The 54,752-nt window shown below is 45.4% G+C and overlaps 1 protein-coding gene and 2 non-coding genes across 4 annotated transcripts; 1 reads left to right on the plus strand and 2 right to left on the minus strand.

Annotated features, from left to right (window-relative positions):
• The first annotated feature begins 14,828 nt into the window (after positions 1-14,828).
• On the plus strand, positions 14,829-44,134 carry USPL1 (ubiquitin specific peptidase like 1). Of its 2 annotated transcripts, XM_089775527.1 has the most exons (11): positions 14,829-14,963; positions 15,182-15,271; positions 21,381-21,510; positions 24,824-24,990; positions 25,548-25,676; positions 28,659-29,301; positions 31,864-31,950; positions 38,164-38,293; positions 39,187-39,312; positions 39,950-40,110; positions 42,117-44,134. In XM_089775527.1, exons 4-11 carry the CDS (start codon positions 24,895-24,897, stop codon positions 44,048-44,050), a joined length of 3,306 nt encoding a protein of 1,101 aa, XP_089631653.1. In that variant the 5' UTR covers positions 14,829-14,963; positions 15,182-15,271; positions 21,381-21,510; positions 24,824-24,894; the 3' UTR covers positions 44,051-44,134. The 2 variants fall into 2 exon arrangements, with proteins under 2 accessions (XP_089631653.1, XP_089631652.1); XM_089775526.1 differs by lacking the exon at positions 21,381-21,510.
• A 6,849-nt stretch (positions 44,135-50,983) lies between these two features.
• TRNAV-AAC (transfer RNA valine (anticodon AAC)) lies at positions 50,984-51,056 on the minus strand. The gene has a single exon. It is a non-coding gene; the product is annotated as a tRNA-Val (tRNA).
• Positions 51,057-51,547: 491 nt separating this feature from the next.
• TRNAN-GUU (transfer RNA asparagine (anticodon GUU)) lies at positions 51,548-51,621 on the minus strand. The gene has a single exon. It is a non-coding gene; the product is annotated as a tRNA-Asn (tRNA).
• Between the last annotated feature and the right edge of the window lie 3,131 nt (positions 51,622-54,752).

Genomic DNA, 54,752 nt, shown 5'->3' on the forward strand with positions numbered 1-54,752 from the left:
ATAAACTCAGGTAATTATGGTGCTTAGTCTATTGCTGACGTCTTGCAGAATTATCTCGTTTAATAACTGAGATGTTCATCCAGGTAGTAAAAAATTCTGGTAGGGAAGAATACCAAGAACCTTCTAAATAACAGGACCATATGGTTGGTATTTCAGAGTATTCAACTGAATTAAAAACAGCTGCTCTGTACAGGAAAAGTAAACATTTAAATTAGATTAAATTGGAGGAGTCTTTCACATCTTCTTTATTTACTTTACTATACTGAGGACCATTAGAGTTCCTATGGCTTAGAGTCAAGAATATTTTATGGATCTCTTAACTTTGCTCTGTAAATTTGCTCCTCTGAGAAATATGATAGCAGGTCAACACCTATGATTTGGGAGAGATTTTCCAAATTGATAATTGGTTCAGATATAGAGCGGGTCTCTTGACTTTGCTCTATATATTTGCTCCATTGAAAAATATGTCAGATCAACACCTATGGTGGGGAGTGAAGATTTTCCAAATTGATTGAGATATATTTAAATTTAGTGAAAAAGAAGTTTAATCACCTTACGGCTGCATTGTTTTCTCTCATAATTAAAGAGAGACATTCATGGTTTTTAAACAAAATTTTCTCACAAAGGAAAAAATCCCTCTGTAACTGGACAGTGGGTTAACAGAACACAAAGGCCACTGAAATTCTCAGTTTTAGTGTCTAAACGTATCCCCCCTTACAGGCCCTGAATAGGGTGACCAGATTTCCCTATGCTGAATACAGGACACCTGGTGCAATTATTCGTATTCAAGTGAGTTCAATGGCAATCAATCATACAAATGTTCAAATTAACATCAAGTTGACTGAGTACCTGTTAAAAAGAAATACTGTGTAGCTGGAGTCTGTTTACCTTCTTATTTTCAAAGCTTGCATGGGGACAGGTGACACACATACATTCTTGCACATCTCTCTCACACTGGGATGGTGGTGACTGACCAACCCAGTCCTCCTTACCCACTGCTCTCTACCCTACCTGTCTGGCTGGGCTCCCAAGACCAACCTGCCTCTCCTAATAACTGGTGCCGCATCTTCTCAAGGCAACATGTGGGGGCACACAGGGTCACATACCCTCCCTCCCAGATTTCTGTTATAGTTCATACCAGAATGTGGTTAACAGCAGCCTTTTGGCACTGGGGGGAGGGAAGGGATGGGAACTGCTTCCAGCTGAAGGGGGTGGGGGTGGGAGAGGCTGACATGGCCCGTGTTTTTCCTGAGGTCATTTCTTCCCTTCCACTTGCCTGGGATTAGAAGCAGCTTATCCCTTACTGCCTGCACAGCATTGAAAGGCAGTCTACACCTCCGAGCTGCTATTGGCAACTGATATAACCCAACCTGTCCTCTGGCTACAGTGCGGGCAGGAAGGAGTTGCCCTAAGGATGCATTGAGCACCAGGGCCCAGGGAACCTGATTGCAGGGGCTTTAGTGACCCCAACCAGAGAGGTGGCTCAGCAGGAAAGGGTGCCTATAGGACAGCGAGCCCCATACTTCCTGGGAGCAGGATCTAGGGCAATGGCAGCATGTGAAGAGGGTGCTAAGAACTCCTGCCTGAAGACCCGCAGGATCTGAAATAGCTGGAAATATCTTCACCCATTCCACTCCAGAGCTTAGCTGAGGGGTGGAGATGCTTCCTTAGGCCAGCGCTGTATAGGGCTTTGGCGCGTACAGGGCTTGGCTCCTCTTGACCGGCATCCTGGGCCAGAGGGTCTTGGGCTTTCCCTGTATGTCAGCCCAGCCAGAGGCAGTGGGGGGAGGAAGGAGCCTGCCAGCCAGGCTGTTGGTGAGCTGAATGATCCAAGCAGGGGCTGGTTCTCTGCACAAAGCGCCCACTGGGGAAGATATGGAGGAGCAGCAGGGCTGGTGAACAGGCACAGCAGGGAGAGGACAGTGAGAGGCGAAGCATGTGAAGAGCCGATCAGTGAGCAACATAGGTGACATGTAACCAGCCACCGCCTGCCCACACTCACTAGCTAGGGCAGCAAGCCGCCAGTGCTGACTGGATGCAGGGTGGGAGGGAAAGGAGAAAGAGCCTGCTGGTCAAGAGTTGGCATGCAGCAGGGACTGCACTGACTGACCAATAGGCAGTTGCTGCCGGACCCACACACTAAGGATGTTAGAGATCGACTAATTGAATAGTCGATGCATTTTGCATTGACTATTTGATTAGTCGATACGGAGCCTCCGCCTTTGACATATAGCAACAGCCCTAGGGGCTCCAGCTGATCCGGGGCTCCACGCAGTGCTTCCACTTTCAAAGCTGCCAGGAGCCTGATGCCAGGCTTCTCGCAGCGTTTCAAAGCGGCAGCACCACACGGAGCCTGCGGTCAGCGGGGGAGTCCCCAGCTGATCCCAGGCTCAATGTGGCACCATCACTTTGAAACTCTGCATACAGCCTCGGGACACCCCAGCTGGTCCCAGGCTGTATGCGGCATTTCAAATTAGCAGCACCACGTGGAGACCGGGTCTGGCCCCAGGCTTCAAGCGGCGTTGCCGCTTTGTAATACCCCCTCCATTCCTTCTCCTTGCTGCTTCTTTCTGATAGCTTCAGTCAAGGGGACTACTCACATGTGTAAAGAAAAGCATATGCCCAACAATTTACAGGAGTAAAGCTTTACTTTGCTTTTTCAACTTAGTTTCCATGAGAGGGATTTGTATTTTGGATCTTCAGAGAACTTTTTTCCTATTCCTTTAAACATAAGAAAAGTTAATTTTGAAGGAATATAGAAGAAGAAAATAATTGTATTATAAAAATAAAAATATAGGAAAAGAAGAAAAATATGTGAAAGTGTGTTCTGAGACTCTGATTAAACCCAAATACAATTTTAAATTAATCTCTGTCCTTAATTCATTCAATAATGGCTATATATTATGTGGCACAAAGTGGAGCCAGGATCAATTAAGGAAATCAGTTAGAAAAATCACATTTCCATACAAACATTGTATATGTTTTATTATTACAAGTAACTTCAAATATTAATGTAATTGAAAGATTAAAGAAAAACATTTAGTGTGCTTAGTGCATTAGACAGCTCTTTGTTTATAGACCATAACTGTTTTGCTGGGGGTGCACGCCCTTGTTCAACCTCTGCAAAAGGTTTAGAGTAACAGCAGCAGCAAAACCAAAATAGAAACAAGCAGCATGCATAGAAAGGAAGTCCGAAGCATGTTTGCTCTTGAGCCTGTCTGAAAGACCCTTTTAAACAACAGAAGATTTTTAACATTAGAAGACACCCTATTTTACAGGGTATCGTCTCAGAAAATTGATTTTTAAAAAGGTGAATTGAACTTAATTTACAGTACCTCTTCAATAGTAAAATTTCAATCTTAAACCTAGATTTCTTTCTGTTATAATGTTGTCAATTTTATTTCTTTATTTTCTAATTACCAGAACTGGATGGACTCTCCGACTAAACATTTCAGTTACTTTCTAATATCCAATGGGATTGTCCGATCATTTGAGAAATTGATCATCTGCTAAGTAGCACTGGGGGTGCTCCTGTTCATGGCACAAATAGCAAGTTATAAATCTTATCCTGCATTATTCAAAGGCTTCAAAATTTATCACACACAGAACTTCATGCTAGTTGGAAATGAAGACCAATAAACACAACCAGAGCAAAAATCACAGAAATCATAATTATGGCCCTTGCACACAAAAATAATACAGGTTGAACCTGTCTAGTCCAGCATCCTCAGGACCTGACCAGTTCCAAATGAGAGAATTTTCTGGACCACAAGAGGTCAATATCATCTAGCAGCATTACCAACACTTCCACTGCTTACTGGGCTGAGGACATTTAGGGTTAAATTAGAGCTAAATAACAGCACAGAACACTGAGCGCCAGGACTGGTAGCTATAAACAAACTTTATGGGATGATGGGAAACTTGGCCACACACATGAAAAAGGGCATCCAGCTAAATAAAGTCATTCTGGGCAATGGATGTTTCCGGACCAGAGAATTCTGGACTAGAGAGGTTCAACCTGTACTTTTGAGTAACAAAATATACAGCACTGTTGACAGAGGAGTGCACTTCAGTACATTTTCCTTAAAATACTGCAGGCTCTATTGAAATATGAAAAAATACCATCAGACTGAAGAGGACAATTATAGCTATTCCTTTCTGTTACAAAGACGATGGTAGAAATTTATACTAAATGTAGCACAATTACTAGGAATTATCACAGCTCCATGACATATTGTTTCCCGTTTAAAATTACAGAGAAAGATGGAGATTGACAACGAAGAGGACAGACAACGAAAGGCAGAAAGTTGGCCAATGTGTTGCAGTAGCCTGGGAGGGAATAAAGGCTAATCTACAGAAGCACAGTTGCACTGATGCAGCTGCTCCACTGTAGGGCTTTCAGGGAAGACACTCTATACTAACAGGAGAGGGCTCTCCCATCTGCATAATAAAACCATCTCCGAGAAGGCGGTTGCTATGTAGGCAGGAGCATTTCAGTGCTTAGGCTGCTGTAACTTACATCACTTGGTAGTGGCTTATTCATACCCCCAAGTTATACTGACGTAACTGGTAGTGTTAAGGTGACCATATTTCTCAAGGGAAAATAGGACACCAAGTGGAACTAGCACAAACCTCTGTCACCATGGGGCTGACCCAGCTGCTCATCCAAGCTCCCCCATCCCCTATGGGTCTAGCTCGAGATGCTCATCTGAGACCTCCTCTGTGTGCAGGGATGGTGTCCTTGCTTGTCTGCTCCCCCCATCCCAATGAGACTGGGGCTGGCATAACTGCTAGCTCAAGCCCTGCCCACCTCTGCACAGGGTTGTCATCACCGCTCCCCCCATCCACACATTCTTCTGCACTCCGCTTTTTGGACAAAAGTAGGCATTTGTCCCATTGGCTCTTTGCACACGGGTGAATGCCTTCTTTTGCCAAAAATATCAGGACAATTGTGACAGGGTTAAAAACGGGACTGTCCAAGCTAAAACAGGTAGTGGCTACAAGTCCTTAACTGTCTGATCAGTTGATGTGGGCAACTGGGAAGTGGATAAAGAAGGGAGTTTAAATATTGCTGTAATTAAAAGCTGAACAATTGATAACTATGGGCTCTAATAAGATCTTGTATCTTGAAAAGGTAAAATATTTCTATCTCCAAATAGAGAAGAATTTCCCCTCTGATCTTTCTCTGAAAAATGTCTTGGTTCTGTTCAATTTGTACTGAGATCCAGTGCAGACATACTATGGCACACTGTGCCTGAAAGCAGCACCCTGGACTCCCCTGTTCACCACTGTCATGTAATTATGTTATGTTTTGTACAAAGTATGCCTTGTGAGATATCATTTAAAAGTCTTGATCTGTTAAACATTAATATCCTGTTGGATTGTATATGCTGTCATTGTATTATGAACGTTTGCTATATATGTCCTACTGAAATCTGTTGTAAGACTGACCATAACCTCAACCAGTCTTTCAGGTACTACAATGGAAAAGCCAGACAGATGAATGACCTATTACAGTGAATCCATACTACTGAAGGGTATGCTTGTGTTTATTCTATGCAAAATGGGGTTTAGAGGGTGTGTATGCACAAGGTAGCATGCTGTGTCTCACCACCCTAGGAACATTCTAGAAAGAGGCCAAGGGGAAGGGTGAGCTCAGCAGGTGGAGTGGAAAAGTACAGGCAGTCCCCGGGTTACGTACAAGATAGGGACTGTAGGTTTGTTCTTAAGTTGAATTTGTATGTAAGTCGGAACTGGTACATATTGTAGGGGAAACTCTAGCCAAACATTTTTTTTAGTTTTGGATAGCATAGGGAAAGGTTAACTCCCCTCTAATGTTTGTTTTGCTGTCTGTTCCCCTGTTCAGAAGATTTCACATCTATTTCTGTCCCTGTGACAAACTCAGGACTAAAGGAGTAACTCATCAAATACCAAATAGCTCTGCACCATGCTTTGAGCTAATAGCTTTATTTCCACACACCACCCAGGGTTCTAGGAGGAGGGTCCTTTTTTTGCTAACACAATGAGGCCAGCACTTTGTTTGTTTTGGTGGAGTCTTTGTTTGCCCAGGGAGCCCAGCATGTATAGGGGGAGGAGGGGCGGAGAGGCTGCTTTTGTCTGCTGTTCGGCAGCCTGTTGCTCAGGGGAGGGGGCAGCCTGTTGCTGGCAGGGGGGGAGGGGGGAGGCGTGCAGGATGCGAGGCCGCGGGGGGGGGGGGGGGGGGGGCAGCGGGCGTGGGGAGGCACTTTGCCTCTGCCCGGCAGCTCTGCGGGATCCCTGTCCCTGTGGCCAGCTGCTGCAGGCAGAGGCCAGTTGGAGCCGGCCGAAGAGGAGGAGGGGGTGGATTCTAGGACCCAGGTGAGCGAGCCCCAGGGACGCTGCTGCGCTCCCGGCATGTATAGAGGGGAGGAGGGGCAGAGAGGCTGCTTTTGTCTGTTCGGCAGCTTGTTGCTCAGGGGAGGGGGCAGCCTGTTGCTGGCAGGGGGGTGGGGGGGGGGCAGCAGGCGTGGGGAGGCACTTTTCCTCTGCCCGGCAGCTCTGCGGGACCCCAGTCGGAGCCGGCCCGAGGAGGAGGAGGATCCTAGGACCCAGGTGAGCGAGCCCCGGGAATGCTGCTGCGCATGTGCAGGAGTTGCCTCACCCCGTTCGTATCTAGGGATCCGAGGTAAGTCGGATCCACGTAAGTCGGGGACTGCCTGAACAAGCATGTGGTAAACAAGTCTATATATGGAAATGTTAAACATGATTGGTCATGCTGAGTATAAGGTGATATGATTGGCCAAAAGTTCATGTTATGTAACTGCCATGTGCCATAAAATATCAAGGGGAGGGGCTCCTCTCTTGAGGGCGGCTGTCTGATTTTGTACCAGGGGCTCTCCCTTTGTGCACATTGAATAAAGATTTGCTGAACTGAATGACAGTCAAAGACTCTTAATTCCACCAAACACCTGACTCATTTGGTTGCCACTGGGTACCACAAAATCCCAACACTACCATGGAGTATCACAGGATCTGTATACAATCAAGACTTTTCAGAGGGAGCATGTGTGGAGACAATGGACACTACTTGACTCAAGTCATAGCAAAAGATCTTTCCTGAAAAACAAACGGGAAGAACCTATAAATGAAAGTAATATCATGATGGGACATCACGTACATCCCCAACTTAATGCCTGGAAGCAAATCCGAAAGACAAACACTCTGAATGGGAGATGTGGTCTCAGACTAGGCTGACCAGGTTTTTGCCCAAAACAACTGGTTAAAAAAGGGTCCTAGTGCCTCTGCTCTGCACTGCTAACCAAGCCGATAACTATCCAGTTGATAGCACCAACTGAGGCAGACTCTGTTCACTTCCATGTTGCACGGTTCCTGGGAAGCAGCTGACATGTCCCTCCTCTAGCTCCCTTGAATAGGGGCAGCCAGGGGGCTCTGCACGGTGTCCACACCCCAACCAGTGTCCCTACCACTATCATTGTCCAGGAACCACACCTTTGGATGGGGCAGCATGCAGGCCTGGCTGCACCTCCACATAGGAGCCCGTGGAGAGTTGACTGCTTCTCTGGGAACTGCTTGAGTTAAGCACCACCTGGAGCCTCCATCTTTGGCCCCTTCCCAGGTCCCAATCCCAGCTCTAGTCCTGATCCCCCAACACCTTCCAAACACCTCAATCCCAGGCCAGAGCTCCCGCTTGGACCCCAAAACCATCATCTCCATCCCCGAGCCTGCACTCCAGGCAAAGACCTCACTCTGCCTCTACACTCCAACCTCCTGCCCAAGCCCTGATCCCCCTCCTGCCTTCTGAACCTCTCAATCCCAGCCAGGAGCACCCTCCTACACCTGAAACCCCTCATCCCCAACCCCACCCTAGAGCCCACTCCCTGTGGAACCCTCATCCTCAGGGCTGGCCTTACCATGAGGCAAACTGAGACGGCTGCCTCAGGTGCCAGACTGGGGGAGGGGGGGCGCCAGAGTGTAGAAAATTGTGTCTGCTGCTGGTGCACATGTATTCTCTCTACAGTACCATGAGACGAGTAGAACAGGAAGAAGGCAGAATTGAGACCTTTCAAAGTTTTGGCCCACGTGTCATTTGAGCTCCCTGCCTCAGGTGCCAAAATGTTGTGGGCCGGCCCTGGTCATCCTCACACTGCACTCCAACTACTGAGCCAGCCCAATGAAAATGAATGAGGTTACAGAGAGCAAGCAATGGGGGATGGAGCAAACAAGGGTAGAGCCTCAGAGAAAGGGTAGGGCATGGGTGGGACCTCAGAGGAAGGGTAGGGCCCAATATTTAGTTCTGAGCAAGCAGAAAGTTGGCAATCCTATCCCAAACTGGAAAGGGGAATCCAAGCATGTGTGTTAAAAAAAACTCTCATGTATCAGGGTGAGATATTGCCTGATTCAAATCCTGTTTAGTTTATAGACATAAGATTGCAAATTTGTTTTATTTTATAGGTGACCAGCTATGATTTGTACACTTATTATTTACAATCACTTAAAACCATCTTTGTATAACTAATATATGTTTTATATTTTCTCTAAACAGTGGCTTTTGTAGACATGCTTGGGAAATCTGCTCAAGGTGCAAGGAGTGGTGCATACCCATTTCCTTTGTTGAAGTGGCAGATTTGGGTTATAAACTTAACATCAGGCAGATGTCTCACCAGCACAGGATGATGCGGCCCTGGGGAACTGACTGCAATCTTGGTTGTTTGTTCATGAGTGGCTAGCAGAAGCATTCATGTAATTCAGTTGGTTGTGTCCCAGCCTGTGAATGTGTAAGTGCAGTGCCTGGAGAGATTTGCAGCTGTAATGAGAGGGAGCCTGGGGTGATAAAAGAAAAGAATCAGTGGTTCCCCACTTCCAGGCTATATCATGGGGAACACCCAGTTACAGTGGCACAGCAAGCGGGATGACATGCACAGCTTGTTCTGAGATTTGTGCTTCAAACAGTGGCATAGAGCTTTAAGTGTGGTGGCTGAGAACACTCATTGAGGTTACCAGTATGTTATGTTCTGTTTGCTTATTTTGAGAAAGGGAAGTAGAAAGAGAAAAGCAGCAAGAGGAGTGAAAACTTGAAGGCAGCAAAAAAGAAAGAGCACTGAGTAGTGATAGTGATAGAAATGTAGCCGTGTTAGTCTGGGGTAGTTGAAGCAAAATGCAGGACAATGTAGCACTTTAAAGACTAACAAGATGGTTTATTAGATGATGAGCTTTCGTGGGCCAGACCCACTTCCTCAGATCAGAGTAGTGATGTTACTCTACTAGATTTATTAATTATTTTATTGTTTACTTGCCAGATCAGGCCTAACTCTGATACATATTAGTAGGACTAGAATGTTACCTTCCTCTTCTGTAAAGGCTTTTGGACATGCTTAATTACACCACAAGTTGCCTCACTGAATTCAGTGAAATCACTTACAGGTGCAGGCTTCTTTCTTTTCAGGGGTAGGGGAAGAAAGGGTGGAGGGTGTTCAATTTCCACTTAGCCCCTACCCCTACCCCCACTCCACCCTCTTCCCCCAATACCCCCACATCTGACCTGTCTCTTTCCACCTCATCTTTTCCCACCCAGTTCCACCTTATCCCCCCAAGCACCATCCCATTATGGATGTTAGCTATCAGGTAACTGATTAGTCAAGTAACCACATTCATTCTTAGTGGTTACTCGACTATTCTATAGTCCCCAGGAACAGCAGCCAGTGTACTCTGGTCCCACTCCCGGAGAGCCCCCTGCCACCCTGTGCCAGGAGGGAGATGGTCTGCAAGGGGAGCCAGTTTAAAAACCAGGTCCCCCCGCCAACTGGTTACCCACTGACCTGCACTGCTGCCTCTGATACAGAAGCAGCAGTGCAGGGCATCAGCAGCCCCTATCTGCAGGAGTCTGAGCCCCCATGGACAGAGGCTGCTGTGGGGAGGGGGAGGCAGGAGGCTGCCACAAAGTAACCTCTGTCCACTGTTCCCTGGGCAGGAACCCAGGTCTCAACCTCTGGTGTTGAATAGGGATGTATTGCTTCCCCCTCCTCCCTTGTTGCCTCTGGGAGTCGGCTTAAAAGCCAGTTCCCCCTAGCACTGTTTTGGGGAGAGGAAGAAGCACAGCAGGGGGCCTGGCATGACCTGGGACTCAGCAGTCCTGCACCAGGTCCCAGACTGCTGCAGCTGTCTTTTAAATGTAGTAAGAGCCAGACAGCTCTTACTACATTTAAGAAGCAGAGTTGGTATGACCTGAGACTACTCAGTCCTGTCAGTCCTGACTTGCACTGCCCCTAGGAGCTAACACCCTTATCAACTAAGTAGTCAATGGAGATTGCCTATCTTCTAGAACTAGAAGGGACTTTGAAAGGTTCTCAAATCCAGTCCCCTGCCTTCACAGCAGGACCAAGTACCATCCCTGACAAATTTTTGCCCCAAATCTGTAAATGGCCTCCACAATGACTGAACTCACAACCCTGGGTTTAAAAGGCCAATGCTCAAACCACTGAGCTATCCCTCCCCCCTTAGCAGATTAACTGCTACTTAACATCCCTAGTGTTGATGCTGTTCCACTTTCTATATCTATATCAATAGGCTTCAGGGGGTAGCTGAGTTAGTCTGTACATGGTACCATCTACGTTTTGTTAGTCTAAAGTGCTACCAGACTATTTATTGTTTTTTTAGTATATCAACATAGACCAGCATTTCTGAAATGTGACCACTAGGGGGTTTTCTTGCAGCCACTGCAACCTAGGCTGTGATGGAGGGGGGGCGCAGAACAGTAGTGCTCCCTTGATTGGTCCCCATTAAACTCACTTTTTGTGAAGGTAGGAAGCAATGACCTATTAAATGCCTCTATTGAATCATTGTTTAAACAGAACCACAATAACAACTGTTACATCCTAGAAAGAGGGCACATTTCTGTTTTATGCTAATGAGTCTGACTTAATTAGAAAGTCCCTAAAAGAGTTAACATTTGGTAGAAATTTAAAACAAACACATGGACTCCACTGATCACTCTGGAAAAAATTAAGAGTTCAAACCATGATCAAAACAAACTCAAATTTTATTACAGAGATAAAGAAATTGAACATATCTTAAATTGTATATAGCTGCACTTCAAAATAAAGGCAGCATCACATACCTCATAAAACATTAAAATAATGTAGTTACACTAAATGTCATAAAACCCTAGGGAAATTATATAATTTCTACATGTAGGGCCAACTTAACATCCAGCTACACCAACTGAGACAAAACACAGATACAAACCCTGTATCTAAAGCTCTACAAACCAATCCTCAATGCACACTAAAATTCCAGCATCAGTAGCTTCAGAAAAGAACTGAGTCAATTCCCTCTCCTAATCTATTTACAGTATCTATGTGCATTGAACTTTTGGTGTCAACATAACTTGACTCCCTTCACCACAAGGCACTGTAAGATCAAAAACCAAATCCAAATAAATAGCTATTGCTATATAACTTTATGACCAGGTCTCAACACTGCCCTTCGGACAAATGAAGCGTACCATCTCTTTTGATACAGAACAAAGCTGAAGACACCGGACTAAATTTTAAAACAGTAGTGAGTTACTTAGAACAAATACAAATGTCAAAAACTCAACCACAACAATCCTATAGATCCATGCAGGGAATCATCACAGTAGCAGATTATCTTGCCACAGTAAAATGCACAAAGCAGACTTATCAAATGCAGAAATAGTATCCATAAACTACAGATGAAAACAGAGATAAAAACCTGTGCACAGTGACAGTAGGCCAGTTTTCCAAACCTCTCTAATTCCAGAGGCCAGACTCAGGAGCAGCATTTTCTTCTGCAGTTTCCAACATGAGTGTCAGTTTTTCTTAATTCTTTCCCATAGAGACTGTCCAGTTTGGCAAAGAAAACAACAGAACACCACTTGTCATCACCTACGGCCCACAACTTAAACCCCTCCAATACCTTGTCAACAATCTACAGTAAACTTCCAATAATCTGGCATCTTTAGGATGCAGGGGTGCCGGATTATCAAATATGCCAGAGTACCAGAAGGGGGGTATGAAGGGTCTTGGGTGGGCAGGGGGTTGGTGGGGAACTGTGCAGCGTGGGAGAGGGCGGCGCTGCAGGACCAAACTGGCAGCACCCCAGCTGCACTGCCCCCTGCTTCCTCAAGTCTGCTGCTGGTCTGTTTCAGCAGCGGCTGATTTAGGGAAGCCGGGGGCAGAGCAGCTGGGGTGCTGCCGGGTTGGTCCTGCAGCGCCGACCCTCACCTGAGCAGCGCTGCGGGACCAACCCAGCAGCACCCCAGCTGCTCTGCCCACGGCTTCCCCAAGTCAGCCACTGGTCAGTTTCAGCAGCAACAGACTTGGGGAAGCCGGGGGCAGAGCAGCTCCAATTGTCTGGCTGGCTGGAGCACTTCTGGGTTCCAGCTGGTGCCGGACTATCAGGAGTGCTGGACCACTGGATGCTGGACAATTGGAGTTTTACTGTACAATGTAGCCTGGAAAATGACTTCTCACTATAACAGGACTTAGGAGACAGGCCAATCCTCACCTACAGGTGGATTAGGACTAGTTCTGTTCAATATCTTCATCAATGATTTTTAGATGATGGCAGAGAGTATAATTAAGTTTGCAGATGATACCAAAATGAGAGAGGTTGCAAGTGCTTTTGAGGATCCGGTCATAATTCAATATGATCTGGACAAAGAAGATGAAGATTAAAAAGGGCAAGTGCAAAGTATTCCACTTAGGAAGTAACAATCAGTTTCACACATACAGAATGGGAAGTGATTTTCTGAGCACGAGTGGGCAATAATTTTTGCCCAAAGGCCACTTCAAAAAATTTTGCAGTAGCCCCAGGCCACTCTTGAAGGGGTGGGGTCTAAACAGGAAGGGGCAGGGCTGCTCCACCTCCAGACCATGATTGATCTGGGGGTGGGGGAGCCCCTTTGCCCCCCCTTTCCATTAGGCACCCATGCCCTGGAAGAGGCATGGCACACTCCCTCACCCCCAGGCAAATCAGGGCCTGGGGAACATGGGAAGCCTCCTCCCACCCTGTTAGGAGCATGTGGCATTTTGAAGTGCCGCGGGCTCCTCGCAGGGCCGGGGCAGGGTGAAGGAAGCTTCACCCAGCTCCCCCACCCCCAGGCCCTGATTGGCCTGGGAAGCATGCTAAACCTCCTCTGTTCTCTCCCCCCCACACCCTGTGAGCAGCTTGGGGGGGCAGAGTGGAGAAGGCTTCAGGCACTCCCCCACCTCCAGGCTCTAATTGGCTTGGGAGCAGGGGAACAGCATGGCATCCACCAGCCAGATCCACCTGCTTGGTGGGCCGGATCCAGCCCGCAGAGGCTCTTTTGCTCACCCTGATCTAGGGTCATAGTGGACCACAAGCTAAATATGAGTCAATAGTGTGACGCTGTTGCAAAAAAAGCAAACATGATTCTGCGAGTAAGACATGAGAAGTCATTCTTCTGCTCTACTCTGCACTGATTAGGCCTCAATTGGAGTATTGTGTCCAGGTCTGGGCATCACATTTCAAGAAAGATGTTGAGAAATTAGAGAAGATCCGGAGAAGAGCAACAAGAATGATTAAAGATCTAGAGAACATGAGCTATGAGAGAAGACTGAAAGAATTGGGCTTGTTTAGTTTAGAAAGAGAGAAGACTGACAGGAGACACAATAGGGCTATGTCTACATTCACAGCTTCTTGCACGAGTAATATGCAAATGAGGCTAAACGTGTAATATCGCCAAGCCTCATTTGCATACCTAATGAGCCACAATTTTTTTCAGAAGAGGTTATTGCTCAAGAAGGAGCGTCTACACTGCCTCTTCTTGCACAAGAAAAACCCTCTTGTGCAAAGCTGTTACACCTATTGCTTTTCAGGAAGAACGGCATTGCGCAAGAGGGTTTTTCTTGCGCAAGAAGGGGCAGTGTAGATGCTCCTTCTTGTGCAAGAGCCTCTTCTGAAAAAAAATGGTGGCTCATTAGGTATGCAAATGAGGCTCAGCGATATTCCACATTTAGCCTCATTTGAATATTACTCATGCAAGAAGCCACGAGTGTAGACATAGGCTAGAGGTTTTCAAGTACCTAAAAGAGTGTTACTGAGGAAGGAGGAAAATTGTTCTCCTTGGCCTCTGAGAATAGGACAAGAAGCAACAGGCTTAAACTGCAGCAAGGACGGTTTAGGTTATACATTGGCAAAAACTTTGTCATGAGGGAAGAGGGTCTGAGGGTTGTGCCCCCAAAAGCTCAGGATACCAGCTACACATGTTAGTCTTTAAGATGCTGCAGCTTAATTTGTTGTTTTTTAAGTTTTTCCAGTTTTTCTCAAGGTCTCAGCCATGATACAAAGCTTTCTATAAAACAGAGATGAAGAAGCCCCGCAGAACTCTGGGAGAAGGGGCCTGGCAGAAGCAGCCTGGCGCTAAGTAACTTCTTGACACTGGGACGGAGACCAGGAGGCACCGAAGCAAGAGGGGAAGCCCTGTGCCGGGGCTGTCCCAGGCAATGGTCAAGGGATGCGAAACACACGGTCCCCTCGCAGAGCAGCGCTCCCTGGCCGCTCTCAATCGGCAGGGGGCCAAGCCGCCACCGCACCTCGGGCCTGCCCTGGGCGCCGGAGGGGCGGCGCGTATCCCCGCGGCGCTCAGGCAGGAGCAGGATCTCGGAGCCCCGCGAGCCCACGCACGCGCCTCAGGCTCGCCAATCCCTAGAGAGCGGCTCTCTCTGAGCGGCGGGAACGGTGACTCTACCCGGCAAAGACCAGAGGTCGTTAGTGATGTCACGATCTCAGAGCTGCACGTGACCATGCACGATGCCTCTCTCTCCCTGCGTAACTGCGCATGACCGTGCCTGCTTATTCCCCATTGGCCGTTGCTTCCCACGTGCCGAGGGAGCTAACGTGTTGGAGGCTGCGCACTCCGGCTGGGGACGCGACTGGACGTTGTAGGGGGTTGGTGGGGCCTAGCTCCGCAGGGGCGACCGGTAAGTGACGGGCGCGAGCAGCCCCTCTCTCCGCAGGTAACGGGTCGTTTAGCGCCCGCGGGCCTGCCGTGCCCGGCCCACGTGCTCCAGGGGCCGCTGCGCGGGGCCGAACCGCCTGCCGGGCCCGGCGTGGCCTGTGGCGAGCCCGGCCCCGCGTGCTGCGGCCGCCCGGCCCACACTCCTCAGCCGCTCAGCGCCGCGTTTGTCTTTGGTTGCAGATCCCATGGGCGCCTGCGGCTACGCGGAGTGCGGGGCGGGCCGCGCCCGCTGAAGGGAAATGCCGGGACCTGCTGGGCTGTCGTGAGCAGGTGAGATCGAGGGAGGCACTGCGTGTGGTGCGCTCCCTCGGGGGGTCGGCCCGGCCGCGTACCGCCCGTGTCTAGTGTCTTGCCTGTAAGCTTCCGCGGCTCAACGCGTGGGAGCTCTGCCTCGGGGTACAGCCTGGTAAAAGTACAAACTCGCTTCGGCTCCTTACCAGGGCTGCTACCAGACCTTGCTCCATGAGCCTCCTGCCCTGTAGGGGAGCATTGAAATTCGACTCTTCACATCTTTGTATTTTCAAATGCCGACTACATATTTCTTGTCAATAACCGGATCACAGTCAGGGTTTTACATTTTGAATAGAAAAAGCATCAGCTGAATCCGTGTTAAATGGTGGTACTAGGATAGTTTCCATTGTTAATGTGTTCCATTGTTAATGAGAACATTGTTTATGTTCTCATTCCTCCCTTGTCCCTGGACAAGCCAGAAATTGTTCAGTGTAATCCCATGTAAATCAGCTTCTAAGGACGGGTGTGCACCTAAAAGACTACTCCAGAACAAGACAGCTAGGTTAAAGAATTCACATCCACTGAGAGAAAGAATTAAGCTGACCTAAAACACAGTATAGATGCCTCTATATTGACAGAAGAATTCTTCTGTCAAATTGTTATTTCTCAAAATTGACAACAGCAACAGAATAATCCCTTCTGTTGATGTAGTAAGTGTAATGCTTGCAGTGTAAAACACAGATTAACTGTCTCACTGGCTATTGCATATGGGGTAGACTCTAGAATACTTTGACAGTTGTGCCATAAAGCATATTAGCTACTCTACTAGCTAGAATTATGTTTGGGTGCTTTTCCTTAACTTGATGGATTGGGGTCATAAAATGTGGGTGCACCTGCACCAAACCTTTTTCCAAAATCTCCCCTTTGTTCTCTCCTGCTGCAATTAAGTATGCTAGTATAGACTGGGCTGACTTTACCACTGTGAACTAATCCTGCTTGGACCAGGTCTTGATGACATGGCAATAAAATGCTTAATCCCTGTCTGTTCTAATAATCCTGTTATTTGCCATCATCATCACGAGCAATTTTAGCAGTGTAGATAGGACTTCTGGACACAGAGGCCAAGTCTATACTGGCACTTTACAGCGTAGTAACTTTCTGGCTCAGAGGTGTGAAAAAACATCCTCCTGAGTTCAGCAAGCACCAATCCAAGGCTACAATGCTGTTAGCTACTCCCGTTACAGGTGGTTTACATAGAACGCTGGGAGAATTTTCTCCCAGCACTTGTGCTGTGGACACAATTTCAGTTTAAAATGCAGCAGACTATTAAATGTAGACAAAGCCTCTGAGTATTGCATGGTGTTGTAGAAACTGGTTCACCGTTGTTCTCTGCAGTATTCACCTGCTGGCCTTCCCTCTCCAATCTATGTGAATATACAAAATAACTTAAAGGATCATGGCCTGTGTTTTTTCTTTTCCCAGAAGGAATTTTGATTCTTGGAGGGTATTTTGAGCTGTAGCATAGATAAGTAGGGCAGGTCCTGTGTTATTGCTAATGTGATATACACAATAGCAGTCTCATTCATTTTGCACTTAAAGTAAATTGTGGTTGTGTTCTTGAAGTCGTCGTATTTTAAAATATTATGATTTGGATAAACTATTAGCTGATGAATGACTTCTTGTGTGTTCCAAGCCAAGAAAAAACTGAACTTTCTAATTCCCTTTTGCATAAAAAATGAATGTATAACTAACAATATGGTCAGTGTAAGTTTTGCAATTTTTCCAATGGGAGTTTAATTGTGGCTTTTCTTTCTGTATGCTCTTCTTTTACCAACACCTTCTGATTGATATTACTTTAAAAAGAAAGTGGAAGAGGGAGCAGGAAGAATAACAAGATGATTTGCAAGAAATTTATTCTGTACCTATTTTTTTTTTTTTTTAAACTTTCAGACACTAGAAAGGATAATGTCACAGATATTGGGATCTTTGATGAGGATTCTTGGCCTACAACTTGTACTTTGCCTGCAAGGGACTCTTAATTAGTTGATCTGGAACTGAAACCTTCCCATTAAGGGCTTGTGTACACTACAAAATAAATCAACACACAGTCTTTTAAATTAAAATGGTGGTTCATGTCCACACCTGTTCCTTCTGTGCTGGTACATGTCCTCCTCAGAAATACTTCCTTGGCTGAAGTGGGGCATTGTGGGACATTGACACCTGAAACCAGTCATTTCTGGGGCTGGCATCATCTGTAGGCACAGGGCTCACAGCTGTGAACTGCCACCATGCAGCCAGTTTAAACCAGTGGTCTCCAACCTTTTTACACCCAAGATCACTTTTTAAATCTCAGAACAGGTGAAGATCTACCGCCCCACCCCTTCCTTGAAGCCCCGCCCTCTCTATTCTCCTCCTGTCCATCACTTGCTATCCCCAGCCCTTACTTACACACTCTGATAAACAGTTTATTTTTAAATTATGCGATTCATAACATTAAAATCAGGTGTTTATAGTTATGAAATAAATGGTCTGTTTTTATTCATGCTATTTAAATAAAAAATGAAGCATTTATAATTATACATTTTGTGGAGACTGAGTTCTGCGGCTAGGGGCAGGGGAGAGGGAGCAGGGTGCTGGGAGGGCAGAGGACAGGGTTCTGCAGCAGGGGACAGAGCGCCAGTGGGGACAGAGTTCGGGGAGTGGGGACGGGGGAATGGGGACAGAGTTTGGGGAGTGGGGATGGGGGAATGGGGACAGAGTACTGTGGCTGGGGCCAGGAGCATGGGGCCAGAGTTCTGTGGCTGGGGACTGGGGTGCCAGTGGAGGTGGAGAGTCCCCTGAATCTCCCTCCTCCCAGGATTCTCTCCTCCCCCCAGGGAAACCAGCCCATGCCTGCCCCGGGGCCGACCCCACACAGTGCAGGGAAGGCCCGAACGCGCCTGCCCCATGCAGGGAAGCCCCGTGCGTGTGCCTGCCCTGGACCCCCCCCCGTGCAGGGAAGCCTGCGCTCGCCTGCCCAGGGGGCTGACCCTCCCTCCCCCAGCACAGGGAAGCCCCGCATGTGCTTGTCCCGGCTCCAACCCACCTTCTCTCCCCCCCCCCCCCCCCGCCAGCACTCAGCCCAGGGAGGCTGCACCTAGCTCTAGCTGTGCTGTAGCAAGCTTCCCAGGCTGAGCGCAGGACAGCTGGCGGGCAGGAACAGAAGTGTCTGCCCGGCCAGCTGGAGGAGGAGGCTGCCCCACACTCCAGCTGATCGGTGGCTTCCCTTGTGCACCAGCCCACGTGGAGCGTGGTGCACCCGGGCTGAGCGCCATGGCCAGCTGGCCGGGCAGCCACTTCTGTTCCTGCCCACCGGCTGTTCTGCGCTCAGCCCGCGAAGCTTGCGTCAGCACAGCTGGAGCTAGGTGCAGCCTCCCTGGGCTGCCTGGCCAGCTGGCCCTGGCGCTCAACCAGGGTGCACCGTGCTCCCCAAGGGCTGGTGTACAGGGGAAGCTGCCTGGCCAGCTGGCTGTGGGTTCAGTCCGGAGGAGGCTGCCCCGTGCTCCAGCTGATCGGCTGCTTCCCTAGTGCACCAGCCCACGTGGAGCGTGGTGCACCCTGGCTGAGCACCAGGGCCAGCTAGCCGGGCAGCCCAGGGAGGCTGCACCTAGCTCCAGCTGTGCTGACGCAAGCTTCGCGGGCTGAGCACAAGGCAGCCGGACGGGCGGGAACAGAACCAGCTGCCCGGGCAGCTGGCCATGGCGCTCAGCCCGGGTGCACTACGCTCCACGTGGGCTGGTGCACGAGGGAAGCCGCCGATCAGCTGGAGTGCGGGGCAGCCTCCTCCGGACTGAACCCACAGCCAGCTGGCTGGGGTTTTTCAGCCTCCCAACCTCCCACCATTCCTCGCATCTACTCACCGCTGGTGGTGTTCTGTGAGTAGTTGCTCCTCAAATGAGGAAATCTAATGTTAAAGGTACTGCGCATGCGCGCAGTTCAGAGAGGGCTCAAGAGCTACTCTGAGAGCGACCAGTAGATCGCGAACTACCAGTTGGTGACCACGGGCTTAAACTGTGAGGCAGCACTGGGTTCAGTTTCATAGCAGACAACCTACCAGCAGTGAATTTGTTTTTGTTTTGGGCTCTGGCTCCAGCTGTCAGACTGTGGGGACTCACAGAAGGTGCCCACCTCTGTCCAAGAGCTGACAGCCCAATCTGATAGACTCCAGCTGTTAGCCCCACATGGGTGTAACCTCTTGCCCCTCAACTCCAAGACTGACAGTAGGGATATAAAAACAGCCTAAAATGGTTAACTAGTTAAACAAGATTATAAGTGGGGGACTGCTGCACCATAGGCAGGATCCAGCTGGCCAGGCCCACTGCAGGTGGGAGGCTGATCTGGCCTGCCAAGCTGCAGGTGGGGTCCGGTTGGCCTGGCCGGTTACCTTGTAAAAAGGCCAATAAGCTGCCTGCTTACCAGGTGACAACCAGGGACCAGAACTAAAACATGCAATACAGGAGACCTCATGATTCACAGAATCACTACTGGTATTTTGCCATTTCATGCATTCAGTACTTGGCTGGGGGGGTGGACACATGGCCTTGGTTGGGGGGGCTGTTGCAGGATGGCAGCAGCAATCAGGCCCCCGCCCCACGCACACTCATGGCTGGGGTTGGGAGCCACGGAGAGCTTCCTGTTGGGGCCAGGAGCTGTAGGGAAATGGAGCACTTGTTTCCCTTCTCTGCCCTCAATATATGCTGATTTCAGTATTCATGGTAGTACCAGGAATGCATCCACTGCAAATGGCAAGGGTTTACTGTAGTAGCAGCTGTCAAATTGACAAGAATGTCTATTTCACATATGCTGAAAAATTAATCTTTGTCCAGGACCCCTTCTGCCAGAGGGTAAGAGAGTAGAGCCAAGAGGCTGAACCTGGCTACCTCCCAGTCAGTCATTGGAGGTGATGGCGGTGAAGAGCCTGGGAGTAGGCATGTAAGAGGCTAATGGACTAGTTGACTATCTGATGAGCAAAAGCACTAGTCAACTAATCGCTCCCCCCTCTCCCTTGCTCCCTCTATCACAAAGGGGCAGGGAAGAGGAGGTAGCTGGCTTAAAAGCCAGTTCCTCTCCAGCTCTGTGGGAGGGGAAGGGGTGTAGCGGTAGCCAACTTTGACATACAGTCCCCCAGCTCCACGTGGCACTTCCTCTTTGAAATGGATAAGAGCCCCCACTGGGGATTCTTGTGGGAGTCCCCTGCTGACCCTGGGCTCCACTTGGCATTCAAACTTGGTTCCGCCTTCATTTCGAAGGCAGAACAGGGTAATTCTTATTGACTAATCAATTTGTTAAACAAAATTTAACATCCCTACCCCCTTGGTGGATAATCTTAGGCATTCCTGTCCTCTTACCTCCCCTCAGTTCCTTACTAGGTGGTGGCAATGGGACTCCAGGTTGACAGGGCTGGAGCTTTGGGGGGAAGAGTTCCTGCAGCTAAGGCTGATGCTGGGAACCCTGCTGCCCCCTCCCAGTCATGGGATTGCTGTTAGAGGATTATATACCAAGTCTAGCCGATTCCTTGGGACGGGAGCCTGGGCAACAATAGGGCTTTGTTTGTCATCCTCCCACATCTGGTGAAGGATAGAGAAGTCAGCAGCCTCTGAGTCCATGTCCCGCTGACAGCTCTGGTAAGGAGGTATTTCAGGGCCTGGCACTGATAACCAATGTAAGTAATGCATTCTCTACACAGACATTGCATCGTGCTAGTTACATCTATTTAAATGCTACACTTCTCGTGGAGGTTGAGTTATTTCCATTGTAATTGGCCACTTCAGTGGGAGCAGCATTATAGTATAGACACTGACATCTTTAGGGTAACATAGACTGATTTAAAGCAGCCTAACTTTATAGTAGAGACCAAGCTTCAGTATTGGTCTGTACTACAGTCCTACCTTGCAGAATATTTTTTTTCTTTTAAAACAGACACTTGGGTAATCATTTTAAAATGCAAAGAGCATATTTCTGATAAATTTGTATTTTAGTTTACAAAGTTTGTTACTATTTTCAGATGTATTTTGATATATTGAGAGATGTAACTCACTTATGAATCACTGTTTTTCAAAAAACAGTCTTTAAGAGTTTTCTTTTCTTTTTTGTTTTTATTTAAATTCAGGGACAGTGTAGGAGGAGCTAGGTATAGCTCTAGTACCGTGTCTTGCAAGTGGTGTGTCCCAGTGCTGAGCAGGAAAGAAGAGAGACCAGGGAATTAAAAATGAGGCCTTGTGAGTCTGAAAATACATCATGTAGGTGTCCTTTAGCTATGATGTTGAGGTGATGGCGAGCCTGGAACCACACAGCATACAACACTCCACATAACAATTTCTGTGTGGTCTTTTCCATTGTGCATCATGTCAGCAGCATTCAGTCTTTATGCAGTAAACTGGCCATACCTACGTCACTGCAAAGATTTCAATGCATGGGCAGATTACCTGATGTTACTCTGCTTTATTTGGTTTAGTGCACTTTGAAGAGAGAAAAATTACAGAGCCTGCTCTGTTAAGTCCACCTTTCCCATCCTAAAAGGATATTTTATTTAAAATGTATTGTACTCGCTCTTAAATATGTAATAGATACACTAAAGCATGTGTGCTCATGTTCTCTTTGCTGACATTTGCGTGCATGGTGTATGTTACAAAACAGCATTTCAATATTTTTTTAAGGGGTGGATGGAGTATAGTGGATGAGGAGGTATGCAGGAAGCTTTTGAACACTGCCCTAGCAAAGTGTGGAATTTCTTTTTGTGGAAAATTAAAACACTGATCAGATAAAGATTTCCATTGAAGTAGACTTCAACATTTATTAAGTTAAATATTGATGAAAATAAAAACGAAATAGGTAATATTACATATTTTCTGATATCAGTTTGGTTAAGGATTACAGGGTTTGGAGGGTTATTTTATGATGTAATTTTGGAGAGCTAATGCTAGAAGTCTAGGAGTATCACTAAATAATTAGCTTCCTGACTGTATCAGATCTATTTTATTGGTGTACATGCTCTAGTTAACATTTTGCTATTGATCTTGTGAGGTAAACCGTTGACAGTTACTGACATCTCATATTGTTTAATCAGTGAAACCATGTACCTTGGTGATGTGATATGCCACTGGATGGAGATGTGGAGAGCTTGGCTTGCTTCATAATTCAGCAGAGCTGTTCTCTTGTTAATTCACAAAGATACTGCCTTAAATGAAAAACTTAAAAAACAAATAGTCTGGTAGCACTGTGTAGATGGTATCATGAGCATTCGTGGGCAGCCACTAAAGCTCACGATGCCATCTACATTTTTTGTTAGTCTTTAAAGAGCTACCAGACTGCTTGTTGTGTTAAGTTTTTCCTGTTACAGACTAAATTGACTACCCCTCTGTACGTTTAGTGAGTTCAGCAATGTGCTACTTCTTGAACTCTTCTGACCATAATTTATTTTTGAGGGCAGCATTCTCCACATCATGCATATGCTTTAATTTCATATAACTGTTGCTTGTGTTCTTCAGAATTGATGTTGAGGAGCTGAAATAGAGAAATGTTTTTATGGCCTGTAATGTTTTTAAATGATGGTGTTGAGAGCTTTCACCTCACAAGTTAAATGATTTTGAGCTGCACTGTTGTTTGGAGATGAAAATCCAAAGAATTCTTAATTGCTGCAGGAAGTGGAGGTGGTGATTTAATAGCACCCTTTCCTCTGAGTCAGAAATAAATGTGTGCCCCAGCATGGGGAAGAGAGACCATTGTGCTGCCTGAATGTTATGTTTCAGATGTGATATTAAAAAAGAGAAATAATCCTGAAACAAGAAAGGGTCTAACCTAGTTAGTTATATTTTCACCTACCTGAAATTTTAGGGAAAGCTTAATGGGATATGATATTCTGATATTCTGTTTACATTTGACACCTGCACTTACTGAACTCAGGGAGTTTTCAGTTAACTTTTATGGGTGTTCTACTGAGGCCTTACTATCGAAGGCTGTCTACACAGCAGTGTTGTTTCTGAATAAATGACATTATTCTGAAATAACAGAGTACATTTACACAGCAAGCCATTATTTCTAAATAATGGCAAGCTGAAGTACTTCTTACTCCAACTTCTGTTACCCTCATTTCACAAGGAGTAAGGGAAGCTGAAGGAAGAATGTTCTTGCTTTGATTTTCTGCTGTGTAGACAGCGCCAGAAGCTGAATTAAAGTGTTTTGATTTCAGCTATGCAATTGACGTAGTTGAAGTTGTGTAGCTTAATTTGAGTTTTGCTCTGCTGCGTAGACTTGTCCTAAATTACTGTATTCTGCTACTTTTCATCATAGACATGGCTGAATTTCACTACTGGGTAAAATGATTTCTGAATAAACATGTCCTCAAGAGGGCTAGATTATGCTTTCTAATGTGTAGGTGGCTTGTACTGAACTCTGTTCACAGAAACCTATATTTTAATTATTTCTGTAGGAGATTGCTTACATGCATAAACAAGGCAAAATTTGGCCCTGAGTTTGTAAAATTATTTGAGATGAAAGGCGCTATATCTATAGTAAAGTATTACTCCCTGTTGTAAGATGTGCAATAGTATGACTGTAGCACTATTGTTGAATTATTAAAGTGTAACTTCACATTGTGGCAAAAAATCTGGATTTTTCTGACACAGTAGCTTTCTGCAGTTACGAGGCAAATAGTCAAATCTGGAGAATCAACTTCTCAACATTTTATTATGGACCCAAATTAAATTTAGTGTTTGGGAAAGCAGCAGCAAATCATTCATGCTCCTTGCTTGATCAGCAATGACAGTGTGAATTCTTTACATTTGTTAATTCTGAGATCAGTCTTCACTTTTAAATAATAACAAATGGTGTGGTAGCACTTTATAGACTAACAAAACATGTTAGATGGTATCATGAGCTTTCGTGGGCACAGCCCACTTCTTCAGATGACCCAAGTTTCGAGTTTAGGAGAGAAGGGGGTGCGGGAGGAGGGCGGAAAAAAGGAGGGGGTGGGAGGCAGGGAGCAGAGGGTATGGAAAATCAAAGGGAAAAACAGGAAGGTAGAGCTGAGAGTCAGTAAGTATCTGAAGATTGGGTAGTTAAAACAAAGCAGATGAGAATCAAAGTCAAAAGATAGTATCCATGTTTTGTTAGTATATAAAGTGCTACCAGACCATTTGTTGTTTTTTCCTGTACAGACAAACTCAGCTACCCCTTGAAACTTTCAAATAATAGTCCTTCTTTCCCATAATAATCCTTCTTTCCCACTTAGAACCAGATCCTGCAAACTGCTCTCTGTGGGCAGATCTTTGTTTGGGCAGAGCATTGTACTTTTGAAGTGGGTTCTCAGGTTTGTCACATGGAGAAGCTTGCTGGAACAGAGCCTAAAGTCGTTCATCTATTTTGTAAATGAATACGACCCTCACATTTAAGTGCTGTTTTATTTTTTCATTTTGATTATAAATCCACAACTGTTCATCTTAATCAGGGAAGCGCCATGATTTCTTAAAATATAAAATATGCTTTAATATTAATTCAAATGTTAAATAAAAATTAATACAATTTTCATTTAACTGTTCGCTTTTTATTTTTCAGAGTTCTTTGAAAAATCCTTAGTGATCTTGACAATGTTACAAGTGACATAAATTAGCCAGTGGCACAGAGTGATGGATTCCCAGAAGACTGGAAATGGTTTGCAAGTGATTGGACAAGGGACTGGTATAGGGATATCTACACTCCACATGGTGGGGTATTTGGGAAAAGTCAGTTGAAACTTATTTTTCATGCGTGCAAAGTTCTTTTTTCTCTATTTTTGAGAAATTTTAAATTGGTCTTCATTTTTACAAAAACAACTTTTAAAATTATTTTCCACGGAAATCTTATAGCAATGGCGAAAGATTGTTCTGTTTTAAATTCATTTATCTCTGTGAATTTTTTACTGGTGTTATTTTCAAAATCATATGATCTTTCAAAATGTGTGACTTGTCTTTGAGAAATCGAGTTTATTCACTGTCAGCAAATAACTTTTTGTTTAGTACAAATAAAATGAACTCTATTTCAATACATAAGCTTTTACAACAAAATACCTTATGTAAACTACTCTTTTAAAAAAAAATGGTAGTCAGGAAACAAATTAATTTAGAAGTCTCCATCTTCTATGTATATTTTATTTGCTATGATCAAATCCTACACTGTCAAGTTAACTTTTTTAATATGTAGTTTCTGCATTATGAAAAAAATATAATTGGTTTTCAATGTTGTCATTTCTATCTTACAATGATATGTTCTTCCTAAAGAGTGTGTACTTTTTATTTTTTAGAACTGTAATTCTTCTGAACTAACATCAGATGATTGCTGCCCAGTCTGCAAAAAGAAGGGCCTCATACAAGCTTTACAGATTTACCGCATTAGTTTTCAAGAATCTATTTCCCTTTGTGAAAATCCACAGGTATTACAACATTTTTCCACGTTGATAGATTGTGTATAGAACATTATTTTTTAGCAACCCTGTTCTTTGAATCTGAGTACTCACTATGGGCACGATTACATAGCAGGGATAAACTCAAAATAAGTTATACAACTTGAGCTATGTTAATTGCATGGCTTAAGTCGAAATAGCTTATTTCAACTTTTGGCGCTGTCTACACAGCTATTTTGAAATAGAGCACTCTTTCCCCAACTTCCCTTACTCCTCATACAATGAGGTTTACAGGAGTCGAAGTAAGAAGACATGCACTACATTATTTCGGAATAACTGGCGTTATTCTGAAATAAGACTGCTGTGTAGACACAACCTATATGTTCCTATCCCAATATGTCTCAGAATCTGCCCCCTATGAATTCATAGGCTAGACCAGGGGTCAGCAGTCTTTTGGAAGTACTGTGCCGTCATTTAACTTATTCACTTCTATTTATGGGTCAGTGTGCTGGTGATACTTTTTAAAGTCAGTAATAGTCCTATTTACAGCAGCTTCATTGATAAATAAATAAAGATGCAGATCTTACTGTTCAGTGTGATTCTTGGCCTTGCTTTGCCTTGCTGAGTTCTTAGATTTGGGGCTCATAGTTTGATACTTTAAGTAGCACACAAGCCTCCATAGTGGCCGCCCAAGCAGTTATGAGGCCATCTCCGTCTCAAACCCGCCTGTCTGTGGCTCCAAGCCCTGGTGGCAGGAAATAGCCTGCCTCTGGCTTCAATCCCCCCCGCCCCACAACCTGCCTGTCTGCAGCTTCATACCCCAGCAGTAACTCACCCGGCCATTACTTCAACATTTCCCCCTCCCCTGGTAGCAACCCACCCTGCTGTGGCTTCACTATGCTGCAGCAGCAACCCACCTGCTCACCCTATGTTCTAGGCCTGAAATGCCAGTGGTAGCTGTCTCAAAATGCAGCCTCAGATCCAGTGGCTGCTGGCCCCCAACGTGGCCCTTGCTGCCAGAGCAGCCACCACCCAACACAGCCCCGAACCGTCTCTGCCAGTGGGAGCAGCCATGACACTCGCCTTCCAGGAGCAGGAGAAAAGTTAGTGCTCCTATGGAGGTGGGCAGGCTTAGATTAGAATTTTTTGTGCATCACCATGTAGGCGCACACATTAATGGAACACTGGCATAGGCCCCCAGCTGCCTGGGGAGCTGGCGGGGCTGAGCTTCCACCTCACATGCCAATGAAAATCAGAAGTGGCATGCCTGCCATGGGTTGCTAGATAATTATCCACATATGATTAGACAGAGAGAGTGTCTGTGTACTTTCTATGCACAGTTCTTGAAACTACAGGAATTACATGAAAAGAGCAAAGGATAGTTTGAGACAAAGCATCCAATTTAATAATAAAGACATTATGTATGAAGGAAATTACAAAGCTACAGGCAGTCCCCGGGTTACGTACAAGATAGGGACTGTAGGTTTGTTCTTAAGGTGAATCTGTATGTAAGTCGGAACTGGCGTCCAAATTCAGCCACTGCTGAAACTGATCAGTTTCAACAGCGGCTGAATCTGGACGCCAGTTCTGACTTACATACAGATTCAACTTAAGAACCCCAGGCATCCCCAAGTCAGCTGCTGCTGAAACTGACCAGCGGCTGATTCCAGGAAGCCCGGGGCAGGGGCTTCCTGTAGTCAGCCACTGATCAGTTTGAGCAGCGGCTGACTTGGGGACGCCTGGGGCAGAGCAGCTGGGGTGCTGCTGGGTTGGTCCAGTAGCACCGCCGCTCCTTGGCGCTACTGGACCAACCCAGCAGCACCCAATCTGCTCTGCCCCAGGCGTCCTGATTCAGCCACTGCTGAAACTGACCAGCAGGGGCTGAATCAGGACGCCTGGGGCAGAGCAGCTGGGGTGCTGCTGGGTTGGTCCCGTAGCGCCCAGAGTGGCGCTACGGGACCAACCGGCAGCGCCCCAGCTGCTGTACCACAGGCGACCGGAGCAAAGCCGCAGAGCACGGAGGCAGCGGGACAGCCCAGACGCGCCGTGGCTATCCTGCTGCCCTCGGGTTCCGCGGCTTTGCTCTGCTTTGCTTCCCGTCCCCCTGGTCTGCAGACCGGGGAGCAAAGCCGCAGAGCACGCGGACAGCCCAGACCCGTCTGGGCTGTCCGCTGCTTTGCTTCCTCTCCCTCGTCTGCTGGAGACCAGGGAGACGGCCCCGTTCGTAACTGCGGATCCGACATAAGTCGGATCCGCGTAACTCTCTGGGACTGCCTGTATTGTTTTGTGTGCCATATTTCTAGTATTCCAACACAAAGGAGGCAAAGTGGGAGTCTGTATCTGCGGGGCCTTGATTGAAAACAATTTGCTAACTTAACTGTAAATGTCCATATTCTGAGTATTTTTGTTATTTTAAGTTTAGCTGCATTTCCTGTTTAAAAAAAAATAGCTGTTAGTGTTTGGAATTGTCTGGGGTGAGGAGTTTTTTTATTTCTTTACAAGATACAGAGCTTTTCTGTGGTTTGTGCCCATAAGTTAATTGAATATACCATCAAATATAATTTTATGTAAAAAAGAAAAACAGAATTTAGAACTTGAAAATAGTTATAAATGGGACTGGAAGAGCAAAGTGCTTGAGAATCATTAAAGTTGTCTGGAGGAGCAGAGTTCTTCTCCTGACAAATTAGCAGTGGTAAAGAGATGGGGATCCTTTTCTGGAAATATTGTGAAGTTTATGGGGAAAGGGATGAAATGAAGAGAACTAGAGATATGGAGAGAATTATATTAGCTATTGCTGTTAATCAAGGTACCATCTGTGGGTGTGCAATCACTTAATGAGAGAGCTATCAGACAAAATGCACTTCTAGTCCTTATGCATACATGATTTTAATAACGTGACTACATAAATATTGTGTTCTATTTGAACTGTATCATTTGTATTAACTTCCAGGGGATTTTTTTCACCCAGAAATGCTTTCTACGCATTTTGTTAATCTTCTTTCTTCCCTTCAGTGCATCTACCCTCTGGGCTATAAACCACTAAACAACATCATAATTCCTGCTGATTCAAAAAATCATCAAACTCAGAGAAAAAGGAAGATTTTTGAAATCAGTCCTACAACTTCCCCCATTGACTCATGTTCAAAGCAAGCTAGGACTAACAATTTGATAGATGCTGAGCACACTTTACACTTGAGAACAAGATCAGTGTTTAATGGCTATAATTTATGTATGACCCAGCCATGCCTACCTGATTTATCACAGGATGATCAGCAGAAATATAGTGGCACAGTTGAGTCTCTGAAGCATAATGTTGACTTGGGAACTATTATTTCTGTTGGTGGTGCACAAGAAAGTTCTGTCTCCAGTTCCAAAACACAACTTTTGCCAAATTTGGAACTTGGTTCAGTAACAACTGAAATCTTGGATGAAGACAGTCAGCCTTCATTGGACGTTGAGCATTTGTGTCTTCAGTGGAGGAACACGTATGCTCTATGTTGGTTACATTGTATTCTGTCAGCACTGGTACACTTAGAAACCTTAAGGATTGCTGTGACTGAAGCATGCATTGAAGAATCTGTAATCCAGTGGCTGTTTACAAAATATAATCAAGCGACTGCACTCTTGAATGCGTGCCAAACAAATAAGCTAAAAGGTAAGTAACTTTATTTCTATTTTTTTTATTTCAAAATCGTTTGAATGTACAGGTATGTTGATAGAGGTATGATGGGGAATGTAATAGCATATGCAGACATTTTAATTCCCTTGTATTTCAAGATTGCCAAGGTTAGCTGCAATTTGTTGTTACGGAAATCAAGATAAATGTTGCAGATTTTCTAGCAGTTTCTCAGTAATTAGTGAAAGCATGCAATGGCATTTCTACACATAGGGTTGGATATGCAGACTTGCTAGAAGCAGATATTTGAGGCCTGTTCTGCACCTAAGTGTTAGGTCATCTTGCGTATATTGCTCAGAGCTGTGACAAATTTCATGCTTAGTGTGATTTCATTATGTTGATATTAGGGAAGTTAAAATTAGATTAATCAGCTAATCAAATAGTGGATGGAATTTCCATAGACTATTCAATTAGTTGATAAGGGTGCTTCTGCTTTGAAATGTAGCAAGAGCCCACTGGGCTGTCGCTGTATTTCAGAGCTGGAAGTGCCCTGCAGTGTTGCACCTTTGAAACATACAAGAGTCCCAGCAGGGGCTCTTGTGCATTTCAAAGACTGAAACAGGGCCTGGAGCCATGCTGTGCTTCCACTTTGAAATGTACGAGAGCCCCAGTGGGGACTCTTGCACATTTCAAATTTACAACGCTGCACAGCACTTCCGCTTTTAAGCCAGCTCCCCCAGCACCCCGTACCCCGCTACCTCTTTCTGATAGAGGCAGTAAAGGGGAAGGGACAGCGACTGGTTGACTAGTGTCAACTATCTGATCAGCTTTTGGCCTTAACTCCAGGGCTATTGCTTCACTACAAAGGCAAAAGCACTGTGGGGAACATGGGGCCAGCGGAGGACTCAGGCAGTTGAGGCCAGGACTGCGGGCTGCATGCAATGTTTCAAAGCAGTAGATGTGCAGTCTGGGCTAGCTGGGGACTTCCAGCTGGACCTGGGCTTCATGCAGCATTTCAAAGCCCCAGTGCCGCATGGAGCCCAGGGTCTGGCCCTGGGCTCCACACAGCGCTGCTGCTTTGAAGCACCCTCTCCACACACACCCTTCGTGTCTCTGATACAGGCAGCAAAGGGGGGAAGTGACTAGTTGACTAGTGTGTCGACTATCAGATAGTCGACTATTCATTCACATCCCTACTCCCTAAAATTATGGAGTCCCTGCTATTGACTTCCAAGTTAAGATTGAATTCTGTTTTGCTCTTAAAGCAACATTCGTTCTTTGACATCTGTAGCATGCCTTCCTCAAACTTACCGCACTTTTGAGTACAAAATTAATTTTATTTGAAACTACAAGGAAATCTGTTTCTAATTAAATTTTTTTTAAACTATGTTCTTCAAGAAATCTACTCTTTAATCCCGTGGTCCCCAACACGGTGCCCGCGGGGACCTTTGGCGGCGCCCGCCAAGTGCTCAGTGCTGGCCTGGCCCGGGGCGCGCGGCGCTTGGGGGAGGTGGGGGGGGGGGGAGTGCTAGCCCCGGGCGCGTGGCGCTTGGGGGGGGGGGGGGAGTGCTAGCCCCGGGCGCGCGGCGCTTGGGGGGGGGGGGGAAGAGCGCTAGCCCCGGGCGCGCGGTGCTTGGGGGGGGGGGGAGAGCGCTAGCGCCGGCCCCGGGCGAGCGGCGCTTGGGGGAGGAGGGGGGAGAGCGCCGGCCCCCGGAATGCAGCTATGGGGGGGCCCCGCCCCGCGGGCGAATGGCCACGCCCCCTGGCGCCCGGCAACCCCAAATGGTTGGGGACCACTGCTTTAATCCAATGCCATAAGCATTAAAATGTATTAATTGTTCTGTGGTATTGCCTGGCAGCACTACAGCACAGAGTTATGCATGGATGGGTGCTCTTCCTGTTCTTTTCTCATTTCTGTGTTTGGATTTTTCACTGTGGCCTTACTCTGAATTTCATGGGTCTATAATGCTTAGTTTGGGAATATTTACAATATCCCTGCAGTAATTGTTTTACCCTTAAATTACTGATACATACACCCAACCTTCACTTAGGCAGTGTCTACGCTAGCAAACTTAGTGACACGAGCTGCACTGATGCAGCAGAATTACTGTAAGGTCACTCACGTAGCTAGAGGGAGAGAGTTTAACATAGCTACCACAGCTTACTGGGGGTAGTTTAATTATGATGGTAGTAGAGCATCTCCCACAGATGTAGCACTGTCCAATTAAAAATGGTTGCTCAGGGTGTATTTTTCACACCCTGAGACATGTAAGTCATGCCAACAAAAGTGCTAGTGTGGATAGTTTTAATTTTCACATTGTTTTTTGCTTGACTGTTTAATTCATATGTAGTCTAAACAAATTCAAAGATCTTATAGGCAGGATTAAGTAATAATATTTTACTGAATAAATCAGTAGTAGAAATGTTGCTGTAAGTAGTTATCTTTTACATATTCTGATAGAAGATTTGCAAAAGATTACAAATGAAAGAACATTAACATCCTGATGTTGTGGGTAAACATGTTAATAGAAAATGGAGTTCGGTTGCCGAGAATTGATTGTGTATGAACTAGCCTTTTTTAGCTGAATTTTTTTTCTTTAGATGTTCTTCCAAAAGCTGAGTCACATCTAAATGAAATCAGAGATACAATATTTGCTCAACTTCAACCCCAGTTAAAGTGTCAGTTGGGTAAGTAATTATTAAGCAGTTTTAGTCTTTATTTTCCAGTTCTGTAAATGCAAAGTTTGCTGTTGTGGAATGCATTTTCAAGTATTGACAAGAAAGTGAATGTAAAAAACTTGATGTAGTTAATTGTTGACATCTCTCTCACTTCATCATTCAGTGAGCAGCTGTTTGATATCTTGTCCATGTCCTTGTCTCCTGTAGTGCCTGTATCTTCAGGCTCACAAGAATTTTCTGCTAAGTGCGTGCAGAGATAAAAAAAAAAACCTTGTGATTGCGCAAAGGGTAGCAGAAATTTTATTTGCAAAAGGCAAAGCTTGTTTCTCGTATGAATGGAAAATGTATGCAACGTTGGACAGTGGAAGAGCTCTTTGAAGTGAACACTTCTTAAATGTCCAGTTGTAATTTTTAGCAACGGAAAAAGTGAGAGTAATATAACACATACTTGTGCGTATATATGTAGAAAGCAGATAACTTCAAGATCTTAAGACTTTTTTTTATTTTGGGGGACAAGTAGGTTAGGAAGTTTTTGGAGAAAGTTGGAGATAACTTCTTGGTACAAGTGCTGAATGATCTGACCAGGGGCCGTGCGCAGCTTGACCTTCTGCTCACAAACAGGGAGGAACTAATAGGAGAAGTAGAGGTGGGTGACAACCTGGGAAGCAGTGATCATGAGATGGTAGATTTCAGGATCTTGACCAAAGGAAGAAAAGAGAGTAGTAAAATACACATCTTGGACTTCAGAAAAGCAGACTTTGATTCCCTCAGAGACCTGATGGGCAGAATCCGCTGGGATGCTAACATGAAGGGGGAAGATCCTGGAGAGCTGGCAGTATTTTAAAGAAGCTTTATTGAAGGCACAGAAAGAAACCATCCTGATGCGTAGCAAGAGAAGCAAACATGGTAGGAGACCAGATTGGCTTACAGGGGAAATCCTTGGTGAACTTTGCACAAAAAGGGAGTTCACAAAAAGTGGAAACTTGGACAAATGACCAGGGAGGGGTATAAATGTATAGCTCGAGAGTGCCAGGGGGTTATCAGGAAGGCGAAAGCGCAAATGGAATTGCGACTGGCAAAGGATGTGAAGGATAACAAGAAAGGTTTCTACAGGCATGTTAGCAAGAAGGTGATCAGAGAGGGTGTGGGGTCCCTACTGGATGAAGGAGGTAACTTAGTGACAGATGATGCGGGGAAAGCTGAAGTACTCAATGCTTTCTTTGCCTCTGTCTTCACGGACAAGGTCAGCCCCCAGACTAATGCACTAAGTGATGTAAGATGGACAGCCCTTGATGGGTAAAGAACAGGTTGGGAACTATTTAGAAAAGCTAAACATACCCGGACCCATGGGTCCGGACTTAATGCATCCAAGGATACTGAGGGAGTTGGCAAATGTCGTTGAGGAGCCTTTGGCCATTATCTTTGAAGAGTCGTGGAGATCAGAAGAGATCCTGGATGATTGGGAAAAGGCAAATGTTAGTGCCCATCTTAAAAAAAAAAGGGGGGGGGGGAGGGAGGACAATCCAGGGAACTATAGGCTGGTCAGTCTTACCTTGGTCCCTGGAAAAATCATGGAAGGGAGCCTTAAGGAATCCATTTTGAGGAACTTGGAAGAGGGGAAAGTGATTAGGAATAGTCAGCATGGATTCACAAAGGGCAAGTTGTGCCTGACCAATCTGATTAGCTTCTATGATGAGGTAACTGGCTCTGTAGACATGGGAAAGTCAGTGGATATGATATACCTTGACTTTAGCAAGGCTTTTGATACAGTCTCCCCCAATATTCTTGCCAGCAAGTTAAGGGAATGTGGATTGGATAAACGGACGGTAAGATGGATAGAAAGCTGGCTAGAAGGTTGGGCCCAGCAGGTAGTGATCAATGGCTCGATGTCAGGATGGTGGTTGGTTTCTAGCGGAGTGCTCCAAGGTTCGGTTCTAGGACCAGTTTAGTTCAATACCTTTATTAATAACCTGGATGAGGGGATGGATTGCACCCTCAGCAAGTTTGCAGATGACACTAAGCTAGGGGGAGAGGTAGATAGAGTCCAGAGTGACTTAGACAAATTGGAAGATTGGGCCACAAGAAATCTGATGAGGTTCAACAAGGACAAGTGCAGAGTCCTGCACTTGGGATGGAAGAATCCCAAGCATTGTTACAGGCTGGGGACCAACCAACTAAGTAGTAGTTCTGCAGAAAAGGGCCTGGGGGTTACAGTGGATGAGAAGCTGGATATAAGTCAACAGTGTGCCCTTGTAGCTAAGAAAACTAATGGAATATTAGATGGCATTAGGAGGAGCATTGCCAGCAGATCCAGAGATGTCATTATTCCCCTTTATTTGGCTCTGGTGAGGCCCCATCTGGAGTATTGTGTCCAGTTCTGGGGCCCCTACTACAAAAAGGATGTGGACCCATTGGAGAGGGTCTAGCGGAGGGCAACCAAAATGATTAGGGGGTTGGAGCATATGACCTATGAGGAGAGGCTGAGGGAGTTGGGTCTGTTTAGTCTGCAGAAGCAAAGAATGAGGGGGGATTTGATAGCAGTCTCCAGCTTCCTGAAGAGGCTGGAGAAAGGCTGTTAAGTCTCGGCTTGACAAAGCCCTGGCAAGATTGATTTAGTTGGGATTGATCCTGCCTAGAGCAGGGGGCTGAACTTGATGACCTTCTGAGGTCTCTTCCTAGAATCATAGTATCATATAGAAGAGAGAAGGTGGTCCCTTGCTTAAACTGGATGTTCAACAGGGACTTAATGTAGGGTTAATTACACTTTAACTAGCAGATTTACCTAGCATTGCTCAGGTCTGTAACACAATTATGTTTTTTAAACCTGATTTTAATTTTCTAAAATTAACCATGTGCATCTTTTTTTTTAACTATTATTATTACAACACCCTTTTCTGCATTTCTCCTTTTTGTCTACTTCATTTATGTATTTGGAGTTTTAATCTACTATATATTTTAGAGAGTTTGTCTATTTGATCAGGAACTCCTCCTAAATTGTAAAAGCTAGGTCCACCAAATTCAGTATGCAGCTCTCTCTTATAATAACTTAAAGCAACGTAAGGGTTTGGTTGTGCCAGGAAAACAGGATGTGCCTGGAATGGGATTGCTTCTCAAAACTCAACAGAAAAGAGACAGAATCACCAAAGCAAGTACAGTCCTAGCAGACCATGTTCGGCGGTCCTAACTCTTAGGCTACGTCTACATTACGAGTTTTCTTGGCAAAAAATATGCTAATGAGGGACTCATTTGCGTGAGTCATGATCTCATTTCCATATTCTGCCAATCCGTTTTTGTGCCAAAACAAGCAGTGTGGATGTTTTTTTTTGTGCAAAAAACTTTTCCCGCAAGATCAGTAAACCTTCTATTTTGGGGCATAAGGATCTTGCCCGATCTTGCGGGAAAAGGGGTTTTGAGAAAAAAGAATGTTCACACTGCTTGTTTTTACACACAAACTCTAGCTCAAAAACAGATCGGCAGAAAATATGAAATGAGGTCACGACTCACGCAAATGAGTCCCTCATTAACATATTTTTTGCCAAGAAAACTCATGTAGATGTATGTACCCTTAGGCTGCGTCTAGATTAGCCTGATTTTCCGGAAATGCTTTTAACAGAAAAGTCTTCCGTTAAAAGCATTTTCAGAACAGAGCGTCTAGGTCGGCACGGACGCTTTCCCGCAAAAGCACTTTTTGCGGAAAAGCGTCCGTGCCAATCTAGACGCGCTTTTCCGCAAAAAAGCCCCGATCACCATTTTCGCAATCAGGGCTTTTTTGCGGAAAACAAATCTGAGCTGTCTACACTGGCCCTTTTGCGCAAAAGGGACTTTTGTCTGAGCAGGAGCAGAATAGTATTTCCGCAGGAAGCACTGATTTCTTACAGTAGGAAGTCAGTGCTTTTGCGGAAATTCAAGCGGCCAGTGTAGACAGCTGGCAAGTTTTTCCGGAAAAGCGGCTGATTTTCTGGAAAAACTGGCCAGTCTAGACACAGCCTTACTGTTTAGGAGCAGTTCTTGATCAAATGGACAAATCCTCAAAAATATATAGTAGATGACTCTGACTACTGCTAATTAGGAATGGTAATTCCATGACCGTTTAAGACAGGCATGTCCAAAGTCCGGCCCGCGGGCCAATTGCGGCCCGTGTTCCGATTTAATACGGCCCCCGCTTCCTCCCCCTCTCCTGGCTCCCCGGCGCTCTTTTGAACTGGCGTGCCCAGCGCACCGCTTCCGGCCGCGCCGCCGCCGCCCATGGCCTCCGCGGTCCTAGAGCCTGCCCTGTAGGGCACGTCCGCAGCCCCGCTCCCCCGCTCGGCTGCGGGTTCGCCCTGCCCCCGGGCCGGCGTGCCCTGCGCTCTCCGCCCGCCTCCGACCCCGCGGGCCCTCCTCCTTGGGGCTGAGAGTGCGGGGACAGCCCTCATGCATGTCCACTTCTTCAAATCTGGCCCTCTTTGAAAAAAGTTTGGACCCCCCTGGTTTAAGACAAAGTGTAGCTGACTGTCAAAGCACTGAAATTTCCTAAGTGCTGTCAAATACACAAAGTAATTATACTGAGAAGCAGAATTTTTTTCCTCTGATTATAATTACAGTAATTTTTCTTAATTGAAAAGAAATGGGGTGGAGGAGAAGTGTGGTGAATGATGAAGATAATACAGGTGATGTGATACAATATGGACACACAATAAGCAGATTAAAATATAATAGCTGGATAATCTTGGGTGCTTGGAGGGCAGGTAGTGACGCATGGAACTCTTCATAATATATGAAAATGTAGTAAAAGTAATTTACTGAGGGGGAGGAAAGAGCTGCAGTGATTTTATGAAAGCTTTTGCCCTAGGAGATTCACAGCTACAACAGAACAGCATGTGCACAAAGGTTGATAGTGTCTCCTCTAACTCCCCAGTTGTACCAAATTCTTGATGAGTTCTTTGAGATGCTCTGCGGCATCAGTAGAAAGCAGAGCTGTCTCCCTTCTGTAAGCTTCATATCCTTGTATCCTCTGGAATGTGCTCACAGCAGCTTGTCCTAAATTATCAACAATTCCACATTTTTCACTGTTTATTCATAATACAGTAAAACTCCATTGGTCTGGCATCTGATAGTCCGGCACCATCAGGAACCCGGAAGTGCTCTGGGCAGCCGGACCATTGGAGCTGCTCTGCCCCCGGATTCTCCGATTCAGTCGCTGCTGAAACTGACCAGTGGCTGAATCAGGGAAGCTGGGGGCAGAGCAGCTGAAGTGCTGCCGGTAGGTCCCATAGCGCTGCCCCTCAGCGCTGCGGGACCAACCCGGCAGCACCCCAGCTGTCCCAGATTCAGCCGCTGCTGAAACTGACTAACGGCTGACTCCAGGAAGCCCGAGGCAGAGCTGCTTTGCCCTGGGCTTCCTGGAGTCAGCTGCTGGTCAGTTTCAGCAGCGGCTGACTTGGGGACACCTGGGGCAGAGCAGCTGGGGTGCTCTGGTAGCGTAGCTCCTCGGCGCTACTGGACCAACCCAGCTGCACTGCTGCTGGCGTCCTGATTCAGCTGCTGCTGAAACTGACCAGCAGTGGCTGAATCGAGGATGCCTGGGGCAGAGCCGGACTATCGGAAGGGGTGGCTGTGAGAAGTCTGGGGTGGCATCCCCCCACACCACCCTAGACCCCTCATAGCACCCTCCCCCCCCCGATAGTCTGGCATATCTGATAATGCGGCACCCCCTGAGTCCTAAAGGTACCGGATTATCGGAAGTTTACTGTATTGGAAATATAAGTCTCAAAGAGAGAGCTGTGTTCTTGTTGTTTTTACAGAAACAGTCTGAGTCCTATGGCACCTTAAAGATGAACAGATTTACTTGGGCATAAGTGTTCTTGGGTCAAAAACTTTCATGTATCTGACTAAGTAGATCCATGAAAGCTTATGCCCAATTAAATCTGTTCGTCTTTAAGGTGGCCGCATGTCACATGTGAACAAGCACAGTGCAAGATCAGAAGTGCAGAATTGTGCAGGTGCTCATTTTTCTCCATTGAGCTGATCTCTGTTTTCTTCAGAGTTTAAAGTTCAAGGGTCTGTGTTACTCTTTTGCTAACCATAGCTATACCCCATTAAGTTATTCATGAGACCTCCATTCATCTCTCATTTACTGTGGGAATGATGTATCATTCTATAGTATAGTCCTGTCTTCCCTCTCGGTGGGTTTGGGGTTTTTTTGGTAGTTGCAAACATATCTTTTATTCTTTTTCTTTGAAGGTGAGGAAGAAAGTCCAGTCTTTGCATTCCCTTTGCTTTTACGAAAGGACCCCCAAGTTGAAGCACTTTTCCTGCATTCTTTTTCATGGATGTTTGAATGTTTACATTGTGGCTACAGCCACCAAGACAGGTCAGGTTTTTATCTAAGCCTCATTCATTTACATGTATTAATATGCTTTCCGTCTTCACTTCATAGTTATTTTTCTTCATACCAATGCTGTTCACAAAGTGTGTGTGTTTGGTGGGAGAGGATGAGTTGTGTTGGTGAAGTTATCTGATCACCATTTTAAAAAGTCAGCATTTACTAACAGTATCCTATACAGTGGTGTCTGATCTAATCTTATAATGGTGTTCTATGTGTAAGAAAAATAATCAACAGCTGACTTTTTGTTGTTGCCCAATGTAAATAGCACAAACTGCTGCTGTTCTAATGAATATAGTAATAATAATGTACCCAGTAAATGGATTTGCCTGTCCCCTTTCAATAGAATAAACTCATCTAAATGGGATAGTCGGAAATTATAAATCTGATCCTTTTTCACGTAATTGGAAAATTGAAATTGTCTATCACTTTTTTAAAATGTTTACTAGGCACGTGTAGTGAGGGGTCCTTCAACTAATCTAAATGGCAGTTGTGTTTAGTGTAACAGATCAAAGTGTCCTGAATGGTTTGTGCATGCTGTAAAAATATTTTCAGGAATTTCTTTAAAGACGTGTTTCATTTGAGTATAAAACTTGATATTGAAAGTGAACAGATGAATGGCAGAAAAAACATTTTTATTTTATTATATTCTGTATAAAGGTTTGCTGATTGATGTTGATTGAAGGATTGAGGCAAATTCAGTTTATATTTATGCCACTGGAAGTGCCACGGATGTTAGTGGCAAAGGTGCTTGGTTTAAGTCAACACTCTATCTAGCCTGTTAGTTTATGATTTTACTTTTTGGTAAATGCTAATACTGTTTTTGAGCATTTCAGGTAGAGACAGACGATCGAATGTTGTTGGTGTTTTTTCTTGTCCAGGTGTAGAAAGACTCTGACGACATTTACAAATGTAATCCCTGACTGGCACCCACTTAATGCTATTCATGTTGCTCCCTGTAATGCATGTAATGATAAATCTCAAAGAAGAAAAATGATTTTGGAAAAGTAAGTCTGAACCACTTGATCTTTAATGTAAACTAGATCATTAATGTTAACAATCTGTCACCTTTATGACTTGAGAGACACTGAAGTGCAAGTTTCCATTCTGCTAAATGTTCAGTTACCCATTCTTAAAATTCTCAGTGTTCAATATATGGGGAATATTTTTATTCAGTGTAATGCACTAAGCAGATATTTCATTTGAGCTAAGTTGTAAAGCTCAGTGCTGAATATCAGTCTCCCCCAAGCATCTGGTAATGAGGGATAATAAAACTACCACTTTATAATGTTCAGTGTTTTGGTCTGAACTGTAGTCACCCATCTGGGTTTAGATTTGGCAGAAGTATCAATTCCTGTCCTTCTCCCAAACAACATTTTCTTTAGTTTTTTTCCCCTCCTTAGCAAATGAAGCAATAAGATGACATCTGTTTCACTAAGTAGAATTATGATTGAAAATTGGTGCACCCTGTTTCTATGAGCCTCCAGCCGTTTGTGTATAATTCATAAAGCAGTCCTAGGTTAGTAAACAGCAGTAGAACAGTAATGTACAGGAGCTACCATTCTCAACATGCATTGCATGTGACTTTATTAATCGCTTGTGCTAATGTTTTGTTCCAATAAATGATTTGTATCTTTATCATAGAGTACCTTCAATATTTATGCTACATTTCGTAGAAGGTTTGCCACACAATGACCTGAAGAAATACTCATTTCAATTTGAAGGAGATTTCTACGAAACAACAGCTGTTATTCAGTATCAACAAGATCCCACACACTTCAAAACCTGGGCATTGAATCCTGATGGTAACTATTGCAAATTTATTTTAATCATCATAGACAAAGCAGCCTCTAATTTACTAATTTTGGGGTATTGGGAATAATTGCAATACTAAGTTAGTAGATCATTAAAAAAATATTTTGTGTTTAATCAAAATTAGGTATTTGTAAATATGTTGACATTTTCTGATCTTTAAAAAAAAAAAAAAACCCTCTGATTTAACCAACTCATTAATTTGCTGCCACCCTTACGGTAAACTTAATTGGAAGATTTCAGTAAGACCATGATCATTTTCTCATCAAACTTTGGTGAGTTAAAATAAATGTAACTAATAGTGGGCACACTATTAGTTCTTCTGGGTGTTCTGATTACGTGGGAATTGTAGTAGGGAGTTGGCCTCTGCTGAGCACCCCCTTGTGGTAAGAGCTTGTTGCGCAGGCACTGTGCCTTAATTTCTCTCATTGGGTTGTGTTTTGAGTTTGAAGCACCCAAACACTCTTCTTCAAGGGGTAAAATTCATTCACTCTTCTGGGTAAATATTGGTCCTTTAGACCCACTCTAGTTGAGTGTCTATCTTCCTTCCCTTTCCTAGATAGGGAGTCCCCAAGTCTCTTTCCTAGAGGAGGGTCTTCAGTTAGCAGTCACTCCCAGGCTTTACCTGGCTAGAGTTCAGCTTCCTGGCTCCGACTTCTCAGTTTTCCTGGTCTCATGGTCTTCAATGCTGAAGTCTTATTTACTTGCTCTGATATAGCTTCATGAGTTTCCCCATCTCTGTAGCTTCTTGGTGCTTTTTACAGGGCAGTCCTATGATCTCTCCCAGGTATGGTCTTTCAATAAACACAGTTGGTTGACCCAGATCTTCAGCCTATAAAGGGCAAACTACCCTATTGTAGATACCAGGTGTTTGTGTGTTCCCGAGAAAAGAAATTGCCCATGGAACTTGCAGTGCAATCAGTGCTCAGTTTCTTCCTCCTGAATTTTGCAGTTTCTTCAAGAATAATGAGTAAGTTGCTGTTGAATATGTGGAACTATAAAGTACTTCCAAGAAGTAGCTCCAAAAATTCAAGGAGAGGGAAAATAGTTGAGGTTATTCTGGTCCTCATGGAAACTTGCTTTCATGGAGAAAGAAGAGGTCACCATTGTAATTAAAACTTTCTGGTCAGCTAAAAAATTGTCTACATAAATTGAACTGCTGGAGTTATATGAAGAAAAGATGATGATTAACATCCCACTAACTGTCAGTCAATTTAAGATATGGCTGCATGAGCCTAGCAGTCCACTAGCTTGAATTCAGATAGGGCAAGTAACAATAATGAAGGCAGCACAGTGTGCTTTGGTGCACGTTGTACAAGTCTGGCATAGACCCTGGGTATGTACTGTGTTCACTGGACATTTCTGATGCTCATGCTGTGTTACTTTCCTGTGCTGCTGTTATCCTTGCTAGCTGGTTTGTGCAAAGCTCTTTCCGTGTACATTATGCAACGCATACGTACATAGGTATCTATATTTAGAATCCCTACTGAAAACAAACATTGTATATATTTTGTAACTATTCGGAGGGTTGTGAGGGAATTTCCTATATGATCCGTTTCTCCCTTAAACTCTTTCCTCATACTCTTTCCCCAAATTAACTCTGACTGAGAGAGGTCTGTGTGACAGACCTGTCCAGGGATTTTCATACAGGATGTCAATATCACTATCTTAGCCAAGTGTATCTGTGTTGTGAAGGAAAAAGACTTACTTTTCATCTTGATCATGTTACTAGGACCAAATGGTGAATTCTGCTGCTGCAACTGACCTAGTTATGGAGTAGAAGAGCCTCAGATGTTTGTGTGTGTGTGGTTGATTTGTTTGTTTTGGGGGGGGGGGTGAGCAATGCAACAAATAAATCAGCTTCGTTTACTAGGGTGTATGTAGCATGGTCACATAACAGGGAAAGAGTTAAAAATGGGTATTTTGTGATTTCCCCCCCCCCCCCCATGGCCAATTGTGTACCTTTGAGCCTCTAAACTATGCATTGTTTGTTTTTCAGAAAGTTGGCTTGAATGTGATGATATAAAAGGTCCTTATAGCAAAAGACATAAGAGATTTGAAGTTCCTCCTTCAGAAATTCACATACTCATCTGGGAAAGGAAAGCATCCCAAGTGCCAAATAAAATTAACTCAGAGGTTCCAAATAAAAAATCTGAAAATCTTCCTCTTCATGATGCATGGACAAGTTCTTCTCCAGTGCTGCACTGTGAGGGTGATAACGCTATAGACAGAATACCTACAGAATATAACAAAATGGAGATTGTGAGCATTCCAGTTAATGAACAACAGAAAGTGGCCACAGATCATGCAAATAGCTTGCTATCTGGCTTAGAAAATTTGGCAGATGATGATGTTATAACACTGACCCTTGTAGAAATTAAAGTTGATTCTGAAGGTAAACCATTGGACAATGGACAGATGATGGGAAATAACGTAATTGCTGAAACGGGCATGCTGAAACAACAGGTGTCATCTTGTACAGATGTTTGTAGTCAGACTACCTCCAGCAATATGTGCATACCATCTGAAAATGCCAGGACTTCCTTAAATCTAGGACAGTTGAACCTAGCAAATACAATACCTATTCCTACAAACCATTGCAGTGATTCATCAGTACTATCACATGATCAAGGGGCAGAAGGCAAAGCTAGCCCAGTCAACACTGAGAATATCAGGTTAAATTCAGAACTCTTGCAGAACAAGAAATTACCATTAATAGAGACTGTTTCACAGAAATCATCTGACACCAGAAACACAAGCAAAACTGTAGCAGACTCTCAGGGTGCAACTTTGTCTGCTACAGATAATTTCTCCCAGTCTTCCCATAAAGATCAAAAGAAAGGATTTGTAGGAAGTTGGGTAAAGGGGTTACTAAGCAAGCATAATACCTTCCTGTCTTCAAGTGCCTCTGCTCATTATCATAATGAGAAAAGTTACAAAAGTCCTTCAAGCATTACTGACTTGCCCTTTGCCGCTAAGGGTGCAGCTAGCTTTGGTGGCTTTCAAGCCAAAGGTACAAACAAAACAACCGAGGAGGTGCCTAAATCAGTTGTTTGTCAAGGTAGAAATCTTTCCTCTGTGTTAACAAACATCACTGGTCCTTCTGTACATGCTCATCTACCTGCAGTAAACCCTGTAGTTGATGGTCAAACTTTGAATAAGTCTGGAAGCCCATTGGACACCCAAGGTAAAGTAATTCCCAACATGCCCATCTTTCATTCCAAACCCAGCCATGGTGAAAATGGAAATCACAAATCTGATGGGAAGGATAAAGAATCAGATGCTAACAAAATTCACAAACTTCGTTTAAAACTGCTTAAAAAACTGAAGGCTAAAAAGAACAAGTTGGCTTCACTTGATAGGCTGGCAAAGGCTCAGATGTGTAATGGAAGCTCTCCAAATAGAGACGTAAAAGATCTGTTACAGACTGAATCTCATCGTGAAACTGAATCAATACAGAATTTATTGGAGGAACTACAATATCAGATTGATGTTGCAGATAATGGCTCTTTATGTAGTACAAACTCCAACATGTCATTTTTCAGTAGCCAGAGTAATGCAGAATTTTTAGCAGACTTATTATCTCCTACTTCAACTGTTGCTTCATCAGTGTATCCAAAACATGAAGATGAGTGTAGATACTTGGAAATGGTGGATAGTAATAGTGCAGCGCCAGTGCATAGTGAGAGAACCAACCTCTCTCACTGTGTCACTGTCATAAACGAAGACCATAATTATTACAGTACTGTAAAAGAAAATAAGTCTGAAGGTCATAAAGACTCGGTAACAAACACCTCTTGCTTGAAAAAACTTTCTTTTGAAAGTCCTATGAAGGAAGATATTCTTGAAGATCTGTTCTCCTCTGCATTGTTGAACTCAATAGCAGGCAACATTGATTTACCTCATTTTGACGAAACTCTGTTTGAAACTTAATTATAGTATTATTTGTTTTTAACATTGAGAATTTTGTATAACTATTTGCACATACAGTACTATTAAATTATTTTTTCCAAACTAGTTTATTTGCACATTGGCTGTACTTGAACATTTAAAATCTGAAGTATTCATCTCTTAAATTTTATTATGATTGGTGAATGATACTTTAGTCTTGTTTAGCTTTCTCAATATATTATTTGATTGAAAGAGTTGAGGATCTTTCAGAGAACCTTTGAATGTACATTAATTTTTTTCCTTCTCTGGTGTGCATTTTTGTGCATGTTAATTTAGACAGGTGAGAATGAAAATAGTTTTCTGGACTATAGGAATAATGTTTATAAAATATTGGATTATTTTTTCAAACTATCCTGATTCCTGGTGTTTGTCTGAAATACTAGGAGCAAAAAAAACCACCTTACTCTTGTGTGCTGGGATATTTGTATCCATCTCTATGCAAAGATGATTCAATATTTCAGTAGTGTTCTGCTGAGCTCCTTGAGCATGTTCACAGTTGCTGTTTTACAGAATCTTCCTATGTAAATGCTACTCAAGCTTGAAAGGGGGATTTGAAAGCAGAGCCTTCCATTTGTAAGGTGATAGTGCATCTTAGGGCTTACCTTTTGGGTAAACTAGCATGATTGTTTAGAACAGGTAAGCACTGAATAAGATTTAACGTACAGGATCAAATTTCAGTGGTTATATATAGCATTTAAATATCCCCCCCCCCTTTTTAACAAACTGCTTTACTTCTATGAATCTACTTACACTCAAAGTATAACTGTCTGGTATGTCTACACTTGCACCCTAGTTTGAACTAGGGATGCAAATGCAGGCATTCAAAATAGTCAGTGAAGCGGGGATTTAAATATCCTGCGCTTCATTAGCATGATCTCGCCCGTGCGCTAGTTCGAATTACAGCTGATTTGAATCAGGAAGTACGCACCAGAACATATTAGTTCGAACCAAACGCCTTGGTTCGAACTAACGTTACTCCTCAGAAAATGAGTAACGTTAGTTCGAACCAAGTGTTTCTCAAACTTTTTGGGCTCTGGAGCCCTTTACATGAGTAAAAATGTATGCAGAGCCCCAGCGGTCTACTGATTGTCTGTGTTGTACCTATCAATGCTTCTAGTTTGTCAACCTTGTGGTGCCCCTGGAGATGTCTCGTGGAGCCCTGGGGCTCTGTGGAGCACAGTTTGAGAAACGGTGTTAGACTGACGCACATTTCCAGAAAGGCATCCAGTTTTCAATCAAGAGGGAGTTTGAGGGTGGGAAGGGCTTGGGGTAGTAACACAGCAGAGGTCAGAGGGTGAGAATGCAGCCGAATAGCTAGTGGGGGAGAATGAAGTGAAGTTCAACGTCTGCAAAGTAAAATTGTATTCCCCCCCCCCACACATCTTCCCTCTACTCCAGCCTTGTTCCCCTCAGCCCCATAGTCCATCCCAGCCTGATTCCGTGCATGGCCCCATGCCCCCCAGTGCAACCCTTTCCCCTGCATCCTTCACCCCTCTTCCTGCCCCCATATCCCCCAGCATGCTCATCAGCAGGACAGCAGTGCTGGGACTACAGCCTCTGGGAGAGAGTCTCTTCCCTGCCCAGTCCAGCCCTTTGCCTGCAGGCTGCAGCTCCAGGGCTGGGGCCAGCACAGGCAGAGCCTGGGGCTGCCCAGGGCCAGCTCTAGCCTGGCAAGACACAGCAGGGTGCTGGGAAAGGGGCTCCCTGCCCCCCACACCTGGCCCGTGGGGAGCAGTGCAGCAAGCCACAGGTGCTGACCACCCAGCACCAGCTCTGGGGAGCAGGCCCAGACCCAACCGGAGCAGGAGGCAAGAGTCAGGGATGCACAGATGTGCATGACTCTCCGCTCCACCAGCAAGTTAACAATGAGGGGCAGCCATCCAGCCACCTGGGATGGTGATCTACTCTGAGACACTGTGATTTGAGTTCATGACTACTGCCTTAAAGCATAAATGAGTTATTTGACTGCATTATTACTATTCTTATGAACGTAGTAATTTTTAATGAGAAAAACCTGACCTATTTACTGGGCTGTAGGATACTGAAGTTCAATTCTTCCCTCTTTCTGAGGGGGAGAAAGGAGCTGAACAGGGGTCTCCCTTGTCTTAGGAGAGTGCTCTAACCACTGGGGTATTCTGAGTTGTTCATCTGGGTATAAATAAATAGGGGAGCAAGGAGAATGGATCTTGATCTCCCACTTCTGGTATGAGTCTTAATCCACGAACTAAAGTCATTCTCTGGCCCTAGCCTCTTAGCCATTATTCCCACAGTGAATCAGCTGTGCCAAAATGGCACAATGGGTTCCCTTCCAAGCAGATCAATATGTATACAGTTCCATAAGCACTGCTTAATTTTAGCCAGGGCTGAGTCCCCAAAACTCTAGACTTGGCAGTTCATTGCCCTGGTACCCCTGTAGTTGTGGCATCAGTTAGAAAGGTAAAAATAGGGCTTGAGCCCCAGCACCTCTTTCATTACAAATTAAGCACTGCATAAGGCATACAAAGTGCCTTAAAGTCAGCTCAGGCTAAGTCTACACTGGCACTTTATAGTGCTCTAACTTTCTAGCTCAGGGGTGTGAATCCCCCCTCCCCACAGCACAGCAAGTTTCAGTGCTGTAAAGTGCCAGTGTGAGCCATGCTCCCAAAATTGTTAGCTACTCAACTCATGGCGGTGGTTTATAAAGTGCTGCCATAGCTGTACTTTAAACTTTCAAGTATAGACAAAGCCTGAGACTCAATCCCTGTTCAGAAGAGCTTACAAGTGTATGTTGAAACATGAGACACATTCAAAGAAGGAAGAGAGGACAAGAGAGCAAAGTTGCTTACATTAGCAGTGTGTGGAATTAGCTAATTCCATTTTTTTGGCTACGTCTACACTGGCATGATTTTCCGAAAATGCTTTAACGGAAAAATTTTCAGTTAAAAGCATTTTCAGAAAAGTACGTTTAGATTGGCAGGATGCTTTTCCGCAAAAACACTTTTTGCGGAAAAGCATCTCTGGCCAATCCTAGATGTGCTTTTCTGCAAAAAAGCCCCGATCACCATTTTCGCGATCGGGGCTTTTTGCGGAAAACAGTACTGTGCTGTTTACACTGGCCCTATTGTGCAAATGATTTGCACAAGAGGGCTTTTGCCCGAATGGGAGCAGCACAGTATTTCCACAAGAACACTGACGATCTTACATGAGATTGTCAGTGTTTTTGCGGAAATTCAAGCGGCCAGTGTAGACAGCTGGAAAAACTTGCCAGTCTAGACACAGCCTAGCAGTGTGTGGAATTAGCTCATTCCATTTTTTATAAAAATTTTAGCTTTAAAAAAATTCTGAAGTGGAATATGGAGGTTGATCAATGGATCTGCCTGTAGAATGTTCCAGGTTGCTGCCTCATGACAACAGAGTGATGGGGAGGGATGGAAATCAAGAGCAGCTGTTTGCTCATTGGCTTTGATAGAGGCAGATAACCCTCACCTTACCTCCTTTACTTGGTGGCTGAGACAGGCTGGATGTTCCAGGTGCACTGAGGCCTGTTAAGTGTTACACTAGGAGCACCAGTTTCCAGAGTTTGTGGTGTTGCTTTTAATAAATGCCCTTAGTATAAAGCCTTTCTTTCTCTGAGAGGCCCTAGATTAGTTTATTAATCATTCTTATAATAATTGAGATGGGTTTTATATACTACAATCATGCCTTTGTGAAATCAAAATGGATCCCAGGAACTGTGACCATAAACTCCATATTGCTATTGCATCAGCCACAAAGGGCCTTTGATTCTCAACTGTCATCTAGAATCAGCTCAACCTGGGTTTTCCTCCCCAAGAATATTCTGAGGGTTCAGTCTCCTTAGAGCTGTTCCTGCCAAAGACTCTTTATAAGGCTTTGCAGCTACAGTGACTAGCTGTCCATCTCAATAACTGCATATTGAGTCTGCGTTTGTGTGATGCCTTTAGCCACCATTAGGGCCCATGTGTACATTGGTTGGAACTCTAGACTGTTCAAACCATTGCTCTAGAGAACGTCATCTGTGCCATATTGAAGGAGAAAAATAAATCTACTTCCCATCGATCCTGGACCCTGGTGAGGAATAGAGAATTTATCTCCACAAGGACTTAATGGGTTTCCCTGGCATTTTCCTTGAGGGCTTCACATTACCTCAAAGATTATAGGTCCCTGGCATTGCACTATGTAGTCCCATCCTACACACAAAAGCATAGCAGTCTATCTCCTTTTTTTCTTCCTTCTGGCCAAGTGGAGTTTTGTGCCTGGGCTTCATATCTCATTGCAGTCACACTGGCACTGTTTTCACAAAGGATGCTTTTTGTTTGTTGTATTAGTTACATGTTGTGTTTCTTTCTCTCCCTACACTCTGTAACTGAATCTCTTCCATACACTTACCTTGGTTGTACCTAGTGCTTTTTTTTTTTTGGTGATGGTACAGCCCAGAATGGCGTACCGGCACCTATTTTCCCAACCCACAGAAAAGGAATGGGATTTCCACTGCATGTACCGGCACCTGTTTTCCTGGAGCAGCTCAGACTGAGTAGCATTTTTTTTTCCATGGCTCCCAGCATGACACACTGGCTCTTAAAGGGCCTCCAATTGCATTTCAGCCCCCTGGCATGCTTTTTTGTTTTGTTTTGTTTTTGTCTCAACAAGTTTGCCCTAGAGTACTGGTACCTTTTTTTCTTACCAAAAAAGAACTGGTTGTACCTAATTTGTTTGTCTGTCATCACACCACACTAGGGATGGGTACACATAGTAAGGTAGCTATTCTTCTGGTGACAAGATATGAGTAGAAGTGGGCCTGATCTCTCTGACCCATGGCTTACCATTCCCAGTTCTACTTCCCTTTTGCCTATTTCCCTGAGGTAACGTGAGAATGGGTGGGTTTTTTTTTCTTTAAGTATTGGCTTGTGGAGTCATGGTTTTAGGGGAGATTATCAATTGTCATTTTTTTAAGAAAGCACAGCTCCAGTCCTCTGAGTTTCAGAGAAAATCTGGAAAACATGACCCCAATACATCCTCATGGCTAAAACATCAGAACATTAAAAGAACCCAACATTAAAATATATACATTTAAGTCAATCTCATGATGTTGGGGGAATCTGACTCATAATTGTAGAAACCAGCTAGATGTTAGTACTGTATGCATCATTTCTTCCTAGTTCTCTCTAATTTTTCTTCTCATCTAACCAGGACAGCAGTCCTTGTGTGTTCTGTATTAAATTCAATTTATGTGTCATGAACTCCAGATTTTCAATTATTCAGTTCTCCATTCAAGGAATATGCCTTGGGGGAACAGAAGAATTGGGGTTTTTGGTACCCAAAATAAATTATAGATTGGGACACTACAGAAATTATAGATGGTTTTGGTTGCCTGTCTCTTCCTGCTTTAGCACTGACTTGAAACTGAAGATTTGTTTTCATTTATCTTATCCCATGGTAGTAAACTGTAAGAGTAACCTTTTTTCATTTTATGCCCAGTTCCAGTATCTTCCACTATGTGGAGCTGAGATTAAATTAATTAGCTGGGTGTCTGCTAAACTAATTGCTATAAAATGATCAATGCTGAGATTAGACTTCAGCTTAAAAACACAATTGCTGCTATTGACTCAGACACTTTCTTGCTCCCTTAAGGCTCTTATTCCAAAATGTATGCTTCATTAGTCACATCACTACTTAAGTGTACACTAATTTCTTTTTGTGTTACCTCCCCGTTTTGAGCTTTAATTAGGAAACTAAGGCAAATTTAAAATATACAAGATCAGTAATATGGTCAGAGAATCATATTATATGGGGCTTCTTTGATGCACTTGAGCAACTTTTCATCCACTGCACATATAATCAATTAGAGACAATTATGCCAAAAGTGCCATGGTGTGACTGTAGAACTAATTTTTGCTTTTAGCTATTTAAAAAGGATACCCATATTCCTAGTATTTCCCCAGTGGCGATTTTTAAAATGTCTTGTAAGAAAGTAATTAAGAACATTGTTTGGCCTAGCTTAACCATAGGCATAAATGGGGAAAGTTACACCTTTTGGATTCCAGTACAACTCCCATATAACACACTATGCTGCATTTCAAAAAGCTGCTTAACTAAATGAGTGGTTAAGGCTGAGCAGGCCATGCCACTGTTATGGGCTGATTGTTACAACACTGAACTGTGGGAAAAACTGTGCACAATCATTCAGTTTTGTGCTAAGTTTTTGGGAAAACCCCTATGTTTCATAATAAATAAAGAGTCCTCATTCTTTTCAAAACCAATTTAACACCACCAGGGCTAGATTAAGGTGGGAGTGCCTGATGGCAGCTGTAAGGGGTGTTTGCATGGCCCTGGCCCCCGGCCTTGGGTGCGCAGTGCCTGATGGCAGCTCTAAGGGGTGCAGTGCACTGGGGGGCGGGGCCGTGCATGCGCCTTACGCCCAGGAGCGGAGCCGCACATGTGTCACGTGTCTACTGCCCGGGGCGCAGGAATGGCTCAAGCTGCCCCTGAACACTGCTTAGCATAAGCGATTGGAGCCTATGCAGGAGGGGGGGTTGTATAGGGAGGGCCACCTAAAGGAACAGAGAGGGGGCACCCTATATAACGATTAAAATGTTGGGGGTTGCACCAAAGGGCAATGCATTGTCCGAGTGCCACCACATGTTATCTATGCTGCCTAGATTTTGTGTGGCAGTTTGTTTTATTGACAATCCTGGAAGGAATGATTGCACTCAGTACTCTGACAGTCAGTCCCTGCAGGCTTTGTGAAAACTATTTTGCCTCATTACCAAAATGTTAATATATTAGGGCAGTAGATAGGGTAAAGAACTGGGACTATCGCTTACTATTTAATTCCTCTCTGGGTAATATTTAGGGAGGAATATAAGCAAAAATGAACAGCCCAGGCTATTGTAGGACACACACCAACAAAAAAAATCCTGTTTCCGCCCGGTTTCGAACCGGGGACCTTTCGCGTGTTAGGCGAACGTGATAACCACTACACTACGGAAACTCTGCTTGTAAACCTTTCTCTCATGGGCTCAGTTATATTTTAAGCGCAAGCTGGGTTGTGCGTTGATTTGGAGAGTGAGTTTGTGCCATGCTGGATGCAAACGCTACGTGGGGCCTCTGGGCTTCTCTTTTCTAGTTCCAGTTTGCCCGACGCGAATGACTATTTCCTCTAGGCTGCTTAACGCAACGTGCCTATTGATGGCTCTCCTGCGCCTAGCGCCCCGTGAGGACGCGGCGTGTGACAGAGGCAGGTTTCCCTGCTAAACGAACAACCCTCCCCGTGCCTGTTCTCCCACCGCTCAGCGGTAACGCGGTCCTGCCTTGGGGCGCCAGCCCACGTGCGCACTAACCCTGCGGGGCCCACCACGTGCGTGCGGGGAGCGCAGCCCCAGATGTGGCCGCTGCAGTCCCAGTTCACCCCTCCCGCTTCCGGGCCCCGGGCCCTGTGCAGTAAAACAAAGACTAGAACAAACAAAACGCTCACTCCGCGCCCGTCCCTGGGTGGGCTCGAACCACCAACCTTTCGGTTAACAGCCGAACGCGCTAACCGATTGCGCCACAGAGACCTGGCTAGGGGTCGTGCTTGCACCGCTTGCTACTGAGCGTACCCTGAGCTGGGGCGGTCGGGCTGCAGGTTGAGCTGCAGTGCGCTGGTAGGCCAGGAGGGGGCTGTGTGCTCTGGGGGTGCTCCTGCAGCAGGGGAGAGGGAGTGCAGGTGCCCCAGGGATGCCTTGGGAGAAGCAGGGACACCAAGGCAATAGAGGGGCGCATGGGGAGAACCGGACCGACAAGAAAACGAGAGCACAGGCGGGGCAATGGTCGGGGTGGCAGCGGGCGCGTAACTACAGGGTGCAGCCTAAGCCCCGCTCGGCGGCAGGTGGCTCGAGCCCCAGGCAGGAAAACTCCCGCCGCCGCCGCCTGGCCCCGGAGCTGACTGACCAGGGGAAATCCCGAGCCACGCTGAGAGCAAGGTAGTCGCCCCTCCCGCTTTAAATACTGGCGCCTTCAACAGCGTCATTGCAGCGTGCCAAAGGCGCTGCCAGCTTTAGCCCGCTCCCCAGTTCCAAGGCCCCTTAGCTCGCTAGGCCTTCGGTACCTGGGACTGATGTAATTTGGGGCTACTTGTTTCTGGACTCCTGCCGCCGGTGAAAGCAGCTGTGTCGTGCCAGCTTGGGTCAGTGCACCGGCAAGTCCTTCCCTTTCGGCATCCAGGCTGCGATGCTACATTTTGTGTGGTGAAGACGCTTTTAAAGGCCAAAAAATATTAAAACCAGTTGGGCTTTGATACTGCAGCGTGGATCCACGGTTCAGAATCATGGGGACATGCTGGAAAGCAGGGGGAGAGAAGCGGGGGGAAACTGTATGGAAAATGAGGATGGTCCAGTCCTAACAGGAAGGGGTTTGTATCCAGTGGCAGAACAGTAATAATGTTTTGCATTTATGTAGCATTTTTCATCCTGTGGTGTCAAACAAGGGATTATGAATCAATATCCTCCTGTCACAGTTACATTGAGGCAGCAATTAAAACAGTGGCATAATCCCAGAGGCCAAGTGTCAGGTCCTGTTTCCTAATCTTGTGCCTGTTGCCAGTCTTCAGTCTGAGTTTTTCTTCTTTAAGTAAGGTCCAAAGACGTCTGTGAGATTTGCATATTCAAGACAGATTGCATTGATGTGTGGAAGAGAAAATTGTTTCCCTTGGTTTTCCCTTTTGTTCGTGCAGTAAACCTAGTAAAAGCACATTAGCCATGTCACTTTCCTTTCAGTTGTAACTTTAATGGTTGGTTTTAGAGACAGTCACAGCAGAAAGCTATAGAACTCTTTAGACATGTAAAAATGGTGATGGTTTAAAAGTGCACACATGCTGGCCCAGAAAATACTGAAGTGGACATTCACTCAGATGCAATGATTACTGAGTGAGTCACCATACTCCAGAAGGACAGAGAGAGAGAACAGATTGCAGGCATTTGGATTCTGGCACAGCTGTGGTTACAAGCAGAGGCAAACAGTAAATAAAGTCTTAGCATAATGTGGCTATGTTGGAACTCAGCTTGTGTAGAATCCAAGGTTATGTCTACTCTAGCACATGACTGACAAAATGTCTGTCATTTATGGGTGCTTAAACGCCCCTCCTTCACCCCAAACCAACCACAACGGAGGAGGAGGAGTGTTCTGCGGCCAATAAAGCAACCCCCCCTTGTTGGGTGTGGAAGTATTTTGTCAACAAAAGTGCCCACAAAAAATGTTCATACATGTTGACTTATAGCAGTGGTCCCCAACCTTTGGAGGTTGCCGGGCGCCAGGGGGTGTGGCCGTTCGCCTGCCGGGCGCCAGGAGGCGGCCCCCCCCATATCCGCGTGCCCAGGGGCGGGGCCACCTCCAAGAGCCGCCCCTCCAAGGGCCGCGCGCCCGGGGCCGGTGTCCCCCCCCCCCAAGCGCTGCACGCCTGGGGCCGGAGCTCCCCCCCCAAGTGCCGCGCGCCCGGGGCCGGTGCCTCCAAGCGCCGCACGCCCAGAGCGCGGGCAGCTAATTCGCGGCGCACCCAGAGCTGGCGCTCACTGTGCGCCATGCGCCCGGGGCCGGCTCCGGCACCATGCATGCGCCACGTACCCAGGGCCAGGCCAGCCCCGAGCACTTGGCGGGCGCCGTATTGGGGACCACTGACTTATAGCAATAGGACAGCTTTGTTGCTAAAAGCTTTCACTGAAAAAAGAAAAGTATTTTTCTAGGACCCTAGGGCTGCAGCATGACTCTTCCAAGCATGGAGCACATGCACACTGATGTCCAGACCATATCTTCTTTTATTGATGCTTTGTGGTTGATTTAAATTACATGTAGGACTTCACAGGAAACCCACTGGGATGGACTGAAACAGTGCTTTTTGGCAGATCTGGCTCTGTGCTCCCAGGGCCTTGGACAGAAGGCACAGGGCAGGAAGCAGCCAGCCCTCCACATCGCTTGAAGCATGCTGTTGCTCCCTCCTGCCAACTCCTAGCATTGCACACCCCCCCCCCCCCGAGCTGCCTGGAGTGCACAGCACTCTGGTGCAGCGCTCCAGTGGCAGTTTAAGGGGCCCGGGTCTCCCACTGCTGCCACAATAGCAGCAGCAGTGGTTAGGAGCCCTGGGCTCCTTTGAATCACCAGGGCCCATGGCAATTACCCCTTTTGCCACCCAACTCCCTTGTCTCTGGGGGTACATCTAAACTACATGGCTCCGTCGACAGAGCCATCTAGATTTGTTTGTTCGGCAAAGGGAAATGAATCTGCGATTTAAATAATCGCAGCTTCATTTAAATTTAAATAGCTGCCCTGCTCTGCCGATCAGCAGTTTGTCGGCAGATCGGGGCAGTCTGGACGCTCCCCTGCCAACATAAAAGCCCTTTATCGACCTACCTGGTAAACCTCATCCTACGAGGCATAACAGGGAGGTCAATAAAGGGCTTTCAGGTCGGCACGGGAGCATCCAGACTAGCACGCTGAGCCGACAAACAGCTGATCATCTGTTTGTCGGCTCAGCGCAGCAGCCATTTAAATTTAAATGAAGCCACGATTATTTAAATTGCGGCTTCATTTCCCTTTGCCGATCAGCCTAATCTACATGGCTCCATCAATGGAGCCATGTAGTTTAGACACACCCTTTGACTGTTAGCAAAAGACATGACGTGGAACAGCTTAGTCAAAAAGCTTAGGATTCTCTGCT

Source organism: Pelodiscus sinensis, chromosome 1, assembly GCF_052426305.1.
Source record: "Pelodiscus sinensis isolate ZL-2025 chromosome 1, ASM5242630v1, whole genome shotgun sequence".
Classification (NCBI taxonomy): Eukaryota; Metazoa; Chordata; order Testudines; family Trionychidae; genus Pelodiscus; species Pelodiscus sinensis.

Bases quoted from the DNA above. Each gene is read 5' to 3' on its own strand.
- USPL1 (XM_089775527.1), top strand. From the start codon at position 24,895: ATGGATTCCCAGAAGACTGGAAATGGTTTGCAAGTGATTGGACAAGGG. The intron at 25,677-28,658 runs GTATTACAACAT...TCTTCCCTTCAG, and splicing joins CCCTTTGTGAAAATCCACAG to TGCATCTACCCTCTGGGCTA. The intron at 40,111-42,116 runs GTAACTATTGCA...TTTGTTTTTCAG, and splicing joins CTGGGCATTGAATCCTGATG to AAAGTTGGCTTGAATGTGAT.